A 72,089-nucleotide genomic window follows, 5' to 3' on the forward strand; every position below is an offset into this window, starting at 1 on the left:
AGCCCTTGATGTACACCCCTGATGTAGCAGTAAGCCGTTATCAAGTCCCCTCTCAGCCTTCTCTTTTCAAGCTGAAGAGTCCCAGGCCTTTCATCATATGGCTTGCCTTACAAGTCTCTGATCATACAGGACAGGTGGCTCTTCTCTGGAGTCTCTCAAGCTTTACCATTTCCTTGTTTAAATGCAGCACCCAGAGCTAGACTCAGTACTCCAGCTGCAGTCTCAACAATGCCAAGTACAGTGGGAGAATAACATACCTAGTTTTGCTGGAGATGCATCAATTGATGCATGCCAGGGTATTATTTTCCCCATTGGCTACAGTGTCACACTGCTGGCTCATCTGTGATGGCCAGAACCAGAAGGGTCAAATGGGAGCTTTAACCAGAGAAATTTGCTTTTTGAGGTATCTGCAGACATAGCTAATGGAGCAGGTCCCCGTCTGTCTGGAAGATTTATATATAGCTTTTTGTATTAATCTCCAGACAGCATGAACTTTAAAAAGTAGAACTGAAAATTATTGCCGCAGACATAGCTGATTTATAAAATTTTGCTTAGAATTAGTAAAAAACTAACAAATGTAATTACAAGATATAATTAACATAGTGGGTGGGTTGAACTTAGGTGGGGACATGTTAATCTCAGACCCCAAAGTGATGCAGTGTGATTTGCTTATTGGCTAAACCCAAGTTTGGGTAGTAACTTATTGTAACGATTTCTAACACCTTTTAACCCCATAGGATAACAGCTGTAAAGTAACAGTATGAATGGCTATATAACCAAACAATTAGCATAAAAGGATATAAAAGAACACGCACGTCAAAGTAACCCTTGGGAAGGACACAACAGAAGGGTCATTGCTGCCCCATACCCCCACAGATCTCTCTTACTCCCTGAGACAGCAAAGACCAGATCCTGACTGAGGGGCTTCCCCCGGTCCCCCCCTCCGACAGCCCAGTTCAGAGATGTCTGACTTCACTGAATCAACTTGACGTGTATCTTCTAACTGAAGGACTATCAATAAACTACTAACCAAGTGGGAACTTTTGGTTAATTTCTTCATCTGTTTTATTATCACTGTCAATTTTAATCTGTATTGTTATGTTGTCTGTTTATTAACTTAACCTTTTTACTAACTGTCAGACATGCTAACTATATTTTTCGTTGCCATAAGTAAAATGTATTCTTTTTTATAAGTGAAACTTGTCATTGCTTTCTGTCCCAACATCACCTCCTCGATCCCGAACCAAAATAGCCCAGTGGCTAATAAGTTGCAGTGCTCAGTTAGTCTGCAACTAAATTGATATACTCACAGTGCCCAGCTGGCCTGTGACACTCATATTCATACTGTGGTCTATTATTACTCCCAGGTCCCTTTCATTTGTGGTGCTGGTCAGTTTGGTGTTGCCAAGCCAGTAGGTGTGTAGAGGGTTTTTTGTCCCCAGATAGAGCACTTTACTTTTTTGGCATTGAACTTCATTTGATTCCAATCCATGCAACTTGCTAGCCTGTCTAGGTTCACCTGTATGATATCCTTCATGATATTCACCATCTTTCTCTGAACCACCTGTCAGTCATCAGGCAGCAATCCAATCTAGAATTGGAACTTTGATATTCCTGTTCATCAACAGGTTTGCCATGTTTTGGTTTTGTGTTAAAAATCATTTTCATTTTTTATTATGAGCAAGCATGACCCAGAAGAGTTATGAGACACTAGCATCACAAGAGGTGATCCATTTCAATTAACCTAGTCATGCAATTCAGACTTCTTAATGACAGTGGCCATTTTTTAAAGCTTATTTCACAAAAACTAGGGGCAAGATTTACATCTAAGCCAATGCACCTCTTTTATTAGTTAATCAATACCTTAATCATATTTAGTTTTATCAAAAGTATCAGGAACTGCCTTGCCATAAATTTTGAAAGATGCATATCATTTCACTGAAACAAAGAACCTAGAGTTCTCTCTGCAATGCATATTTTATATTTATAACTAAAATCATAAGCTGCTACATTAGGAATATTCTCCCTTGTTAAGCAGCATTACAAAAAAAAATCCTAATATTCCTAAAATATATTTCTGTGTGTTGAGGATATTTTTTTCTGCACTAAGAATCCACTTTGGAAGGATCCAGTTTAGGAAAGAATCCACATAAGACATCACACTTAGAAAAAAAACATTCAGGACTTGGAAAAGCAGAAAAGATGAAATCAAGAGCTTGAGACTTGGGAATTAAAAAATATATATATATTCATTTCTTAGGACAGAAGAAATAAGACCTGGATTATCTCAGCATCTTCTGAAAGATAAAACATTAAAGTTATGTACCTAAAAACATACATTATTCATGAGATGCAAAATGTGTGCATTTAAAATGGTTATCCCCCCCGAATGTAATTAAATGCTAAGGCTCTTCTTACAGGATATGTAAGAATAACAAATGATACTGGGAAATAAAGAATCAAATTAAAACTCTTGGCAAATTTATTTGACAAGAGTTTACATTTATCAGGAATTCCTACATACCAAGCAGGAAAAAAAAAGCCCTTCAGTTTTCAACAGTTGATACGGTGACATCTTAGAAAGTAATTTGTTTTGAAGACAGCATGTCTAAATTTAGCAAAAATCCTGCTCTTCTTAAAGCAAGGCCTGCATCTCTGCTTTCAGTTTTCTTACCTCTGCCAGATGATTGAAAGCTGTACACAGCTTGAGACACCTGTGTTTGGTCTGCGAGTGGCAATCTGAAGTCTCATGGGACTTTTGGAGCTTGTATCACAGGCATACGGGTCAAAATATTTACTTCAGAAAACAAGCATGAAACTTCATTCAGTGCTGTTATTTTCTTTCTAATTAAAGACTCATTTCAAAGCAGAGTGGAAATAATGCGTCTGCTGTGGTTAATATTTAATCACTAGTCTGTGTGCCAGATATGTATGCCTTGTAATAGCCCAGGGTCAATGCCCTGAGTCCCTCTGGGATATGCCATATGGCTTGTCCAGAAGAACAGAAACCACAAATGACCCACACTAGTTGAAGTATAATGTGAATCAATGAGGGCAATAAGCATCAAGTTTGGAGTGCTGACTTATCCATTGTGGAAACAAACATTATCATAACAACTTTGAGTGTTTTGCATCATAACATGAGATGATCTATGCTGTTATCAGGGAATTCCAGCATTAGGAATCAATCATTATAAATAAGCTGAGTTTTTCCATTCTTTGAAAACTCTTATTCCATTAGAACTACGTCTAGTTTTCAACTATATTAAGATCTAAAACATAAAGGAAAGGAAAGAGAATTCAAACTCACGGGCCAGCACTAAGGTGAAAAATGCACCCAAGACTTCATGTTGAAACACTAAAACTTAAAGCAGCTGTTACTTTGCTATGAATAAAATTTTCATGGGAACGAGACATTACCAAACACATACAATTGCATCAGATTCTTCAATCTGAGTATAAGTTCATAATTCATTTTTATTGCAGGACCACTTGTTTATCTTTTCCAATTATGACTAGGATATAGTTCGATCATCTTTCTTTTCTAGTGCACAGACAGCAATAGATCCAGGCAGGTTCTGCCTTCCCCTAATATGGTATAAGGGAGTTATCTAAAACCCATTTAAGGTAATAGAAAGATTCCCAGTGATTTCAGTTGGCATTGGACCAGGCTTTAAAACACCATTTCAGCACAGCACTTTTCATGCTTATCTGTAAGCACATGAGTAGCCCATTGACTTCTTGAAGTCTAAATCACGAGTTACTGCTGAAGTCAATGATATTACATGGGTATGAAATCTGTGTAAAATTCAGACGTGTAGAGCACACATCTCTGATCTAAACTTACTGATAGTGGTACTGTCCAATACACCATACTGTTCTGCACGGGTGGTTTTCTAAAGCAGAAGCAGCATAGCATGTCCATGCAGTACTCTGGCGGGCTAATTAGCATTGCAGAGTGACAGTACTAATTAACCTGTTCGCAGTACTGCCAGACATGGCTACGCTGCTTCTGATTTAGGAGGCAGTCTACGGGCAACAGCACTATCTTTGAGGGCACTGCTGCCTAGCATGATAAGTTTGCCATGTAGACAGTGTCAGAACAGCAGTGTTGCCTTTGTAGAGGGCAGTTTTGCTCTTTCCTTTTCTCTTCCCATTAGCAGCACGGAAGTCTGATTATTCATTAAGAAAAATCCAACTCAACTTTCAATTCTCAGTTTGAAACATTTAATATAGTGCAGAATAACCGACTGCCATCACCTACTCAAAGAATTGCAGACATATTTGAGACAGTAAATGCATCTCATACTAATAACAAGTGATCTTACTAAAGGCTTGGTTGTAACATTCTGTATATTAGACAATCCCGCTCCGCTCCAGAAGGCATGTTGTTGGGCCCTCCCATTTAAATATTTGGGACCTGATTCTGAACTTCAAACCTTTGGCTTTATCTAGTACAGCTCTATTTGCCTCAGTGACACTACTTCCAGGGTTAGAGGAAAATCTAACCTAGTGTTTCTGAAGTGTGGCTTCCATCATACAATAACTTATTTTCACCTAGAGAGCAGATTGATTCTGTCTGACACATCCACTTCTGAGTATTTGCCTAACTAGCTGGCAAAACATTATTCTCTGACCCACTTTAACCCAGAGTGGGTCTTTGCCACCCTCTAGTGGCTAAACTCCTTTTAGAAATTCATACACTGCAACAGCCTACAAGTTCATTCTGGGGTTAACGTATTGGTCTACTAGCTAAGAACTAGACACTCATGCCTGTTCATCCAGGGGCTTTTGAGTCAGTCCCCACAGAGGAGTCATAATTTCATCAACTAAGTCACAGGGCTATATTAATAATACCAAGAGCTCGCCATTGAAACCAACTGGGGAGTTCATTAGAAATAAGTAGAGTTCCATGTGATTTAGGGTGAGGCTTCTGCTTAAGCAATCTAGTTTTTGAAAAAGATTCTGTGATCCTATGGAAATGCAAGGCAGTAGATATAATTATTAAGAAGTGAAGTAGCATTTCAAAGATCAAGTTTTCCATTATAATTACAGCCATCTAAGGCTGCCAGCTAAGTGCTTTAGTTTGAGTTGCTTTACGAGACTTATTAAATAGAGACTCACTCTAAGACAGGATGTTTGTGTTAGAAAAATATCTCCTTATGCTTCCTACACTACAGCCATTTTGAGTTCCAGTTCAGCAACTGCATCCCTGTCAGCAAACCCACAGCATCAGTGAGAAGTATTAATAAAGTCAGAGGGACACATGCAAATGGGCAATGTTACCCAATTTTAAGATTTTATAGGGAGCCTCACAATCATATTGCATTTTTAAATCAACTTCCAGCTCCTAAAGCCAATGGCTTGCATAAGACTCTCTATGTTGAAATACCTATCCCTCCTAAATTCAGAAAAAGGCTTCAAAATGTGACTCCTATCTGGTTAGATAAACAGAAGCACCCTTATTCTTAAACAGAATTTGGAAGATAGAAAGGACACAATGTTTTATAAAATTATGATATTTAAGCCATTTTTTTGGAAGGCTGAGGGTAGAAGACTGAAATATGATTTTTGCACACTGGGGGTTAGCAATATTGACTCCAAGTTCACCTGTAGAGAACCAAATGCAAACAATAACTGTTTGGATAGGTGAAATCATAGACAGAATGAAGGCAATGAAAAATATAAACTGGTGCTTTAGTGTGTCTGGAAAATCTATTGAAAAATGTCAAAATATAGGTTATTTGTTTTAGTTGTCAGTCAATTTTAATGGATGTCGTGCACACCAACTCTCCCTCTCTTCTACCACCCTTCCTTTTCTGCCATGACATCAATTTTCCTCTTGGCAAGAGAGAATTTAAAATATCTGGCCAAATTCATCCTTCAGATACATATACAGATCTCATTTGGCCTTCAGTAAACAGACAGTAGTTATGTGGGGAGGAAGGCAATCTGCAGCATTTTGAGTGTTCCTGTTTCCAGCCAGAATGAATATGATGCGTCCTGTGTGGACTAATACAGCACAGCGATTTCTGTTCAGCACTGCAGATCTTTATTCATCTCTGCCCGTGGTGAGTATTTTTTCATTTCACACATTCAGGACTTGATACAGTGATTTCAAAAGTTACATATTTGTGTTGGATGCTCCTACTGATGGCAAATAGTTTCTTGGATCTGTTTTGCCGAAAGGGTTTCTGGAAACGTGTTTCATGGAAACATAACTGCAGAAACAGATATGCTAAGGGCATTGAACTTTCTGCCTGAGTCTCTTTAGATTCAATAAGGGTATGTCTCTGATTAGAAAACTGCATTAGCAATTCCTGTATTGATACTTTACATGTCGTTTGGCTGATTCCGGTATATCATGTTAGCTACTGATTTTACTCGTCCACATTCTGACAATACTAACGTAACAGCCCTATTTGCCTTCTATATTTTAATGAAGCCTGATTTCCCCAGCCCCCTGTTCAATGCTAATAGTCCATATAAAAGCTCATTCTCATTATTAAAACATAAAAGAAGAGGGTAAAAGACACATAAGGGAAAGATCATAGCTTGGTCACTGTTCTAAGTCTCATTTTCCAGATTTGCCAGGTGTTGGACCAACCTGAACTAGACAGGCATGTTATGGTACCATGGTCTGAGCCAGAAAAAACAATCAGATCAAAGCACTTCATGAATATGGGCAAATTACATGTTACAGCACCCCTGCGAAGCAAGATCTATTATCCCTGTTTTATAGATGAGAAAACCGAAGCAAGGGGAGGTGACTAAATTGTTCAAGGTCAAACAGCTGGGGGCAAATCCAGTTCTTACAGAAGTTTTTCTTTTGACTTCAGCTGATTCCAACATGAGCAAGATTGGATCCCAAGTCAGGAAACAGACCTGGGACAGAAACCAGAAATAAAAAAAATCCAATCCTGAGCTTTGAGCCACTGAGACATGTGACCTTCCAGAAAGCAAGCTATTCCTAAAGAGGAGAAGGGTACACTTCATTAGTCTGTCTAGATGAGGTACTTACCTATATAGTCCCCAATACCATAATATCTATCTTCCACACTAGAAGTTATTTATCAACCTCACTCTTATCATTGAGGAAATAATTATATTACAGCTTTATCAAAGAGCCTGCTCTGCTCCTGTGAAAATAGGCCAAGGTACTTACTTCTGCTATCCATGCATCTTCCTACTTTTAATAATATTTTGCATCAGCTTCTATTATATTCAGGCCATTTCAGTTTCAACCTCATACTGTTTTAGACCAAAACCAGAAGGAACCGATTTCTGCTAAGAAACTTCAGAGTTAATGCTCTCCTACTATTCCTTGCCTGGTTACAATCTTGTATAAATGTCCTAATATTTCTTCACATGCCACACTTTTCCAAATGTGAGACAGTTATGAAACATAAAAGAGCAACATCAGAGTCTCCCGGAACAATCTGAATTTCTGCAGCAAGTCAAGTGCCAGTGCTTGAAAAGATGGCAATGAAAAGCAAATATACTTCAAATTCCCCAGCTGTGCAGAGTCTAAGTACATCACAACGCACTATGTGAACTCCTGTTACCTTTCAATACAGCTTCCAGCAGGCATTTAACTGACAGATTCATGGCTGTGGATCACATATTGTTTTTGAGAGATTCTTATTAGGAAGGCATCCAAGCCACAAAACTGGAATTCTCTGAGAGGCCTGGTCTAGCGTAAGTCAAATAGTAAGCCACCATTTCAATAACCTAATTTTTCCAAAGGATGGTGGAGCATTAGCAAACAAAAGATTTGACAGAGGATCTTTTCAACTATTGAGCTCATTTTTAACTATTGAGTTCCCATGATTGCAACTGGAAAAGGCAATCAAGCAGATACACTCGCAATATAAACAAGGAACTGCTGGCGGGTCATTTCCTGTGCAGAGTCCTCCATTCAAGAATTCTCTTCCTTGCTTGGCCTATCAGAATCCAGGTTTGTTAATCTTCCAGCTACCTTCCCTGAAGCCATTTTAGAGGAGATGGGATGATATGAATATTCCAATATTTTAATATATGAAATAAGCAGGCATTTATTGTGTTGCAGTTTAGAAAACTAGGGAAATAACTACAGAGTTTATAAAGGACTATACTATGTTCAGGCTGGTGCAGAATTCAGTTAGAGTCTGGTTTATTCTGATTCCATTAGTACTCAATTTACTCTGTCAGACAATGCTCTCACTATATTCTTTATAGTAAAAGATGTCAATAAACTAACTACACCACTTAAGCCTGGTCATCGATGATCCAATCCCTGCATTAAGACTAAAGGAACATGTCCTAGAATCTATTAATATTTTCCACAGTTACAAAGACATAAAAACCCCTGCACCTTCTACTGAGAGAATGCAGGATTTGCCAAGTGATTTAACTTGCTCAAAACCTTACACGATTAAGAGGCTTCCAAAACAACAAAGCTGAACTTAACCAAGACCCAAATCCTCCAAACATACACACGTGAAAGAAACTTTGTACATAACTAAATGCACCTGGGTACCAACTTGGGGGAGGAGGGTGGAAAGAACAGTGGTTGTTGCAGCTGTACAATTGCATTGTCAGCATGGCAACAACTGAGTCACCAGTGCCCCAGTGCCTGGCAACATTGCTCCACCTCTGATTGAAGCATTAAATCAGGTGAAACCAAGCAGTTCATATAGAAATGTTGAAGAAGTATGCAAATCACATCTGAAGTTAAAGGAGATGTTGCTTTACTAATATAGCTGAGGCAGTGTCCAACTACAGAACGGAGAAACGGATGACACGTGACCAACATTCCAAAAATTAAAAGGACACTGATTATGAATTAACTGATTACTAGATATATACAGACCTACCCCATCCTATCTACGCTAAGCAAAACATGCGTATAACACAATAGGGGACCAGCTTAGAGGAAAGAAGAGGTTACACAAATAGTTTTAAACAGAGACTGGAGGCAGGATAAAATGTTAGCAATCTAAACCAGAGCCAAGCACGGAGTATATGCATGATTCGGACATTTGATCATCAGTTGATTACTTCTCAAATAACCTTTATTGCTTTGTCTATAGACCAGGGGTGGTGACTCATGTAGACCTAGTTTTCAAACCATTTCTCAGGTGTGTTTTATAAACACATGTGGAGTTCTGGTCTACCGTGGAACTTGTTTAGAGTTAATTTAACCATCTCTCTAAGAGCTCCAGTCATGGTCTTACCATTAACATACCCTCCGTGGCCTTATATCATGGGAGAAACATTTCTGTTGTGAACAGTTGATAGTGGTCAGGGAACACAGTAACATGCCCCAAAATATTTTTGTAACTTGTGCTGAGAAGAGAAAGGATAATCAAATTGTTTTCTAAATCCACCTATCATACCGATCAATCTCAATTGTAAAAACGTCCTAGATTAGATATGTAGCCTTATCATTTCTACCTCAGAAGTGCTTAAGTAAGGAAGCATTAGAAGAATTAATGAAGCATTTCACAATCTCTGTCACAAGCCTTAATCTGTGCATGTGAGGCCTTCCAAATTCTGATGCACTCATTATAAATTGATTTGTTTCCCCTTTCATACATCACTGTTTCTCGACCAAAAATTCCTCAACATCAAGTTCATCCTATATGCTGAAGAAACAAACTTAAGTTTCCCTAATTCAGCCACCTCTATTTGTAAGTCTTAAATGTTTATTTGGGGCTCAATTCTCCAGGTTCCTTAGTGAGCTCAACTCTATTTAAGCCAATAGGATGCTAGTGAAAAGTGGTTTAGTTCCACTGAAGTCAACAGACCTTAGCTGACTTATGCTGTTTGAAGATCTAACATCAATGTTCCAATCTGTAAAATCACACACGCCACTTCATTATCTCAAGCAGCATCACTGACATGGCTTCTCTTATTCATGTTGATCATGCCAAAGAACAAACCAACCAACAAATAAAAACCACAAATGGAACATGAATAGCCTCATCATCAGCAATCCCTTTATTTTAGAATGATCTCTACTGCAGCTCATTAATGGGTCTTAAGATGACTTAAAAGTCCAGTCCTTGAGCCACAAATCCCTCCACAGAAGTTGCAGGGGGGGTTTGCAGGGGAGTATAGGCTACAGGCTGGGATTTCCCTCTTTTTCCTTCCTCTGTCCTCTCCTCTCTGCTTTGACAACAAGATGCTTTACCTTGAAAGAGGCTGCCACTTGGTTGAGGCTGCAGTGCTACTGGGGTCTATTAGCAGCTAGCTTGTCCTAACTCTTGGTGTTGGCACCCATTTTCTTAAGGCATGTCTTCAATGCATCTTTGCAGCATTTCCTCTGGCCACCATGAGATCTCAGGCCATTACTGACCTGGGAGTAGAGCACTTGTTCAGGCAATCAAGAGTCAGGCATTAACATACAATGTCTGGTCCAGCAAAGTTGGTGCTTGAGGATTGCTGACTCGATGCTAGTAACTGGATTCAGCATGAATGCTGACATTTGTGTGGCAATCTTCTCATCTGATGTGGATGATTTCCCAAAGGCATCATTGGCGATATGTTTCCAGGCTCTTAAGATAATGGTAGGACACTCATGTTTCACACCTGTAGAGGACAGTGAGGATGATGACTATGTTGTAGACTTAGAACTTAGTGATTTTTCAGAGATTGCACTAAATAAAGACATGCCAAAACAATGTCCCAAAGGAGGCACTTGCACATTGGAGCCTGTGTTGGACCTCGTCATGAATGTTTATTCTCTGAGAGAGTTGGTTCCCAAGGTAGGGGAAGTGCTCAACTACGTCCAGGATCTTTCGCTTGATAGTAATATGGGGAGGGAGGTCGTATTCATGGCACAGACCAGGCTGATAGAACACTTGAGTCTTCTCAGTCTTGAGAAAGAAGCCCAAAATTCAGTAAGTTTCTCCAAAGAGATCCAGTGTAGCCTGGAGGTTTTCCTCGGTGTGAGCAAGGATGGCTCAGCCATCAGTATACCAAACATCAAGGATGGTTGTTTTGAGTACTTTGGGCTTCAAGCGAAAAGATCCCAGACTGAAGAGCCTTCCATCCATTTGATATTCAATGTCAATTCAGGAATAAAGATGGTCCTTAATAAAAATCAGGATAACTGTAAAAATATGGAGAACAGAGTTGGAGAAATGATGCATCCGTGCTTGACTGCAGTTCGAATGACAAATGGATCTGCCTCCAATCTACTACATAGAACAGTCACAGTCATCTGGGTCAAGGAGAAGACTCAGTACTCTGATGTACTTTTCAGGACATCCAGAACTGGCCAGTACTTTCTATCGAACTTCAGAATTGATGGAATCAAAGACCTTAGTAAGGTCATATACAGGTACTGATGTAGTTCCTGATACTTTTCTTGGATCTGGCAGGCAACAAAGATCATGTCAATTGTTCCATTGGATGGTTTGATCCTTTTGTGAAGGTAGTCATGATGTTCACAAGTCTCCGAGGGTTTCTTTGTTGTTTTTTCAGAGAATAAATTTGTGAATCTCAGTACCAGTTCTTTGCCATAAGCCTTGTAGATTTCAACAGGCATGACAGCCAGTCCAGTAGCTTTATGGCTCTTGGTTTCCAGGATGGCATGCCAAACTTATTCTAGGATAGGAGGGTTGGCTATGTGTCCACCTTCAGCGTGTTGGGGGATGGGTTGCATGGTGGTATCTACCACAGTTGACCTATGGTTTAGGAGTGCCTCAAAGTATTCTTTCTATCTAGCTTGGATAGATTTATTGTCGTTGAGGAGCACAAAGCCATCCTGCAACTGCAGGAAACCAGGACCATGGGAGTTTGGGCCATAGGTGGTTTTTGCTGCAGGGAAAAACTATGCATGCCATATTTGTCAGCGCAGAGATATATCTCTATGTCTTTCTCTTGCCACGCTGATTTTTGATTTCCCAGATCCTCCTTTGAGCTTTGGATTTGAGGATCTGATACATCGCTTCCTTCTGCTGAGATGAGGTGTCAACTTGTCAAGAAGAATGAGGCCTTCTCTTCTTGTCAAGGAGGCCTTGGATCTCAGCATCACACTCACTGAACAAGTTTCAGTGTCAATGAGTGGTATAACAAGGCTGTGAGAAGCTTCGGTCCCTGATTCGATTGGGAGATTCGGCCCGATTTGGTGGCTGAACCTCTGAATCCAAATTGAATCAGAGGACCCTTTAATCTCCCTGAATCAATTTGGAGATATTGGACAGATTAGGTGATTCCAACATAGAGACAGCTTTAAATGTTTTTCTACATACCTCTAGCCAACCCTGCTATCCTACAAGAATCAATAGATCAAATCTGTCCCTGATTCAGGTTGAATCCAAATTGAATAGGACCCATTTCACACACCCCTATGGTATAGCTAATGGATTCAGCACAGGCCATATTGACAGTGGTTTTAAACCTCTTCCATAGTTTCTCAATGTTTTCTAATGGATAGGCAGAGTGTTCATGGAGGCTCTGTTAGAGATTCTTACAGATCTTTAGATCTTGAAAAGATTTAGGGTTGAGAGTCCTTCACAATGCTTTTGGCTGTTTTTGGTGTTTCAGGGTAAACCAGATGTTCATAACAGATCTGACAAGATGGTGATCTGTCTAGCAGTTATGCATTCCTTGCATGACTCATGTGATATAGACATCTATTCAGTCATGGACTCTAACAATAGCCAGAGGTGCCAGTGTTTGAGAAAGGGTGTCTCCAGATGGTCTTGTATTTGTCACTCTGTCTAAAGGTGGTGTTAATGATGACAAGACCATGCTCCGCACATATGCTCAGAAGAACTATGCTGTTGGAGTTAGCTTTCCCTACTCCTTCCTTCCCAAAGGTGCTACTCCAGAGTTACAGGTTACATCTAACTGGCACTCTAGTCACTGAGGAGAATGACCTTGTCCTCCTTGAAAGAATTAATTAGAACATGGTCAAAGTTGGAGTAGAACTATTCTTTGACACCATCAGCATCAAGTGTTGGGGTGTAAACACTGATGATAGTGGCATACTGGTTATTGCTGAGCTTATGGCAGAGGGACCTATGCAAATCATGATTCTGTGAGATCAGGTGATTTCTGTGAAATTTGTGGTGGGCAACAAACAACTTACTAAAAATAAAATGCTGGCTTCCCAGTGGCAGCCAGCAGTACTCAAGATCACTGCGACCTGACCACACAGCCTGCTGGGGAGGGAAGGGGAGCAAGCAAGACAGCTGCTACCCTAGCCCCTTGCTGCTGATTGGCTGAGAAGGCTACCTGTTGTGTGGCCTCACCCCTTCTACCAATCAGCAGTGAGGGATGGGACTGCATGATTGACAGCCTTGTCAGCCAAATCAGCAGCAAGGAGTGCTGCCTGATGGACAGCCCTCTCCATCAATCAGCAGCGGGGTGAAAGGCCACTGGGACCCCTCTAACAGAGGTGGGGGGAGGCCACTACAATCAGCCCATGAAAATTGAAGCTAGCCCTGTGATCTGCCTGTGAAATAAGCTGGCCACAGCCTCAAGTTTGATATAGCCCCCATCATAAAATGTTCATTGAACAATCTAAAGGCAAAACCAGGCCATTACTGCTAGAACAGTATTAGCAGAGACTGCAATAGAAACACCCATGAGTTTCTTGAGAAGCTGTTACTTTAAGAGGGTTTCAGAAAAGATAGTTTCCAGAAACAGGGGAAAATCCCTTCCCCAGAGGGCAGAAGGTCCCCCAGCTCTTAGAGTGAAAGTAAAGAGAGAGATCATGGAGAACTACTTTATCTTAGGTGATACTCCTACAAATGACCACTTCACCCCAGCAATATCCTCTTCCACAATTACAGACTTCTGCTGTCAGCTAATATATTTAAGTCCTTTGGTCAAGGTACAAGTCTATTGGAGAGTTGACAGTTCAGAGTTTGAACTCTGATAATAGTGTTTACTATGATGTGCATAGAATTTTTTTTAACCTTTTTCCCTTTAAAGAAAGTTGCCGAAGTTTCAGACAAAACTCACTAAGTTATTTAGATTGCAACATCTAGCACTCAAATCATAAGAAATGCCAGTTTCACAGGTGACAGTACAACATTATTTCTGACCCTGTGTACATAGGCATTATTATGAGAGTCATCTAAAATCACAGGCTATTCTCCACAGAAACAATCAGCACACAAAAATGGATGGTCAAAAGGTCAAAAATTACGGTTGAACAAGCAACTATAAGACTGGCATATCAAGTGTTTGATTTTGCAGCCCAAATACACTTTTTCTCAAGTGGCTTTATTTTGATGTAATAATGAGTTATGGCTCTCTGGAACTACCTTCCTCAGAATATGAAGTACCAAACCTTGTTTTGTTGTTCCTCCATGCAAACTGTCCACAAAATGTCATAGAGTTAAACTATGTAATTGAATTCTACATACAATAGCAGGGGGGGAAAGAGAAATAAAGAGTACACAAATAAATGTTCGCAGAACAGATATGACAGGAGACAAAAAGTGAGATGTCAGAGGTGAATTCTTGATCAGCAGTCAACTTATTTAAAAGATCTGGGTTCATCTTAGAGGACTTGTTGCCACCAGGCCATATAATAGATTTCATATTAACTTTCCTACATGAATGTACTGCTGTCAGCTCTTGCAGTCATACTGTAAGTTTCTTGATCCTTGTTGTATACCATTCCCACCTTAAAATCTCATTACCAGGAAATGGAATTTTTAGCTTTTTGGTAAAATAAAAGTTTTTAATGCTGTTTCTGTTTGAAGAGGAAATGATTTTGGAGGGGTTAAAAGAATCCACAGAAATGAAAGAAAAAGAATAAGAATTCAATCAAACAAATCATCCAAAACACTATTTAAACAAACAAACAAAATTCATGATTTTTGAATGCTTAGTGTCAGGAATATTGGGAAAGTGACAGCGTAGAAATTATACTAAACAGATGCATTTAAATTTGGGCACAAAAAAAGGCAAAGCAAAAGGTCGTTTCATGGTCTAGTGCATCTTCTTAAAATGCCAAGAGAAAAGAGGAAAAACCTAACCCAATTTAAGAGAGTTTACCAGCTGGAATAGAAAAAGCTGCAAAAAGCATTTGTAAAATGATCTTTTTATAGCTGCTGCTGGCTGACTCTCCCAAATCTAAAGGGCCAGCTCTAGAAAAGCCTGCTAAGAAAAACAGTTCTTCTGACATAACCCTGGGATAATGCAGGTCATTAAAGTCATAGAATCATAGTAAATGAAGGTTGAAAGGGACTTCAGGGGGTCATCTAACCCAACCCCCTACTCAAAATAGGACCATCCCCAATTAGATCATTCCAGGCAAGGCTTTCTCTTGCTGGGTCTTAAAAACTTCCAAGGATGAAGAATCCATAACCCCTCTGGGTAGCCTGCTGCAGTACTTTACTATTGTCCTGAAACAGGTCACCCAGAGAGGTAGTAGAATCTCAGTCCCTGGAGGTTTTTAAGACCTGGCTAGACAAAGCCTTGGCTAGAATGATATAGTTATGGCTGGTCCTGCTTTAAGCAGGGGTTGGATTACATGTGTCAAGGGAAGGGATTATTTTTCTGTTGTATACTGTTACTGTATCATGTTAAATTTTCTAGATAGCATTTAGTATAAAGCATGACATAATACATAGTCCTCAATCCTGTAAATATTTGCAAAAGTGCTCAACTCAGAATGTACTCTTACAGTCCCCTTTTTATTATAGTTGTGTGATTAAAAAAAACAAAAATCAGAACTGATATAGGCTAGTAATAATAAGCCTAGGGAAATTCACAATTGTTCCCAGAATGTTTTTAGCTTTTTGGAGCTCCCCAAATCTTGCTTTTTTAAATAATTTTTGAGGAAATTCACATTTTGGCACATTAATATATACAAAGAAAGAAAAAGAAATTCAGCTTTATCACAAAAATGTGCGCTTGTAAGCCTCCTAATTAAGGAGATGTATGTCTGTACACCTGCAGGGGGGAGTGTGGTCTACTGGATAAAGGACAGAATGGAGCTAAGAATCAGGAATTCTGGACTACTCTCCCCTTTCCTCCAGAATGATCATGGCAATAAGCTTTGAAAATGTTGACCTTTACAAACAGTCTTATTTGGATTTCTCTATCCCCCTTCTTAGATGGATACAAACTGATAAACACTGAAAAACATAGAACAATTATGGATACTTTATATCACAGATTTAAGTATACAAATAGGGAATGGTGCGGGCTACTAGATTGGCTATTGGATTTGGACATGCATCCTAATCCCAGTTGAATTGCCCTTTTCTGTGCCTGTAGCTTTTCTGTACCTTTTAGGAATGCTGAGTGTGTTATATGAGTTCTAAATAGTAATGTTGGCCATTGAATAGGTTCTACAGGATAAATGAAATAGCAGGCCAACTTTGATGATGCGTACAACAATTTTATACAAATATAGTTTCAAGTAATGGGGGTCACCCTTTCTTTTAAAAATAATTCAGGCCTAGGGCCAGGCAACCTTCTTCCATGGCTTGCCAAATTTAACACAACAAATATCACATTTAACACAAAGTTTGTGGTTAGGTGAAAAGCCAGAAATTGCATAGGAAAAAATTCAAAACAATTCCTAATTAATTGAAAATCTGTATCTGACAGTTAGGTATTGTATCACTGAATGTAGATCTTTAACAGGAAAGATAGCTTCAAAATATATAACACCAGTGGTGTTACTAGGGCAGTGTGTCTGGGACAACCACCTTGGGAACCAATATTGGGGAGAAGGGCAAAAAAAACACCTGCTGTGGGCACCCAGCTCCATTGCTACATTGCTAAATAACACAATACAACCTCTCCTTCAATATAAAACAAAGAAGTGAGAGGTATGCCACATACCTACATTTCAATGGTGTTTATACTCTTAGTTGGGGCCATATAGCACTGTGGGATTTACTAATCATGGTTCTGGGTTCCTTCATAACAAACTAAAGCCAACAAATTTGGAGGGAAACCAGTGAAAAACAACAAAAATGAATAAAGAATTTGAGTGACAGAGACCTATGAGAAAAGACAAAATGATGTAAAATAGAGCTTAGCTAATACCTGACTACAGGGATATATTATAACAGCTTACAAATATTTAAAGATTGTCAGTACTAAGTGGGGAAAGGGAGAAAAGGAATTCATGCAAGGAGTTAAACAGACAAGACAGAAAAATTAACAAAACAAAGGACAAACACTTGGCTGCTATGGTTTAATAAGGCATGAACCTGCCCTGAGTAGGGAGCTGAAATAGATGACCTCCTGTGGTCCCTTCCATCCCTACTTCCCCTATGATCCTACAACTGATTTTAGGGAGGTACATATGATACATGTTCATAGGAATGATTACAGATCCATTTTTGATATGCTTAAAAAACAGATTGAGAAAAAACAATGAGGAATATAATGTAGAGAGCAGTCTTACAATTGATATTGGCACAAATCTTTCACTGTCATCCATGCTGGGAAAGCAATTATGCCTGGTGGCTCACAAGGCAGGACTGGGCTGATATAAGTTGGTGTCTTCCCTCATTCCAAAGTCTTGGAGATCTTGAGCTTGGAGTTTAGGCGATTTCCTACGGATTGTAATATGCTAAAACAAGGGCCTCCAAGGACATCATCTAGTGCAGCGGCTTCCAACTTCTAATCTATGACTTCCCTTTTTTTATACTGGGAAGCACATCACCGTTTCCTCACTATTCTCCCAGGATCTTCTCTCATTTGGAGGTATGACAAAGCCAGGGTGATCCTGGGACACCCTCCCCACCATCCTGACACTTTCTGGCAACTAGCAACCTATGAACTCCTGGTCTAACATTCATTGAGAAAACACTGATTCTTTAATTGACATTTTAAAACCCTGGTCTTAATGGGGGTTTTTTCTAATCCCCTGTTATCACTGATTTTGCAGAATCGAAGCGCAAGAAATTCTTCCCAATCACTTAGAGAGGTATTGTTAGAAAGAGGGATTGCTTAATTCTCATCAGATCTTGAAACTCTCTTGGCCAACAGGGACATGTATTCTCCAGGATTCATAGCCAAGCTGAAGAGAAAAGACAATACCAGTAACTTTGAAAAAGAAGATGAAGGAACATTGGGTAATTCAATAATGAGCACTTAAGCACATTGTGCCCACCGGGCTTTATTCACTCCTGAGGGTACCGCCTTTCTGATGTCGCCCCGCCCCAGGACACTTGAGGGCAATGCGGGTGTTCTTTCACTGCATCGCTGCCCCTGCTCTCGCCTGCCACGTCTTGCTGTACCGTCAATGGTGGGTGTCTAGTGGGTCCCTCGCTGCCCAGGTCCAACCCAGAGGATGTACACGGGGCTTCAACCACCCCTGCACCCCGACCTCACACCACCTTCTGGAGCCAACCCTGAGGAGGAGGCACATGGCTCCTCTTGCCCATCCGCCGCTTTCCCTTATCCCTATCCCTTATACCTAATGGGTCGAGCCTCTATGGTTACAGATTTGGCTCCAGACCCTCTGTCCCTAGGACCTTTAGCTCTAATAGACTCAGGCACCAGTGGTCCTGGCGGTGACCCCGCCCCAATCAAGATCCTCCCTTGGGATCCTTGTCACCCTTCCACGCCCGGCATGCACCTGATTCCAGCGGGTCCTCTGCGGTGGCTCCTCCTCACCGCTGTCCTGTTCGGGTGCCTCCTGTCTGCTGCCGGCTCCTGGGAGCTGCTGCCAGCTCCCTCTCTCTAACTCTCCCTGTTCTGGCTCCCCATCCTTCCCTGGACACCGCGGGGCCTCACCCTCCTCTTCCGCCATCAACGGATCTCCTGCTCCAGGGCCATCCGCCCCTTCTGCTGCAGCTGCCACCATTTTTATCTTCACCAGCCAGTGTCTGGAGCTGACGTCACTGGCCAGCCGCAGCTGTATAAAGAGCTGGCTCACGAGCCACAAGGGTTTCACCGGCGCGTTGTCCCCTGCTGCAGGTGAGTTTCCTGTGTCACCCCAGTCTCTGGGACACACATGTTAATAATATCTGAAAGATCTGAAATGAAGGAGACTTGAACAGACACCTGGAAGAATACATTTGGTTGAATCTTAGTAATTCATACCATTTCATCTTTTGCCTTGTGTTTCTAGATTTTACAGTTTAATCAATTACCTACCCTGCCCTCATTAAGCTAGGTTTTTCTACATACCTTTGCAAAATATTGGAAGGAGACAATTACTTGTCTAATACTCTGTACTGTGTATGGTACAATACAAATCCTACTGGGGATGACATGGAGTGCATATATCCTGCCTGCTAGGAGATGGAGATTCTGATATACCATGAAGCTCCCAACCCTTTGCTGGTGGACATTACATGTTAAAATAAATCTATCTGCCCTCACAGTGGAACCTTATTCATTTCCCCTTTGCCAAAGCATATATATTTTAATTTGATCATCACCAATAAAAGATTGGTGGAGATCTTTTATTGGTGATGATCAAATTAAAATATTCCCCCTAGCTTGAGTTTAAGAGAAGTGAACTAGCATAGTAACTTAAAATTTAGCCTCATGCATGAGGTGCTGGATGGGGACCTAGGAGATCTGGCTGAGTCTAGGACCCAGGTCAATTCCAACTTCACTAGCTGTGTGTGTGAGACCTTGGACATGTCCCCTAAACCATTCTGAGTTGTTATTTTCTACCTGTAAAATGGAAATAATCCATCCCTGACTCACAGATGAGGGGACAAAATCTACCAAATATTACTGAATGCTCAAATATCATGGTGAGGAAGAACATACAAGCATATAGCCAGACACTGCCATCTCATTTAGCAAATTGCTGCTTTTACTGTATTTGTGGTACTTGCCCTTTAGAACTGTGCTACTTAGGTCTTAGGATAAATACCAGTAGCTCAGCATGCTCCCCTGAACTGCTTACAGAGAATACCAAGTGAACCTAGAACTGACAGGAAATGTTACGTCAGCAATGATTTACACAATTCTTAATGCAGGCCTAAGTTATCTAAAGCATTTGAAAATATTTTAAAGGGTACATTATAGTACATCACAAATGCTACTATACTACACTTGGGGAGGGAGTGGAAACATCATTTTGTGATGCATTATTCTTGGCTTGGTTTTGTTGTGGTTATTCACTTGCTAATTCGCAAAACTCAGTAATTTGCAACGGGTCACCCAGTCATTAGTGCAAATTATCTTGGTTCTACTGTATTTGCATTTAATTGCCTTTTAAAATTAATTTATTTATTTTAATTTCTTGAAAATAATTTGTTACAGGATATTATTTTCCCTAAGAGAATTTATTTCCCTAAAATAATTGTTCTGTTTTTGTATTTAAATGCATGTTTAAGTGGTGTTGCTCTATATTCACTGTTTTATATATATTTAATATATATTAATATGTGCATACTCAAGACATCCCTTCCTATTCAAGCAAGCAGCTTAGACCTCCATAGTGGAGAAAAGTGGGCCAAAATCTGATTTGCTGCATTTTTCCCCAGTCTGGAAATTCCTTTGTGGTATATAGCCACCATGATAGCTCCTATACCATACCCTTGCTACCACTTCACAAGACAGGTGGGATCACTGGATGCAACAGTCCTGGCAACTTTGTTTATTCCCAGGTTGTCACTGAGATACCTGGGGATCCATCTATCTATTTTAGAGGCTTATATGACCCACATCACCAAAACTTCTGAGAGGTCCACAATCTTAATCCAGAGAGGCAGGGAACTATTGTTATCCCCTTTTTTTGAAAATGTGAACTGAGACACAGCAATTGAGCTGTGGCAAGTCCCTCTCAGCTGACACTCAGCTGCTGGGCTTTCCCTTCTGTTGACCTTAACAATTCCATGGGATTGTGTAAAGATATTAATATCTGATGAAAATTAATACTGTTTACTCAGCAGACTACATTAGAGTCTTCAGAACATTATTGGCTATTAGTTAAATATGTGCTTAGCGAAGTCAGGAGCAAGCCGTGGCAGTGCAATGAATCAAGTGAAATTTACATTTTGGCCAACTGTAAAAGGCAACAAATTATATCTTTAGAACATGACACTTCTAAGAAAGAAAGAAAAAGTGGAAGAATGAAAGAAAGAATGATGAAAAATACTTTTGTTTTGTGACACCCTTGAAATAGACAAATCTTGAGCTGTTGAAATAACCTAATATTAATATCCCTTTCACACTAAAATCACAATTTATAGTTTCATAGTTAGTAGGGTCTGAAGGGACCCAAGCAGATCATCAAGTCCAACCCCCTGCCATGGGCAGGGAAGAGTACTGGGGTCAAATGACCCCAGCTGGTTGATTATCTAGCCTCCTTTTGAAGACCCCCAGGGTAGGAGTGAGCACCACTTCCCTTGGAAGTTGTTTCCAGATCCTAGCCACCCGGGCTCTGAAGTTGTGCTTCCTGTTGTCTAGCTTGAATCTACTCTCAGTCAACTTACAGCCATTAATCAAGACTCACTGGACCAACCAGTAGGTATATAAGCAGGCCCAGGTTTACTTTAAATGTTGATATAGAATTTTACTTTGAATATCAATAAATGTTTGAATATATATATTACTGAGTAAATACTGAAGCATTCCTATATTATTAAGGACATACAGATTTAGAAAAATGGTTCCAATGTTACATAATATTTTTAAAAAGTTGAACACCACAATAACAATAACAATAGAAGTCTTTGTTTTTAATCAAACACCCAGTGTTCCAATAATAAAAAAAAGATGGAAAATTTCCAACATTACTATGTTTGGAAAAGAAGAGTGGAAATACAGATTCAGATTCTCTGACCCTGGAGATTTAGGTGGGGAGTTATGAGGCTAAGACCAATGTGTAAATGGGATACAAAAAGACCTGCAAAAAAGAGCGTACAAAAGCTATGAAAAGACTGGTGACTGCAAGAGAAAAAGAGAAATATCATATATGACTTGGGACATTTCCAAATTACTTCCAATTATTTCCGACATACAGAGAAAAGTGACTCTCTTGAGACTCACTCGATCATTCAACGTATTGTACCACAGAGAAACCTGTTTATTCGTTTACCTTCTATGATATCAGGATATTGCTAGCAATTAACAATGATGTGATAACAATTATTTTTTGAACAGCAGACATATTTCCTCCTTAGGTCATTAACAAATCAAAGTATATACAGAAATGGTCAGCACATAAAGGTCAAAAAACTAAATAAAGAGGGATATCGGAACCTGTAAAGCACCTGTCAATATCACAGTTTGCTCCTGAGGGCAAGTATTTAAGTCACCATATTTCCACCATTTATTTACCTTCAATATCCTTTACATCTTTTCAGGAACCTTGTTTGTCTAGAAAAGGGTTATTCTTATCCCACACGTGCTAAAGATATAATTATGGAAAAATTAAGATTCACTTATAATTTTTTGTTGGCTAAATGCATACCTCCCATTGAAATCAATTGTCTTCAATGCTAAATGATCCAAGTAGTCTCTCAGTCTTCTGACACTTTTACAATACCTCATCAATATATTTAGACAGGATCAGTTACATTAGGGCTATGGAAATTTTGAGCACCTGCTGACTGCATTCCTGCACCCCATACCATATGAGCTACAGATCCCCTGGACTGCACCTCCCTGCCTGCAGGGATGGGGGCAGGAAGATGGAGGAGGAGCAAGAGCCTAAAGATCTCAGCTGTAGCAATAACAGGAGGAGTAGGGGAAGCAGTACTTTGGCAGGAGCCCAAGAGTTGTGAGTTAACTGCTCAAAGGACACACATGGCCTACAGGGTGCTAGTTAGCTCTGCATTACAATATGAAGAGTCACAATTTACATTGTATCTTGAAATCTCAGGCAGAAGGCTAGGTCTACAAAAGGTCAGAATTTTAGGAGGGTCAATAGATCTGGTGATGGTGCTCAATTCCCAGCTTTGACCCAGAAGTGCTGGGCATGTCACATTGGATTGGAAAAAGCAACGCATAAACTAGTTTTGCCTTCTGTCTTCCAAATTTTGGGGATGGTTCTGTATCAACCCACCTTTGACACAGTAGTGTAACCTAAAGGCTGCATTACATCAGGATTATACAACAGCTAAGTGGCAGAGGCCTGCACACTTTCTAGGCCACAAGCCCCCCAGGTCACATGTTGCACAGTGGGCACTCACTCCACCACTCTGCTACACTGTATAGCAGGTGCTCCTGCCCACACTGCACTGTGCCATGCCACATAGATGCCTCAGAGCCCACACATCCCTGAGCTATGGGCTCTCAGGGCCCCACAGGCCTCCCCATCCCGGGGAAGGGTGGCTGGAAGCAAAAGCTGAAGGAAAGAGGAGAGCCCAGAAATCCCAGTGACAGCAGCATGAGAGTGATAGAGGGAGCAATGCTTGAACTGGGAGCCTAGGGGGCTACAGGTTCATATCTTATCTGTTGTATGTGGCCTATTTTACCAGTTGAACAGCCTTGCTCTAGAATTACATGGACTTCCACTTGCTCCCTATGGACACTCCATGTGCCATTCATCTCAAGGGAATTAATATGGCCAATCACTTCCTATTTTACCCCAATCATATTATCAATGCTAGGGATTTTAAACAATATTTTATAGAACTTATTACAGTGAGTCTGAACCACCAGGAGATCTTCTAGAATAAGGAAAGTCTGTCAGTAGTTGAATCTTTGGAGTTAAGGCAATTTACCATAGGGGACTGAAGTAAATCCATCCCAGAAAAATCAGTGAATTACATAAATGTCCTGTACTAGGATATTTTGAAAACTTCCTTTGATCCTATATTGAAAAATAGGAACCAGGAATTCCAACCATACTGACAAAACAGGGAACTGCATGCTAGAAAGTGGTATCTCAGGAATGGAACCAGAAGCACAAAGAGGTCATATAGTTAGAGTTAGGGAAGTCTTTTAGGGGGGGTCATTTAGAGGGGGAAGGGAAGTCTTACTTGCTCCAGCTCTCTGCACAATGAGGGCAGCTGCTACTGTAGCAGCAGCAACTTGGGGGACAGCATCCCCATGATGCAGACTCCCCTGCAGCTGTCCTTGGGCACTCTGAATCTCCAATATGCTACTGGTCACAGGGCTGCCCCTGTCATGGCAAAAACTCCCAAGGGGTATTCTGGCACCACCCCCTGTTCAGAGTCAACACCCAGGACTGGTGCTCCATTCTCTCCTCCCCACACCCTACCACCCCTCAGTCACAGCCCCAGTTCCACAACTAAATAAATCTATGAATCATAGTGGACAAGTAACTTCAACTTCAACATCTTTATTAACAAAGTGGATGTGGGAGTGAAGAGTTCAGTGGCCAAGTTCATGGATGACACCAAGTTTTAGGGAAGCGTGGTCATGCTTGAAGATAGGCTACAGATACAGGTGGCTCTAGACAGGCTAGCAAGTTGGGTGGATCAGAATCTGATGAAGTTCAACGTTGAGAAATACAAAGTGCTCCACCTCAGGAGCAACCCGCAACACCAAACTGACTAGCACCACAAATGAAAGGGACCTGGGGGTAATAATAAACCACAGTATGACTATGAACTGGCAGTGTGATGCTGTAGCCAGCAGGGCAAATAATACTCTGGCATTCATCAATCGATGCATCTCCAGCAAAACCAAGGAGGTGATTCTTTTGCTCTACTCAGCACTGGTGAGACTACAGCTGGAGTACTGCGTCCAGTTCTGGACACACTTTAACAAGAACATGAACAAGCTTAAGAGAGTCCAAAGAAGAGCCACCTGTATAATCAGTCTTACACGGCAAGCCATACGAAGAAAGGCTGAGGGATCTGGGACTCTTTAGCCTAAGGAAAAGAAGGCTGAGAGGCGACCTGATAGCAGCTTACCACTACACTAGGGGACTACATCAAGGGCTTGGTGAACAACTGTTCACCAGAGCACCCAAGGGGAAAAGTATGAGTAATGGCCAAAAACTCCTGGAAGACCGATTCAAGCTCAACATTAGGAAAAACTTCTTCACAGTCAGGGTGTCCAGACTGTGAAATAAGCTCCCTCCAGAGGTGGTGCAATCATCTATCCTGGAAATCTTCAAGAGGAGACTAGACAGTCACCTTGCTGGGATCACCTGACCCCCAGTTATGTTTCCTGCTTGGTGCATGGGGTTGGTCCTGATGACCTTCCAAGGTCCCTTCTGTCCTTAAAATCTATGAAAATCAATATGAGCTTTCCCTGTGACGCTGTGGTGAAAGAAAGCTAATATAGTTCGTAGAAGTGTAAATGGGGGCATACTGTGTAGAATTAATGGTATAATTTTGACTCTACACGCAACATTAGTGAGATATGTGCTAAAAGTCTGCATGTGGTTCTGCTGTCCACAATTTAAAAGGATGTTTAAAAATTAGAGAAGTTGCAGGGAAAGTCCACAAACATATTTGAAGGCTGAAGAAAATGACAGTGGAAAACTCAACTTAATCTGTTCAGTTCATCAATAAGACTGAGGTGTTACTCAACTGCTGCATATAACAAAGGTTCAGAGAAAGCCACTTAAAATGATTCAATCTCCATGATATGATGCCTTCAGAGGAAGACTTAGATGCCTTTGTGGAAGGTATTATTTAGCCAAAAGCAAGTTATATTTCAGTGGGTGCATCTACATGTGTGTTTTACTGCCGAGTAGACTAATTAGGTCCACAGTAATGCATCACAATCTACACATGCACCAGTATTAGGGTGTAACAAACTAATTAGCTCTGCCATAGGATAGTACTGTTGGGGATAGAACTACCTTGAAATGAAGTAATTTATTGTTCTGAAACACATGTGTAAATACTGACTGGGAGTATAAACTGTGCTCGGTCAGTCCCAGCTAGCTGAAGGCCTGCTCCAGCTCAGCTGAAATTGCTGCCATCCTGGGCATACATGTACAGTTTACATGTAGCAGTTTACTCTGGGTTGAACTTCTCCATGGTTCATTGCATTAATTCCATGTGTCAGATTGCTGCAGTCCAGGGTGCACATGCGGATGGTGTGCCCAGGACCACACCAGGTTGAGCTGGGGGAGAGCAGCCCTGGGGTGGCAGGGGGCCCCCAGGGTCAGCCCCAGACTCCAAGAGGCAGTGGTGGGCAGTGGAGGGACTGGCTTGGGCATGATAGTGCCCTAGCATGAGGAGCCCAGTGGCTACATGGCAGGCAGGGGTCTGATCCCCTATTGCCTGGGCTGATGGGGTACAATGTATGCCCAGGTCAGCATTTATACGTGTCTAGGCCCAGTTATTTTCACCACTGTAAGACAGTACTGTCCCAAAAAGTACTATCTTATGGCAGTGAAAATCAGTTTGCTACAGTCTAATAGTGTTGCATGTGTAGACTGTAACACTTTACACTGCAGCAAATTAGTCTACTATGCAGTTAAGCACTTGTGTACATGCACCTAGATAGACCTAAGTTATTGACTTCATAACATGTCGGACAGCAGAGTAAATGATCTAATCTGATCTTTCTGTCTAGCCTGACAGTGGTATGATTCTAAATGTTGTCCACTATTTTTGTGCCTGTGATGGGCAGCCTCAAATTTCATATATATATATAGTCTTGTATGCAGTCAAATTTCATCTTTCCTTTGTTGGTCACTAAAAATCCAATAGAAATCTATTGTCACATTTTGCTTTTTCTGTTGATGCCTGGAAGGAGGTAGGAAAGAGCCAGAGCCATCATCTTTCCCCTACTGTTTTGGAAATCATTCACTCGATTCAATATCATCATGGTCAACTACAGTACTATAAAGCACTAAAATTATAAAGGTTTAGAGAGGAAATAGAGATACCGTAACTAAAATTACCACCCTTCCCCCCAAAAAATCACTGCAATAACTGCTATGTAGCTAACCAAGTATATTATTTCTAACATTTGACATAACTGAACACAAAAACCTGTAAAAGAAAGGGACAAATTTTAGTTAGCCAAAATCAGCATTCCTAATAATGGCAACTTCTCCTTTTACTTCCAAATACCAGCTAAATCAGCTCATACATTCAGCATACTGCAAATGAAGTGAAACTCCAAACTGCTGAAAGATGTTTGTTGACATTTGCCACATCATTGTACCTCTAGGCTTCCTTTCCCATATTCTGCACAAAACTTGCCAGTTTCACGCTGCTATTTAAAAACGCGATTGGGGCAGGTTACGGGTGAACTAATAGTTCAATAACTTGTTCCTCTGCTTGAGTTCTTATGATTACCTTTCCAGAATAGCAGTATGTGTAGTAAAAGTGCTGACAGTTTTCAAATGTTTTTATTGTAAACTTTTTATGGAACCACTCTTTTATTTCTCCCATTTTCTTTGCCATTAGTGTTGCACTCTACCAGTCCTAATCATATTTATTAGCAAAAACAATGCGTTTTAGGATGTAGAAGACACAAAGGAAGAGTAAGTCTCAGTTCCAAGGAATTTCCAATATAAAGAATAAAATTCAGATGTAAAATGCCTTGGGTGATTGAAAGAATAATCCTCTAACATACTGATTTGGGTTCTATTGTGATTATATACTGCAAAATGTAGTATATTTAGGGGCAAATGCTGATATACCTTATAGCATACTAATTGCTATACTAATTTCAGTGAGATTTTTTTTCAATGGTTTTTTTCAGTGGGACTTGGATGCTTTCTAATGTTACTAAGAATGGTAGTTCAGAGCAAAGAGGTAGCAAAGGCAGTTGTGTAGGACACTGAAAGTAAGAAAAGTGATATTAAACTAGTTGAAGAAACCAGCAGAAACACTATAAATAGAGTAAATAATATGGATTATCTTGCTGTGGCATTTTGGACAGACTACTGTGATGAGATTCCAGGAGTAAAAAAAATAAATAAAAATAGAGGTTTCGGGGATAAAGTTAGGCATGAGTGTTTTAGCTGTAGGAAAAGCACAGAAAGTTTGAGTTTTAAAGAGTGATGGTGAAAGAACCAAAAAGATTTTTTATGTTTGAGGGCAGGAAGGGACCAGATTTAGAACCAACACCAAGGCTAAATAGTTAAAAAGCCTGAAGTTTGATTCAATCTTCACATGTTAGACTAAGCTGCATGGATTGAACAAATAAACAAGTGAACAGACCAAAAAACAAGTGAATTCACTTCTGCTTCTGGAAATCCAGCCACATGCCTGCAGTGGCCCAGGCCAGAAGCTGGGGCGGGGTGGGGCACTAGAGCACACCTCCCTGCTTGGCTGGGGCAGATAGCTTGGGCCAATGCTAGCCCACTCTCTCTACAAGAGGGGGGAGGGGTTGGGGGAGGTGCAAAGTATCATGGGATGCTGAGGGACTGAGAGTTAACTTGAATCTGGAGGGGATCTGGGACAGAAGTTCAAGAAACTGATTTAACCTAAACCAGTTAAGTCGGATACTACATCCATCCAAGTTTACCTTAAATCAGTTTCAGCCATTTTGAAAGTGGTTTATGTGCACTTAACTTTTGTTGTGTTACAGATTTGAACTGGTTTCTGATCACTTATACTGGTTTATGTATAAGTTCTGTCCTTAGGCCAAAAAGAATTTTTTCAGTCATAGGTTGAGAAATGTTAAAGGAGTAGATGAAATCAACAACAATCTTTTCTAATTTTTAAAAATCTTAACCCAGAAAACTGCAGGACACAATAAGAGAGAGGGATGTGGGAGGGAGTGTGATGATAACTATCAAAGGGAAAGTGCTAAAGGGGTAGGTGGAAAGACTGGGGATTCTAGACTGAAGCTAAAAGAAGAGTCCCAGCAAAACCAGTAGAAAGACATAGGACAATGAGGAGAGAGGGGAGGTAATGATAGCTAGGTAGGAAGAGTTGCTTTGGAATGGTTGGGGGGGCAGTTGTAAGAGGAAAGAAGGAAGGGAGGGACACAATAATAGAAGATCCATGTGGAATGATAAAAAGCAATGATTACTGCTGGTTAATTTTTTTAAGCAAACTAATTTTGGCCTTATCCCAAATTCAGAGTCATTTTTTCCCCATTCTTGACAAAACTGCCCTCGGTAAGTATGTAGTGGTAGAAAAACTCATGTATGTTCCTCCAATAAAAATATCACCCACACAAAACCTAGCCTTTTGCATTTCTCCTGAACTATCATGGCTATAAGCATGGTGTACCACATAACAAAACAAAATACCGAATGGTGTACAAAATACATGGTGTACCAAATACGAACACAACAATACCAAAACAAAATACGTTTCCCCATTTTTAATTCATTTGATGTATATATTTCCCTTACTTTTATTTTTCTATTCTTTTTTTTTTCTTGTACCCCTTTTTCAAAGGCAAAGTTGGAAGGAGGAGTCTAAATTTTCAAAAACAAAACAAAAAAACCCCATCCAAAATCTCCAGAAATAATCTGTTCATTTTCAACTACATAAAAAATGCTAGAATTTGTAGCATACAAAATATAATGTATTTCCAATTTCCTTCATTTTTTGACAGTTCCTCCTCACTAGGGATCCTTGTTCCCCCCCGATAAAAAAATTCTCCTATTTCCTTATTTAAAAAAGTAACTCAAAATCCACATTTTTCCATGATCAGAATGAAACACCACTATACATATACCTATATATCAGTGGTGTTTCATTGCAGGTCACAAAACATGTGGATTTTGGGTCACACTTGTCTGAAAATTAAGGATTTTTTTCTTTTTGATCAGAGAAAACCAGGATCCCTGTGCATCACAATACAGGGAGGGAGGAAAATGTGCTGGATAGCATCTACTTCAAAGACAAAGGAGGTGTGAGAGAGGAAAGGATGCTGAAACTATAAGAATGGGAATTTTGCAGCAAAAGATGGAGTGAGAGAATGAAAAGAAACTATGACAGGACAAGGCAGAGAAAGGAAAAATGGTAAAATCTAGCCGATTTCCCCCTGTTTAAACATACTATTATCTTGCATGACATATCATAGCTAGAACCTATGCTAATGGCTCCTCTATACCTTAGCTGACTTGGAGTGTTATTGTAGCCATGATATCTCATGAAGCAAAATGTCTTTATGATGTTTTTTCGGACAAGCTGCATGGTTGGGACAGCTGTTGCACCAGCTTTCAGGCATCAAATGACCTTCCTCATGCCTCCTTAATGCAGTGGTTCTCAACATTCTTAGACTTGAGGCACCCCAAGGAAATTGCCATCTCTTTGTTTTCACTCTTTTTTTCCCCTACAGAAAAACAGAGCAGTGCTTCTCTTGCAAAGAATTCAGAAATACCACAACTATGGAGAGAGGTTATCCAACTTGAAGAGGGAGGCAGGCAGATTATTTTGTGGGCAGATCACAAGGCCACTAATTTTGTAGGCTTATTGAGGCACCCCTCCCCCTCCCCCAAGCCTCTGACTGGCTGAGGGGCCCCAGTGGCGCTATCCCTCACCACTGATTAGTTAAGAAAGCTGTCCATCATAGCAGGCAGCCCTCTCAGCCAATAAGTGGCAAGGGGTGGGGAACAACAGCCATCTTGCCTATTCCCTTTTGGGCTGGCAGCTCTCCTCCCCTTTTCCACCTGGTGGGGCTGCATGGCCAGGCCGCAGCGTGTGAGAACTACTGGCTCCTACTGGGGAGCCAGCATTTTGTTTGTTTTTCTCCGCAATCCAGAAAATCACAATTTTGAGTATGTTCCTAACTATACATGGATTTCTATTTGAAATCTCTGAGTTTATCTTGTAAGTCACATGTGCAAACCTAACAGTGCTAACATTGTGTGGCACCCTGCAGCATCCTTGAAAGGATCTCAAGGCACCCCATGTTACCATGGCACCCTACCTGACAATTACTGTCTTAATGTAATGAGGTCCCTATAACCAGTTCCTATAAGGGACCAAGACATCCAGAAAATACAAATCTTACTGTGCTATCTGATTGCTCCCTGTCTTCAATCTCTTCAAGTGGATCAAGGTGCTAGAGAAAATCTGGGCTATGATGTACGTATGGGAGGAGCGTATTATGACACCATCTGAATAGTAGCAATTGCTTGAAGTCCCATGGAAACAAATGGATAGGTAATTGCAGAGCAGAACAAAGGGATTTATGTAAATTTCTCTATATTAGGTGAACTTTTTAGTGAATGCAACTCCCAGACAGGAGAAATCAACTTTTAGAATCACTCTTTCTTTTTAATCTTAGCTCTTTCACAGATTTCTGGCTTTAATTGTGAAGATCTTAGACCTTGAGGATGTTTCTTTCCACTAATTATACGTTCTTTGATGAGTTCTAAAAGGCAGCAGGGAGGCAAGAAGACCTTTAGGAAAGAGAAAATAACACAATTACTTTATGAGAAAAACCCCTCTCTTTCAGGGGTAACTAAAAAGTTGTCCATAAGGGCCCAGTTTGTGATTGTGTGATTTTTTTATGAAGGCATATTTCCAAGATCACGGGGGCTGTAGAATGTTATCTGATTAGTATCTTGCTTTTCTATCTGCACCCAGATAATTCCAATTTTATGTAATGTAGCCTTAAAAGTATAATCTTCCAGTGTCCTACAGATATATCAGCCAAAAAAATTAATAAACAGGGATCCTGGTTTTCTTCAATTTAAAAAAAATCTCCAATTTGGGGTTTAAAAAAAGTAACACCAAATCCACATTTTTCCATGATGATGGAAAAATGTGGATTTTTTTGGTTACTTTTTTTATCCCCCAGATTGGGGATTTTTTATTAATCAGAGGAAACCAGGATCCCTGCTAATATGCATCCTTACACAAGCAGAGAGGCTGCTTTGATATGTTGTAATTCTAGTGCATTGGAGCAGGCGCAATTAATCGAGTCTGCAGGAGAGTGGCAGTTACCACGTTCCAGCAGCCTCCTACTGATAGCTAGAAAATGATATTTAGAAGTTTGATTTTGGAAACTGGCTTGTAGATAAAGTAGTATAACAAGAAGCCCCCTTCTTGCAGAGACCTAGCACATTTATTACATGGGTGTGGCAAGGCTAGGAGCAAGCCAGAAAGCTGAAGTGGTTTTCTGTAGGAGAAACCTATAAACTACATCTACATATCAATTGAGCTAAGTGTCACTTAAGGAAACAAAATAACTAAAATATCCACTTCAAAGACCATAAATATATCCTGGTGCTAACCTAACTCACTTACTGTTCCAGTAGCCTTTGATCCTCACAACCTCACAATGCATTTTTATATTTCATCTGTCTGATCTTTACCAAGGCGTTTTGTATTTTATACTTTTAAACCCTTAAGTAATTGTACTTCCTGTAGAATAAAGTTGCACCCTGGATCATTGTTAAAACTGCATTGAAATTGTAATTGTAAAGTGATAAAATCTGCTATACTGGGCTGGTCCTTTGAGTGAATTTGAGTACAAGTCTGCAGATAATTAAATGACAAACCAAGAACCTATGGCTGTTAATTGGCAGTAGCCTAGCCAGAGGAACTTACCTTTACAAAACTCTACTCCACAAGCCATTTTAGGCTAATCAAGCCAAGGAACAGATTCCTGGAAATGAGCACCCACCCTATTGACTATTCCTGCAACCCTTACCAATACCACTGTTAAATTAATCAAAATGACAAACTGACTCCCAAAACTGCAGGTACTGGCAGGCAGAGACCCCTGTGATTAACAGCTGTCATGCACTACTCAAAACCCACGTGGGACAGTGACCTCTGCATTGGGCAGCTGAGATGATGCTGGGGTATCACACAACTCTGCCAGAAAGGGATAAAAGGCAGTGAAGCGTGACCCTCAGTGGAGCCCGCTCATCTAGCAACTGACCTGCCAAGACAGAAAGACAAGCAGGCAACCCCCTTCTGCAGAAGACATCACTTTGAAGGAAGCTGACCATTGACAGAGGACTCCAAGGCCTCAGACAGGTAGATATACTGACACCAGTGCTCTCACAATCACTACAGCAACTACTATACACTGTACTACATAGGTTTAAATGACATGGATTTGAATGAGTGAGTGCATGCATATGCATATGTTTGTGTGTGTGTGTGTGTGTGTGTGTGTGTGTGTGTGTGCGCGCGCGCGTGCATGTGCATGCACTAAGGTGACCAGTACCCCTAATAACTCAAAGTTTGCCGTTATGATTTTATTGGTAACTTCACACCCCGTAGAAGAGAATTAGAATTTATTATGATCCTATGAGTTGGTTCTCTGTAGCCAACAGTAGATATTGCATTAGAATAATGGTTTGTCACAAGGGTTAATTGGTTTCTAAAAGCCTGTTTGTGACAGTTTTTTTCAAGGCCCACCATGTTTGGAACCAGCAGACACCATTTCTAAAGCCAACAAACAAGCAGGCATACACAGGCTGGGAAACATGAACGCTGTTTCATAACATGAAATAAGGGACTTTGTCACGTTGGCTAGGTTACAGTGACCAGCTGCAAAGCCCTTAATTTGGTCCATCCATCAAAACTGGAAATCCTAAGACACCAGTAAATAAACAAGTTATGATGTGTGTGCATGTGATGGATTTGTAAAATAAAGAAATATGCTGACAGGACAGAATATGGACAGTATGACAACCACAGGAAGACCAATTAATGATGACCAGGAATGAAGAGTCAACAGAGAAGAAAAAGAATACAACAGGAGGGATTTTAGAGTATCAAAGGGGGGAACAAAAGGCCACCATGGACAGAGGGCACATCACCAGCCTATTTCACCCACCCTACTGCATTGGGGAACATGGGGGAGAGGGAGGGAGGAAAGGGACCTCAGCTCTCAACCTCCAGGCTGCTGACATCTGACATTCAAGGAAGGACCTTAGGGTGAAGCTCCTGTACAGAGGGATGTCCCTTCCCTCTGTGACAGTCCTAGAACTGGTAGATATAGTCAGTATGGGTTATTTTGTTTGCCTTGCCTGTATCATTCTTATTTGCTACTACTGTGTATCAAAAAAACATTTCCTGTTATCAAATGGAGAAGATATGGTTGGTCTGAGGGTTTGGGTCCACCTGGAAAAGTATCCAGGGCATAAATCCATTGCCAACACCCATGACTCATGTATCAGCACCCTTGTACTTCAAAATGGCAGTAGGGGCACTTTATCTAAAGCTCACTGAACTTTAGATACAGCACCCCACTGGCATTTTGAAGTGTGGGGGCACTGATACATGAGATGCTCTAGGCACTTTAGTTAGAGTGGCTCCCGGAATCACTCTAATTAAAGTGCCCCCCCTCCCCAACCCAACTCCTGGAGCATATGTATAAACACCAAATGAGTCAGTTTGGATAGTGACAGAGTAGAACCACTCCAACTGTCAAATTTCTCTTCCTCTTCCCCAACCTAACTAAATATAGTTCTGTGTTTCTGCTTTACAGCTGTAAAATACTTTGAAATTGATCAATAAGAGACATTGTAAAGTGCCAAGTAAAGTTGGTAAAAATTTCCTTTGAAATCGGGTTTTTTACCTTATTTTTCACCCCCAAAAAAGAAAAAATTCATAGATGTAGTGTCGGAAGGGACCTTGCAGATCTTCTAGTTCAACCCCCTGCCCTGGGCAAGAAAGAGAACTGGGATCAAATGATCCCAGCTAGGTAATAGTCAAGCCTCCTCTTAAAGACCCCCAGGGTAGGAGCCAGCACCACTTCCCTTGGAAGTTGGTTCCAGATCCTAGCCTCCCTGACTAAAACAGTGCCTTCTGATATCTAGTCTGAACCTAGTCTCTAACAACGTATGGCTGTTATTCCTTATTACTCCAGGAGGCGCTTGGGGGAACAAGGTCTCTCCCAATCCCTGCTGGTCCCCCCTAGTAAGTTTATAGATGGCCACCAGGTCCCCCTCAGCCTTCTCTTGTGAAGGCTGAACAGGTTTAGGTCCCTTAGCCTCTCCTCATAGGGTCTGCCCTGCTGTCCCCAGATCATACAAGTGGCCCTCCTCTGGACCCTCTCAATACTGGTCACATCCCTCCTGAAGTGCAGTGCCCAGAACTAGACACAGTACTCCAACTGTGGCTTGACCAGTGTCGCACAGATGGGGAGGATTACCTCCTTGGCCCTGCTTGTGATGCATCTATGGATACATGACAAGGTGCGGTTAGCCCTACTGACCGTGTCCTTGCATTGGTAGCTCATGTTCATCTTGGACTCAATAATGGCTATAAGATCTCTTTCTGCCACTGTGCTTTTGAGAAGAGAGTTCCCCAGCCTATAGATATGCTGCTGGTTCTTACTACCCAAGTGAAGCACCTTGCACTCGTCAGTATCGAATCCCATCCTATTCTCATTTGCCCACCCCTGCAACCTGTCCAGGTCCAGCTGTATCCTGTCCCTCCCTTCCGACGTGCCCACCTCACCCCAACTCTTGGTGTCGTCTGAGAAATTAAACAGGGTGCTTTTCAACCCCTTCTCCAAGTCGCTAATAAAGGAATTGAACAGTGCGGGCCCAAAGACCGAGCTCTGGGGGACTCCACTACTCACATCCCTCCAGGCTGAATATGAGCTATCCACCACCACTCTCTGAGTGCGGTCCCTCAGCCAATCTGCAATCCATCTGACTGTGTAGGCATCAATGTCACAGTTGCCTAGCTTTTTAATGAGAACGGGATGGGAGACAGTGTCAAAGGCCTTCCTGAAGTCCAGAAAGACTACATCCACCATGACTCCTGCATCCAAAGCTTTTGTGACTTGATCATAGACGGCAATCAGGTTGGTCTGACAGGACCTGACCTTAATGAAACCATGATGGTTGACCCTGAGCATCATCCCCACTGCTGGCCCTTCACAGATGTGCTCCCTAATAATCTTCTCAAACAGCTTCCCCAGGATCGAAGTAAGACTAATGGGCCTATAGTTGCCTGGGTCCTCCCTCCTCCCTTTTTTGAAGGGAGGAGGGAGGACCCAGGCAACTATAGGCCCGTTAGTCTTACAGGCCTATTTCTACTTCCTGCAGAAAATTAAAACCCAAACTATGCCTAAGAACTAAAAAAACTTATTTACGGCTAAAATTCAAACTGTTTTCCTTCTGAAATGCTATTGCGTTGTTTCCTGGGAACTACAATTCAGGTGCTTTACATTCTCCTATAGGGCCAGTGCAACAGGTGAAGTGCCAGGGGTTGCTGTTATGTCCACTAGTGGTTGCCTTGACCTTGCCCAACTCTTAGCCTTGTATCCCAGGGTCACACCCTGGTTCCTCACCTGCCACATCTTGTAAAACTTGAAGAAGGTAGGCTGCCCTCAGAAGTTGATGAGCCTGCAGTGCTCTCTCTGTCTTTCTCTGCATTAGATCCTTATGCCTTACTCACTTTAAGGGGCTAAATTCATGGTCTCCTTCTGCCCCTACAGGCATGCATATGCCTTGCAGATGTTACTATGTACACAGTTCTGTCCCTGGTAGCGGCCTCAGCCCTCTTAGCTTTAGCCTCCCTTTCCACTGACTATACACCTCCAGCCCTGGACCACTGATTTGGGACCTTCTCTCCAAGTCTCAGTCCTGTCAGTTTTCTGTGTCTCTGGGCCCCTGACCCCTGTTTCTCTCATTCTGTCCCAATCCATAGCCTTCAGCGTGCTTGACCCCAGCCTGGGCTGCCCCTCACTCTCTCTACTCTCTGCCCTCTGGTCCCTTACCCTGGGCTGAGCTGCTTACATCTCTAGTTCTTCTGCCCTCTGGTCCCTGACCGAGGCTAGACTGCCTAAGGTTGACTTTTCAACCAGGCACCCCTCTATGGCCTCCAGACCTGCCCCATAACCACAACCCAATCCTCTGGTTTCAAGCTTAAATCCCCATGCAAAATATGAGCCACTGCTCCCCAACACAAGACCTACCCAACTCTGGGTTACTGCCACACTTAGGCCAACAGGTCCCCTTAGTTCCCTCTAGGCAGCTCAAGGGAACAGCTCAGGTTGCTACTACTCCATCCGCTGAAGTTATCTCCCTCAGGAGCTTCTCAGCCTTTATATGCCTGGAAACCATGCACCCTTTTGGCCAGGTGCTTTCCCCAGCTCTGCACAGGGTTTTCTCTGTTCATCAAGGGCCAGCCTGACTTCTTCCAACTGTGGCACCACATAGCCAACAGAGTCTGCTGCATCTTCTTAAAAGGATAGGAGCCTCCTGGCTCTCTACCACAGTCCCCTCTCCTCCCTTTCCCTTACTCCCAAGTAGCAGAGTCTGGGTCCCCAGTTACAGCCAGAAGCCTCAGCTAAACTTTTAATCCAGGATGCATGACTGCCATGAAGTACCGATTCCTCACCTTAAGGAAAGACTGTGATGCATTAGGGGTGATGTAATCCAACAAAGAACCTGGCCTACAAAGGAGAAGAGGATCAAAAAGCACTAAAACTATAACTGAAAACTTGGACCTTTTAGTTGATTTTTTTTTTTTTGTGGAAACCTCCACTATCCCCTCTCATATATCCTTTTTTGCCCCTCACACACATTTTCTGATCTAATGTTAATTAGTGCTGGATTGATAGATTTATCTTTTCCCAATATTGATTGAGATTACAAGGAAACGGTTTACAAGGTGAGTTTACAAGGAAAACTCAGCTCCAGCTTTCATTGTACTCTCTTGTTTTCTGTAGTGTTAAGAGAAATGCTTGGCATTCATCTGTCTGATTCCAAATTCCTCCTGCATACAAGCATAAAGCAGTACAACCAGCTCCAGCTAAGATATACTTCTTGGTACTTCCACCACAAAGACCTAAGCATGCAGCCAGATTATCATCTTACCCCTAATTGAGCTACCTTCAGTTTCCCCTAATATGCCTTGGTTCAGCCAAGTCACTTCAGTGGCACTTATGTATGTTTAAGTCAATGGAACATAACCATATGCTTAAGAGTTTTGCTGTTTTGGGGCCTCTTTTTGCTTCCCTCCATCAAGATGGAACAGCAAACACTTTCTTCTCCATAGCCATGGCAAACCTAGGACGCTCAAGCCCCTTTCTTCTAAATATCTCAAGGTAAATGATTGGATTTCCTATCCCAACATCCATTTCCCTGTCCCAATATCCATTTTCCACCACCTATACCCATCACATTCCCACATGTATTGTCATGGGACACTCTACTAATCCCTTGCACTTACACCTCCTTCTGGCTCTACCCATATCCCAGGACTGGGGAAAAAGGATGGAATACTGACAGAACAATAAGTGTAAACAGACGACAATGGCTGACTGTTCCTAGAGTGCTTTTATTGACTTTAGCTCCCATATGGGATATCCATTTAAAATCTGGAAAGTTGTTTGAATTCTTGCCTGGTTTCTGTTTAAAATATCCTTACCTGAATAAAACGGTCCCTCATCACATTAAGTGTATTGCTTAGCTTTTATAGTTTCTTTCACACACATATACCACTGACTTACTAGACCTATTTCAGTATGATTTCCTAAATCAGAGGACTGGCATGTGCAAAGCTGTTTTTTTAATAGAAAAAAGTATATCTGGAATTTTATATGGTCTAATTGCGAGGGAGATCATACTCAAGAAATGAAAGCCTATGTTCAAGCTGAGAAGACAGATAACCTTCAAGACAGCCAGAGCTTTCGAAAGGATTAAGGGGGAAAAAAATGCAACGTGAACTTTTGAATCAAATATTTTGAGCTAGTGCTACGAGAAAAGAATCTTGCTCATTCTAAACACCATCTGTTTACTGAGTGTACTTGCATATTTTCAATTGCCTTATTCCACAAGCTGCTATTTACTTCCTGGAGATGTCCCTTGGTGTGAAGATAACATCTTATAATAAGCTGCTTCCATTTTGGGGCTACTGTTTATGGGCCATGCAGAGATATTAGGATTACCAAACTTCAAGAGAATCAGGACAGAGCAAACTATACAATTAGTGACACTTACAAAAGTGATGAAAAACATGCTCTCCTCAGTGAGAGGAACACTAAAGAAAACATTACAAAAATAATGATTTAAACACGATGTCTTTCATCATGCATATTCCCAGCTTCATGTTTTCCCCTTGTGCCTACAAAGAGCTGGCACTGCATAGGTTCCAATACGAATACTAACATGAAAAGTTTCCTAACCAAAACAGTACTTTTTCTGCGTTTCCGAAATGTTTAAAGAGTTTTCCCTTTAAGATTTCACCCCTAGTACAAACTGGGAAGCAACAACTAAAACTTACATACAGTAGCACCTATTTTTGCACTTCAGAGAAATTTGAGTTGAATTTTGCATTAAAAGTGGATATTCACCTTCTTTTTACAAAACAAAAAACACAAAACAAAAATCCTCCTCCACATTACAGAATTTACTCTTAGAGTACTGAATATCTGTATTTCTCTTCATGATATATTATGTTATATTCTTAGCAGGCGTCCATCAGGATGCCTAATGCAACCCATATGAAGATCTGACGATGACCTGCATTATGTTTTTAGAATGTACATCTTCAGTACAGCACGTGGTTATGCACACATGTTCCTATATGCTCACATAGGTCATTGGTCAAGTGTCAACTGCATTTCACAACTGACTTCTGATTCCTGCACATGACCATGCGTGCAGACCTCAGGGCGGGAAGAGAGCCCCAGATGTGTCAGTGAAACTTTATGTTGACTCAGGGGTTCCTTGCACAGAATGAACTGCAAAACTGGAGTCTGATTAATGGTACCTCCATATCTATGATATTCCCTCCTTACTCAGGCAGAGGAGCACTTTCTCTTACAAACAGTCTCAAGCATATTCACTATGCTTATCATGGTAAACATGGGATCTACATGGATTCTTTTTATAACCCAGCAAGTAATGAAGTAACATCATATGTTTATGTACGGCAACACTACAACATTTTAAGGGTGACAGTTGTACCTGAAACAGCTCTTAAGTTCGACTGCTCTCAGAACAAAAACACTTGGAAGGCCTCATAATGACAAAAAGTTTGCTAGCATTATGACTTGAATATATATGTACATATATCAAAGCAAAAGTGCAATGCAGTAATTTTATTGTGTATAGAATATAACTACAGATATATAACATAGTCAGTTGGAACATACTGTAAATGAATGATGAAGAAGCTGGAAGACAAGGGATATGTCTTTATACTGCCATATAATCAGCTTGATCAAGTTAAATTAACACATTGGCGCTCTTTTGGACTTAATACTATTAGTGGAAAAACACTTAAAAAGATCATCTTGACACTTATCTTCTCTAGCTGTGTTAAATTAACTTTCAGGGATCAGGGAAGTTAAGATTTTCAATTTTTCAGGCACTACTGTTTCACATGCAGGGGATTTGTTCCTTGTGCCCCTTTACTTAGCCTTTCTATTTTAACATAAAGCCATTTGGATTATTTATATTGTACTGACATCTGGTGGACCTCGGTCCTGATACAACAAGGAAGAACTGATGGTCAAAAACATTAGTCAAGGTCAATTGAACAATATTTTGTGATTTAGCACACAAATTAATAAAAATACTGAGCATTTCAGATTTTGTCCTAAAATACATATACTAGGAAAAAGCCAATACATATGTACACTTTCCCCCTACCCATCCACAACATCCACACTTCAGGATACATAGTTAAGTTGGATTTGGTGCAGGACTGCCTAGAACAAAAAGCCTTCTAAAATTCTTATGGAAAGATAAATTATAAGTACAGTGCTGAGACACATCACCCACTAGCATACCAGACTCCTTTAGGATTTGGGGGCTTTTCTACTTAGAAATATATCACTGTCCAGGACTGCAGTGAGCTCACAGCTATACAGCAATGCAGATACATTATCATTTGTGCCTTTCATGTCTATCTGTATATTACAGACTAGTCTATGTCTCCAGGCAGAGTTATGAGAACTGGCAAAGTACCAACCAATAAGGAATTGCATTTCAAATACTGCTGTGACATACGATTTATCTAAATCTCATCTTTTCCATTGGGGTGAGATATATGGTCAACGGTCAGTTACAAGATACAGTATGCTCCTCCATTTGTTTCTGTCCAGGTCTGCCACAAGGCATTAGGGAACTGACTTTTGAACCAAGGGTTTCCCTGAGTCCTTTGTCCGATTCTGCCTCCCTCCTCAAGGGAAGAATGTTAGGCCTGTAGCCCTTGGTGGCCTCTGAAACCACATAAAAGATACATGAAGTAATGCAGGGATCCTTGCACAACTATGTGAAGCTAGAGCTCAATTTAAGTGAAATTTGGTAGCAGTATTACACAGGATATCAGGCTAGATAACAATATCGGTCCTTTCTGCCTTTAAAATCTATCTCTACCCATATGGCCAGTTAGATTATTGGACAGAAGCAGTTCCCACCACTTGACACACGGATAAGAAAAGTTGCCAACCATTTCCATTAGGCAAATAGTGCTACCCATTTGCCATCCTCATGAATTTCAATAGAAAGACATCATTTATACTGGACTGAGTATCCTATTTTTGGCAGGCTAAGCTGGTGGCACCGATTTATAGAACAATTAGCTTTCCCTTACCTAGATTCCAGTAGTAAAGCCAGGGGCACTACTCTAGTAAACACTCTAGCAGTTACTGGCACCCTGTTAAGAATAGACTTAAACCATTGTCAGTATTCAACATTAGTGTCAGATGTAAAGCCTACACAAATAACAGTGGCTGCAGCAGCAAACCTGGCCAAAGAGACTAAAAAGGAATCTCAACAAAAAGACCGACTTCCCTGAACAAAATGGATTGACTGTCAACAATGAACTAGCATGGCCTAGTGCATCATCTTCATTTCCCCAAATGTATAATTCCAGACTTTTTGATATTACTGTCCATCTTACATAACTAGCCAGATAGAATTCAGTCAATGTGCTCTCTGTAAGAAAGGAGGACAGTGTTTACCTTATTTTCCGGAGTATGAGATGCACAAAGAAAAACAAATAGTTTTCCACATAAATTTTACTGATTGTGGTCAACTTTTAATGAAAAAAATTCTATGATTTTTGTTAGGTAGTATGAATGTATAAAATGTACCTTAATATTAGACTTCTGCAGGGGGTAAGAGGGATTCTCTCATACAGACGACAATACAGTAAATTGTTTTAAAGAAGGTAGTGTAGTGTAGTAGAAAGATTAGTGCCTTTCCATTGTCATAAATTGCCTGGTCTGATACCAGGATCTAGACTACAAATTATCATGCCCAACAGGAGCATCTTCAGGCACGGCACACTGCTCTACTTGCATAATCCACAGGACTGGAGGCAATGCAGCTGTGTCTGTGTGCTGTTGGGGACTGGATAACTGGAACAGTACTTGGCAGTGCCTATTAGCCCATCCTTACTGCTTCATGGGATACAGTTCTTTTGGCTATAGGAGCAGCACAATGTATTTGAGGGCAGTGCTGTCAGGCATAGTAAACTTGCTACCTAGACTTAGTCAGAGTTACCATTCTACTGAGCAGTAGCAGAGGTTGGCTTTGTAGGATGGCTTCCCAGCAAAGGAGAAATCACTGATGTGGGGTTTGGATGTATTTTAAGCTTTATAAAACAGCCCTAGAACAAGGGCACTCACAAACAGCACATAGACAATCTTCTTTCAAGAACCTCAGCCCAGCACCAGTGCTAAGGAACACCTCTGCCTCAAGAACTAACTCTACTAACATACCAACACAAAGAGCAGGCTCTCCTTGGTTAGGGCCAGAAGTTGCACACAAACTGGTTTAAGTGATAAGAAACTGGTTTAAACCTGCACCAGAACGGAATTTCAGTGCACATAAGCTAGTTTCAAAATGGCTGAAACTGGTTTAAGATAAACCTGACTGAATAAGACTTAACTGATTTAGGTCAAACTGGTTTATGAAACTTCTATCCGAGACCCTTACCTGGTTCAAGCTAAATCTCAGCATGCTTTTCAGTCCTGGGCTGGGCTATGCTGTCTGCTCCACAGAGCAGGGCTGGCTAGCCTTGCCAGTCTGCTTCCTAGCTGGAGCAGTGAGGGCTGGCTGACAAGGGGGTAGGGGTGGTAAAACCAGCTGGGAACTACAGCCATATCTGCCTGGGTGGGGGGCAGCCCCTGCCAGACTTTTCCCTGTTGGAGCAGGGGGGGTAGGGGCATGGTGTGGGCACAGGGCAGGCAGCAGCCTTTCCCCACCCTGGCAAACCTTGCTGGGGTCTGGAGTCTTGCAGGGGTTTAAATTCCCCCTTCCCCAGCATAGTGTGCTTCCCATGGCCCTTGCTCTCTACTGGAGAAGGGCATGGGGCATGGGTAGACAACAGCCTGAGAGGGACTGCCTCCCCAGGCAAACCTTGGCTGGGGTCTTGGAGGGGCTTTAATTCCCCCTTCCCTAACTCTGTGTGTTGTCCACACCCCCTGCTCTCTGCTCAAGCAGCACACAGGTGGGCAACAGCCTATGAGGAACTGCTTGGGCTGATGTGATAAAAGAAAGCAGAGAACTACATTGACATTATAAAATGGCAGGAAACCAGCAGACTCCAACCCCTCCCACCTCTGGCACACAGTTGATAAGGGGAGGGGAAGAGGATGTAATTCCTCTTAGTTACCCCAGGCCATGGGGGAGAGGGAAGAGGGTGGAGAACCAGCAATCTCCACTCCAGCACCTAAGACCATCTTCTGATTCCCCAAGGACTTTCTAAATACTTGGCTGTAACGAGACACTCTGCCCTCAAGATCATGCAAGACTTACGCAAGGCTTTCGCTTGTTTTCTTGGTTTAAATGTTAAGATAGACCACGTTGTGTGTGCTCTCACTGTGTTTCACTGGGCTGTATCTTAGCTTAGGTGAAGATTTTTCGTTGTTCTTTGTGGTGTGGTTGAGGATGCAGATTGCTGTGTTCAATACCTTGATCAAGAAGGTGGCAAGGATTGGTACCATGACCAAGTAGGTGCCTTATCAATGGCCTTATGTAGTGGAGGGTGCACCTTTGTCTGCTTGTGGACAGGACTCCCTATGACAGCCTCATAGTTAGCTTCCCACTGGTCAGCTTCCAATGCGAGGATCTCCGGTACATGCCAACTTTATGGAAATGTGAGACTCCTCCCTAGCTTGCTCCTGCAGCCATATGGCTGAGGGCAAGAAAAATGTGGGAACATCTGAACCCTAAGTCTCTGGGCTTGGGCCTGCATGTAGGATGCCTACAAAAGGATCTGGAAGCATCTGAAGCCCCTGACTGGAATGGATGATACTTGCCAATAGAAGGGCCACCTATGGTTCTTGGATGATTCAAATGGATTTGGACCTGATTTGGCTAATTTGACCTGGACACAAAAAATGTTCCTGAAAAATAAAAAGCAAAATAAACAAAAAAACCCCTATACTTGCTTCAGAGAAAGGTGTATCCTTGTTCAAACTTTTATGAATTCAGTGAACTACCTTCCCCCTACCCACCCCCTCCTCAGCCTGGCACCCTTGAGCAGGAAAAGATGGAGGATAAGAAGAGGGCTGGGGTCCCCTGTGGGACAAGGAAGGGATTTAAACTCCCAAACCAGCTAGCTCAGAACTGGACCCCCTGGCCACGCTGCCTCCACTGGAGCAGGGATGGGGGAAAAGCTTTAGAGTGGGAGTGCCTGCTTCTGGCCTGAGCCACTGCAGGCACGTGGCTGCATTTCCTGAATCAAAAGTGAATGTCTGTTCACTTCCTTCTCAGTTTAATCTCCGCAGCTTAGACTAAACTGCAAAGACTGAATCGATTCACCCTCAGACTTTCTGACTGTCTGTACTTAGCCCTTTTGCTCAGATAGCTCGCTCTTCAAGGATGCTCAATACATAACTCTAAAAACTAAAAGCACAGCTTCTCTACTCCAGACTGAGCATGTGCTCACACACCAGGGAAAGAGAACTTAGAAAATTATACGCAACAGCACCATTTGGTGCTGCCTGCTTCATCGTATTTTACCAGCACCTATTATGGATTATTTTTAACAAACACTTCTTACAGGAGCATCTAAAGAATCCTTTCAGGATAAGAGTCTCGTTGTTTTCTCCTTCCTCCACGAAACTGGTTATCTACAAAAACTAGTTGCATTACAAATGAGTGTGAAATCCATGACTGAAACATCACAAACCACTGCCAGCCACATTGCCTAGTCTGTATATAGCGCATATTTTAGACAAATTACTTTAGAAGATTTTAAAAGATGCTATTTTATGTACTTCCCTGACTCATTTTATCCAGACAAATATATTTTAACCATCACTGTAGAAAATGTGTGCTTATCATATTTGATTATTTATTGGAAAAGTAAGTCCCACTTTTGTTTATAGTGCTGAGTCATTGTGCAATCCTGAACTGGAATCTATTTTATCCAGTTCTTGTTTGTTCTGCATCTTGACAACCATTTACACCAATGCATGATAGATATGAAACTCTTTTATAGTTGACAGCATTTTTCAGATACCTTACTGAGTTAAATACTAGTGTAAATGACTATACAAGGGGTGTGAAATTTATAATGATCAGCTAGCAATTCTTCCAAAATATATTTGTGTGGGATGCATGGCTCTCTCCATTGTTCAAGGTCCAAGTACATTTCAGGCTGTAAATAAACTGACTTTTGTGTTGTAGAATTTACCAGCCTTGACATTTTTAGCCTTAGAGATGGGGATTTTCAAAAGCACTCAGCTCTGAATACAGTGTGAGTTTTACTTCTAAAATAAGTGGTAATAGAGCCTCCTTAATGCTGAGAGCTCTTGATAATCCCACCCAAATCCACTTTGCTGCTTAAGCCTAGAGCCAGATACTCAACTGGAGTGAGATGATTAATTCATTGACATATACATTAATTATATGGTTGAAGATATGACCACTGGTATTAAACAAAACAAAACAAAAAATTCACTTTCTTGGACTCTCTAATGAATAAATAACAATATAAAGTGGTTGACAGGCACTCAGACTGCCCAAGGTATATTAGGTGACTACGAAGTAATGAAATTCTATCATGGGACAGTGGCATCAAGAAACTTTTGGAGCAAAACTGGTGCTGATTTGCATCTTATGCAAACCTCACTAGTAATAATGAGATATGCTGTTGTGCAGAATTGATTTTGGCATTCTATAAAGAAACTGACACACAAAGAACTTACTGGGAGATAAAAAGGGGTGGTGACTGCCTATGACTACCTTCTTTACCCTGCAACAGATGAAAGCTATACTGTGTTAGCACACCCTTCTGGGAATAGGGCTCAGCAACTGTGAGTTATTTTCCATTTACAATTGAGCAGCCAACACATGGCAGATCCCCCTCACCCCCTTTCACTTTGTGCTAATTTATACATGAGCCCATGCCTTGAATCTTCCCTACTTGTAAATATGAAATATCCATAATCCTACTTATCTTCAGCATTTACACGGCCTCTCGCACTATAGTAAAAAAGTACACACTCCCATCAATAATTACACTCTTCAATTAAGCTTACATTGGATAAATACATAAGCAATAGTGAGAGCAAGGACTGGAACCTAAAACTCCCCTCTCTCATTCTATCATCAGTGGGCTACAAAGTTATATTCTCTCTTGCTTGTTTGCTTTCTGGTCCCAGAAACCTTCCATTCCTGCCTTCACAGGGGCTCATTTTCAAGTCAATGGGTGAAGAGTAGTTTCCCCCAGTTTTATGTTAGCCTGGCAACATAAGCACTTGCTTGGCTGGTGCATGATATGGTTTTTAATTCCTTGCTCAGGGCGAGGATGGCCTATATTTCAGATTTCCGAGTCTTTAGGTGAAGTGAATGCTTTAACAACTACACTATTACCTAAGAAGTGGCCATCACTATTACCTATATTTAAAAGAAAAAGTGAGCCACTAATCTATTCAGTCACTTAAAGGGATGACTTAGGAAGGCAAATCAAGGAAGGTGTTTTAGGCTGTGAACCCGAGTTTCACATAGGTGAGCAACTCAGAGCTGCAGTTAGGCAGGTAAATCCAGGATCCACTCCCCACTTCAGCATTTCCTAATGGTTGGCTTAGACATTCACAGTAGCCTGTAGGTAGGGAAAGGGGATCTTCATTTCTAAAAATCTTCTCATTCACTGTGGAATGGAGGTGCCTAGTTCACATTTGTGAATCCCACTCCCCAAGCTGGGTGACTAAAAGTAGACAGAATAAAGCTCCAGTGCTGTTTGCAACTCCCTCTGTGTCTAAGCCCAAATACTTTGCCCCAGTTTACGCAATGTTTCTAGTACGACACAAAATTCAGTCAAGGTCTCCCAAGTACCACTCTGGTACTCTAACTACCTAGACCATTTGTCCTGTTTCTTTATACCTAGAAAGAAACAGCACATTAGTGGTGCTGGAGAAACAGCACATTATACTCCACATTAAAAAACCCTGCAGTTTTAACTTTCACAGCTGAATCGACTGCTTTTTTCTGAGTAGGAGAATGAGAGTGAAGGAGCTGAATAGTAGGCTGTTCCCCTGCTCCAATTCAATGGGATTCTGGTCAGAAAATAAAGAGCATTTCCCTGCTTAAGACATCCACCCCAATTTTGGAGGACAAATTTTTGTGGGGGAAGATGTGTGGTATGCAATTAAATAGGGTAGGGCTATATGGGACCTCAAAGTCAGCTAGTCCAAACCCCTGCTCAAGGCAGGACCATCCCTGCCTAAAACCATTCTAGGCAAGTGTTTATCTGTTTATCTAACCTGATCTTGAAAACATCCAAGCATGAAAACTCCACCACCTCTATAGGTAATCTATTCCAGTGCTTATCTACACTCATGGCTAAAAATGTCCTCCTTATATCCAACCTAAATTTCACGTTTTTGCAGTTTTGTTACATCTTGTACTCTTTCCTGCATTTGTACGTTGGCATGACTTCTGTGTCTTCCCTCTGGGTGGAGGTTATCTAAACCCTCTGCTAGCCTAACGTATCTTACAAGGCAAGCACATAAATTACATTTAGAGATGTAGATTGAAATATGCGATCCATACCATCAGATGTAATCACTCCACTGACAGCTAGTTCGGGTCCTAAATGAGATCCGCTTCTTCAGCCAGTTCCTTCTCTCTTGCTGCACACCAGTTCCTTCTTGATTCCAAGCAGGTCTCAAAGCAACAGCTCTTTTCAGACCATAGCTCACAGCTTCTCAACTCCACCATGCCCCTGTGTTATACACTCTGATAAGCTCAGGCCTGGTATTATCTTTACATCTTCCTCCTGTGTTCTCATACCTTTCACTACGTATGAAAAATGAGCAAGATCCAAAAAGCAAGCAGGCTGTTGAGCATACATTCAGCTAAGACCCAAACAAATATTTACTGTATGTATCATATAGGCAGGCCATTGCTCTTCAGAATGGCAGCATTTCAGGAAATTGCAAATTGCCTTTGTTTGTTTTATTTCTTATAAGCAAACTAGAGCACAGTGTATGCTGAGGGCATATTAATTAAGGGAACATTTCAAATCAGGATGTCTAACATCCTGAGAACTACAGTGATCTGAGGTGCCCTTGTTCCCAGCTCTCTCTCTCTCTATTGGACTTAATACAGCCCTATTACTGTGGTAACCGAGCATCTCTCTGTCTCCAGCATAGCATATTTTCACCATAACTCTTGCCCGGTAGGAAATTATTATCCTTATTTTACAAATGAGGAACCAAAGCAGGAGAGTAAAGATGTGTGCATGAGAGGGGCACGAGTCCCAGGCACTGCCTCGGGTACAGGGGGCAGGGGGTATGCCTCACCCTCCTGTCCCTACCTCCCCTCATCTCCAGCTCCGACAGCAGCAATGGTGTGCAGAAGTGTGTCACTGAAGGGCACCCCGGGAAATGTTGTTTCTACTGTGAGGAGAGAGTTGCCGCATCTTTTTGCTGATGAAAAGTTTTTTTTGTTTGGGAGGGGGGATTGTCACTGGACACAAAAATGAGGTGCCATCTCCCTTTAGAAGCAGCAAACCTTCATAACTTTAAAAATGCAATTCTAATCTTCCTTAATAAAATAGAAAAATATACATTAAACACAACCCTTAAAATAATGGAGGGGGGAAAAGCACAGCTGCAGTGCTCTCCAGCTCTAATATTTGCTCAAGGAGCTTGCAGATGCGGAACCTGAGCATACATGTACACGCACATCACACACGCTCACACACAAATATGCATGCATATACAGGTTGGGGCACTTCTGGTTCGGGACTGAGCTTTTCTTTTTTTTCCCTTTGTCTGAAATAATAAATGGTAAAACACATAAATGTTCATTGACCCTTTTACTATCATGGAGCTGGAGGGTAAATAGCTGAGAAACTCAAGCTTGAAACCGAGTCTGGCAATAAGCCAGGATTGCGTGTGTTCTTTCCTTCTTACAGTTCAATCTTACTGTAATTGCTCCAATGAAAGAGATGGTAATAATGTAACAAATGGCATAACAGAGCATCTATGCAGTTCAGCTATTCCTGATCAAGCTCTGTTTTGGATTCAGTTGCTATTAAGATTAAATGAAATGAGAGAAATAATTAAATGTCTTTCAGGTGGTACATAGCAGCTGATCCACCCTCTGTTGCCTCATAGCACTGCTGCTGATGCAGTTCCAAATATCCCTGATCTGACAACCTCCTGCCCTCTGCGATGACAGGCGGCTTAAACAAAAGCAGCAAAAATTGCCTGGGTGCTCAGCTACAATATCAAGGTTCTTCTAACATTGCATGGGGGCACCTCCCTTCACATTTTGCTTTCCTGCATGCCCTTTGCTTTTCCTAGTCTGGATCAGACCTGGATAGCTGGCATTATGATCTGCAGTTAATAATTCCCCTGAAATGAAAGTCTTAAGTAAAGTGACTTCACTCCAGCAGCATTGTAGGGTAAACACCGAGAGCACAGTGACTTGCTTTCAGAATCTTGTCATGGTAAAATGGCATTGCTACTGACTTATGGCATGAAAAATGGTTCCATTTTGATACACCTCCTACTTAGCCATAAAAAAAAATAGTGGAATGGTTTCCTTTGCGACTTGGAGACAACACTTGTCTCTATGGCAGGTATCACTCTTGTCAAATTGAGCCCCTACAGTCTCAGTGCTCTCCTACAATTTTGCAGGTGGAGGAGAGACTGGAAAAAAACAAACAGGTGGAGAGATAGTAAGGGAATTTGAATGCATGGATGAGATTAGTGGACTCATATATTCTATTGAGATAAGTAGCTTTTGCCGACGTATTTTGAAATCTTAAGGTCCTACTGGAATTCATTCCTGGATTTCTGGATACTTCATCTCTGGCATGCAGTACTTTCTTCATCTATGGTTGGGCCAGAGGCTGTGATCATTTTTCTCCAGTACAGCCTTTATCCCAGTGATTTGTATCCTCAAAGCTAATTTACTGCAGTGTACCGTGCTTGGGAATGCCCTTGAGAAGAACTTAGAGAAGCTGGCTTGAACCGAGACAAACGCCACAAGAACATCAGTTAGTGAACTGAGCCCAGTTTGGCTGTCTCCAGTCTGAATGGTGAACTAAACGTCCCAGATTTATTCAGAGAAGTTGCAGCATTTCATCAATCTCAAGTTCATCTCAACTCATGGTGAAGTTTGAGCTGGCTCTTACATTAGCCTAGCTTGTTCACTTATAATTCAATTTGTAGTTAATTATCTTCTAACCTTGACAAAGACATTTCAACAGTCCCCACCAACCAAATGCAGGGAATATAGTAAAAATGCTTCACAGTTCACTTGTGCCACCATTGGAGATTCTTACATTCTCAGATAACACAACGATTTATTAATCCAGTATTTTCAGCCACTCAGAAACCTGCACTTAATAGTGGATGTCTTTAAGATATTTTGGTCTAATTTAAGAAATATTTCCATAAGTTATCAACAGCCACATTAGATGATTTTTCTGCTTGCAGTCTGTTGCTGGGTCCATTGCTTTTGGTTTCATTCCAAAAATAATATTCAAGGCCTAACAATATCTTCCTTATTCTTATTCAACTACTAAAATTGAAGGCTTACTGTGCAAGCAGAAAACTATCTTAATACTGAGAGGTCCCTGTACGTATTCCACCTCAGTAATTCCCAACTCTTTTGGTTTAGACTAGAAAGGTGTTCAACAAGAACTGAAGAAAGGTTATATCAAGTATATAAAGTTTCAACTGAATGCCTTTTGTGAATCTGATGGTTAAGCCATATGGTTTGAGTTATAAGAATCTTTTTCAGCATAATTATACAACAACTTACAACACAGTTCAGTAGACAGTAGGCAAAAGTACTTCGTCTATTCAGTTAGGTTTTTGAAGTCATCTTCCCAATCTTAATGCATGATATTCTAGAATATAGCCTTTGATAGTTGACTATCCACCAGTGAATTCCAATCTGTATATTATTAAAGAAGTGCGAATGAAGTTTTTCATTTTGATAAAAGAACTATAACCTGATCTCCAGCAAATGGAAATAGGATTTTGTATAGCACTAAAGGGCTCTTTTTCTTGTGCAAGAGCGTAACTAATGTCAGCCCTAAGCATTAACTAAAAAGAGAATTTCTATAAGATACCATCAAATAATAGACGTAACAATCCACTAACGAAACAGTCAACCAGAAAATCTGAAGGGCTTTTCCCATTTATTTTTGTTACAAAAACAATTTAAAAAGTAGGAATTAGGCACATAGGCCTTTGACTGGATCTCATAAGAGCTAAGCTGCCTCCTTATGGATCCTAAATACCTTTAAAATATGGCCATTTTGACCATTCTGCAACATGATGCACACAGGCAGATAACTGCATCCACAGAAAAAACCCCACTGACTTCATGCATACATATTTATTTATCTTTACCAGATGCTACTATAGATAGCTTCCTTAACTCATGCTTTCAGACTTCCTTAACTCATACTTTCAGTAATGTAATGATGCTGACTATACATTATAAACCTCATTCACATCCGGAAAAAAATCTGCCCATTAGTGGATTTCCTTCCTTCTCCCCCTATTCCCCCGTCCTCTTGCTCTTTTATCATTTTTTTTTTCTTGACAGAAAATTAAAGGACAAACTGTGACCTTGTTTACCTCTTGGAAGCTATCACATAGCCATGTTCTTGCACACAGAGTATTGAAACAAAATCTAGTTCAAAAGATATGCCTCAACTTCTAGTTTTATAATTAACCTTATTAAGATTTAGTTAAATGTTTTTGTAAGCCTAAGGTTATGACTGCATCCTTAATAGAAAGGGTAATAACATTCTCTGATCTACTTTTGATCTCCATCATTAAAGGGACAATAAGGCACCAGAAATTTAAGACCTTCATTGATAGTGACGAATCTTTATTTACGCACAGGTAAATGACAAGCTAGCTTAGCTCTCTTAAATACAATCAAAGTGCATACAAGCAGTTGTAAGAATCTGCATGAAATGCTGTACTGCAATGCACTGAGCCACATTTCTTTAGACCTCACAAATTTAACTTGAAAAGGATTAGAAAGGTTAAACTGTGCAATTATGATATTGTATACTTTCAGGCAAGACCTCCAGCTGCACCAGAATCTCCAAATCACATAGCTTAGCAGATTCCTATAACTATAGCTGAAAAGTGCTGGTCTGACTCATGGCATCATTTAGAGCAGGATTGTGGCAGCCATAAACCATACTATTCTCTAGTATCCCTCAAGGGCAGTTTCTCAGCTGAGGGTCAAGCATGAAGCAGCGCTCTGGCCTTGCTGCTTTTCTCCAGGGGTCTGCTCTTGCACATCCTGTTCTAAGTCCAAGAGGAAAGATAGCAAAAGATGGTGAGAAGCTAGAAAATCCCCATGGTAAAATCAACTTTAAGCATATCGTGTGCTACCAAAATAGCACATATTAGCATTATTAGGGACGAACACCTGAATTTCTATGACCTTATTCAACTCATTCATATAGAAGTGTTTGTCTTTCACATGCATTTTCTTTTCTCCGTAAATCTAACTGCTGTCACTACTGGCAGAAAGGTGAAATAACTGCTTGCTTTCCTCTATGCTGAAAATTAATGCTGCCTCACTGGTTCCCCAGCAGTAGTAACCTCAAAGCATTGTAGAACTAACAGCTTGTGCATAGATGAAACCCAAAATATCGCACTGGTGATGAATCACAGCTCTATTATGTAGGCAGTAGGGACTCTCAATATCCACACAATGGTAATTTCATTTCTGCTATCCTCAGAGTGACCCTCTGAAGCAGCTATATTCAAATTCATTATCCATCAAGTTGGTTCAGTAAAAGCTAAATAGCTAACTCCTTTGCTAAAAGGTGACATGCTGGACTTAGTCCTCACATTATTATTTAACCAAAATTCCCCACTGTCATTCATTCGCATACTTTTGATTGATCATAGTAATTTTTGGTGATATAGCCTGTGGACCTCTAGGGGTCCATGGACCACAGGTTGAAAACCACTGCTATAAGGTAATACTAGGCAATACTGACTCTTATGCTACAATCTACTTGAAGAAGTACATGTTTAATAGCTTCAGTAAAATATTCTTCTTTGTAGAAAACATCATGTTTGAACTAATGAGCGGCTGCTACATCTCCCAACTGTGCTACTGCTATCCAGATCATCGGGTATCTTTGGAGTAAGCATGTGAGGCAAAGAGAACTTCCCAAAGTCCCACCCTTTATACACTTATGCCTATTAGGAATGGTTTCCCTACCCAAGTATACTATTCATTTTCAACCTTAATCCACACCCTGTTTTACTTCCTGCTATGATGCTGAGGGATATTCCTTTGAAATAATAAATGCATGTACTTAAACCTATTTAAAAAAATTCTGGATGAGTATGCTATAAAAAGGACCTTTCTATTATAAAACATTATGGTGAGTGGATGTGGAAGTGAAAGCAATGAGGAAACTGATAAGCTTATTTTTTTTCTTATATTTAAAAAAATATAAATTTTTTGCTACTTTTTAAAAATCATGTCATAATATAGGCATTCTCAGTTAAGAGTATGCATGGTTAATGAATCAGGCTGGGGCCGAAAGGGCAAGGGAGGAAGGGAAAATGTAAAGCCCCTTCCTTTCTATCTCATTCAGTCCTGCCCATCTCCTCTCCTCAGTACTTCAGGAACCAGAGGTCAGATTTTCATCCAGCATAAATCTTTTGAGTTCCATTAGGCTTAGTGAGCATGCACCGATTCATTTACACCAGAAGCTGGCCCTACAACATGAGGATTAAGCCAATGCTCCAGTGTAAACCTCAGAATTAAATATCTCCCATCTAATGTAACATCTGCCCAGACACTTACAGAAAGGGACAGCTGTGTTGTAGAAGGGAAGCAGTAATTTTCTGCTCTAGAGCTTCAGAATGAAGCTGGTGTTGCAGTCTACTACTCTATCAAAGGACTTGTCAAATTTGAAACTAAACATTAGCTAATAGATTTGGGATATGGATTTGAAGTCCAGATTATGTATAAATTTAGAAAAGGGAGGGAAAGGAAATGCCAGAAACTTGGGGCAAAAAGTGTCTGAACAGGATTTAACAGCCATTTCCTCCTTTAAAGTAACATTTGTGCCTCAAATTAATCCTATCTTTTATTTTCTAATGAGGCACCCTCTCCTACTGTCCAATGAACAAAATTTTGTCTTTCAACTAAGGGAAAATCCTAGGTTGAATGTGTTAGTGAAGAAAGCTGGAAATTCTCCTGGGAAGGTCCCCCCATCTAATAACTATATCCTGCTTATTACATTTTATTTAGTATTTCTGATCATTTTTTCTTTTATGTACTGTAATGGGCTGTTCAGATCTTCCACATCATTACATTTCTGTGTCTGGAAGCTGTCTGCCAGTCTTGCAAAACTGTCCAACCCATTTACTAGTCCAGGTGTGCCATGTATTTTCCTCTGGCATGATGTCTGCTTATAAAACAAGCCAATTATTTCAATTACTATATTTTTTTAAGTCTGATCTCAATCAATAGGAAGTCTAGAATTGAAATGTACTTAAAGGGATCCTGAAAAGTATTCTGAACTTTTTACTGCTTTGGTAGATTACTTGCTGCATGACAATGCTAAAAAACACCATTAGTGCCTTCATGTTTTCCTGATGAAGTGTTTGGGGCTGGGAAGGGATTTTACTGGATTTAGAAACAACCAATCTTAAGTGAGTAGAGTGGGCAATGAGGCCCCAGCACAGCTCCTGTTGTGAATGTAAAGAGTATTTTACCTTGCTATATTATCAAAGCCACTGTGGTTTTAAAAAGTCATTTTAGTATCAAGCATTTCTATAAATAATTATTCAAAACAATAGGCAATAAGAATTGATGTGAGAAAAAGGGGGAATCCCATGTTAATCGACTTTATCATGAAATAAACCTGCATATTAGGGCAAGTCAAAAACAAATCAATGTCAATGAGTGCAGTTGTGTTCCATCACTCCCCCTTTTTCTTTCTTTAAGTATATATCTATCTAGATATATATAAACTAATAGTAAACCTACCTATATATTTTTGAGAGGTTTTATTTCAGAACTGAATGCTGAATTTTCTCACCTGGGAATTCTGTCACATATTGGGCACAACCACACATTGCTCTACAGCAACTTAGCGACGTGCTACACTGCCACACGGTGTACTATGGAAATGTAGCAATCACAATGGTCTACACACAATTAGCAGCTACATAGCCTAGTGGTGGGCTCCCCCAGTACAGCACACCACTATGGCAATGCAGTGGCAAAATCTGACTGTGCGCTGTGTGCAAGGCATAGTAACCACCCATACTTCGCTGGGCTTTAATAGATGCACTCATTAGTCCTGACTGCTGAGGAAATAACTGTAAGGGAGATAGCCTTCAAATTTCAGAACATCTTCAGCATTTCCTTCTATATCAACCTTCTATATGTAGAATAGTGTGCTTACTGCATGGCCATATGAAAATTTAAAAATACATCGTACCCTCTTTGGCAGTTTCTATTTTCATCCTATGTAAATCTGTATAGCTCCATGGAAATTAAGGTAGCTATAGAAATATAACTTGGTTGAGGATATGGTTTCATATGTACTGTGGCAGCAATAATATATCGATTTCATACATGGGTATGCTGAGGATCATGGCTATTCAATATATTAACCCACATAATTTTTGGAGTCATTGGTCAAACAGAAGAAAAACTCAAAATTTTAGCTCCTGCTTTCTTCAATTTTATAGGAGCGCTACAAAGATTATTCATACAAAGTGTTTACATCCTTTGATAAAAAGTGCTATAATAATGCAAAGTATTACTGTATTATTAGAATTACTGTAGAAGAAACAAGTGTTGCTTTCCATGGTAAACCAGGGAATTGTTACCTCTTAAAATGTCCAGATATTTTGAAAATAATGTGAAAAAAGAGTTACAAATTCTACTTAACCCACAAATAAAAGTTGGTTTGTGTTCATTTCCATCCATAAATGTAGACTGTGTATAGGGATAATGCATGAATGTTGGTAACAACTGGGTTCAGCTTAACAACCACTAGAAAGAAATAATCACAACACAAGCAGGAATAGCTTTCAACTGAAAAACTAGCTAAAAACTGAGTTATAAAAACAATATTCAAGAGACTCATAGGATACGAGGACTTTCTCTGTACTAGTTAGGGTATCTAGAATGACAGGATTTACTTATTTGCAAAGATTCTTTGTAGCTTCTTTTCTAGTTTAGCACCAGAACACAATTTCAGCATGTTGATATTCTCTAGATTCAGTTGTCTAACTGCTTTCAGAGTAAGTTCTGGTATGCTCAGTAGCAGCAGAATTAGATATTCTGTGGTTCTCTTAACATCTGAGATGTGTTTTTACTTCCATTGACAGACTGAGACGCAATAGCATATAACATTACATTATATGGCATGGGATGCTCAGAGGGACAACAATATTTTGAAAATATCTTCAGACTGTAAAACAAAACTTATATCATGGGGGGTGGGTGTCAAAACACACTGAATTTGTTCAGAGGCTCCTGGTAAATAAGGTGACATAATTGTACAAATGTTGAATTTTCTCTTTTGTTTATCAGCTAGGATTTTAAGATGTTATTGATGCACTCTTTTATGAACCATAATGAATAGCTGCAGTTGATAAGATGTGCAATAAGGTGCAATAAGCCTGCTTCGCAATTCACTCCTGAGCTGCAAGCTGTTACATATGCTGTAAATTTTACCTACTAATCCAGAGACTAAAGTTGTCTTCATAAACAATAGATGTGTGCAGCTCAGCCACAAGTTTGTCAGAAGTAAGGTTACTTGGTTTTGTTTTTTTTTTTTTTGGTTGTTGTGTAGAGAAGGTTTTGCTTCCCTTCATCCCAACACGACCAACCTCGTGTCGGGGGGTTTCTTTCCAGTATTTGAGGGTATTAGTTCTCATTTGGATTAGAATTTGTCCCACTAAGCAGTACTTGAAGTAGGACAAGAATGACAAGGATTAGAATGGGCACTTTTGCTCACTCTCTGGCCTTTTTTATACATTTAAATAATGTGAGTAACAAGCCAAACTACCCTGACTTTTATAGACAGTAGGGTGTAGTTGCTGAAGGGGAAGCAACATTTCTGTGTGCCATGCTACACATTTGCCATTACACTTTCTGTGCTTCTTGATACCACATAACCACAATAACGAGCACATCAGCTTGACACATTTATTCACAAATCACTTTTGACTCATTCGATCAACTCCAATTGGTGAGGTTAAAGTAAATGCCAATCGTAGATCTGCAGCTCTTTCATTCACGTACAGGAAACCAAATAATTTTTAACTTACTATAGGCTCAAACTAGAGTGGCCTAACAATACACCTTTGACAAAATGTCATGGTATCATGTCACTGTGCCCCTTGAGAATGCACTGTCATGTCAGGACATTGTGATATTGTAATGTAAATTCCTCATTATCACATAAAACAGGTGGTACAAAAATGTAAGAAAGCCAAAAGACGAGTGCCTCATTGTCTCGGTTAATTTAAGAATGTTGTCAGCTGCTCACAAACAGGAAAAAACAGTAAAATTTGACCAAGTAGCCTCTGATTATTTCTTGAGAATGGCTCCCTCAACTTGGGAATGCAAGCCAGTGATAGCAAGGAGCAATTACATAAATGAAAGGCATAAAGGTGAACAGGAGCCAATGCATGACAGAGGGGGAAGTTTGTATGCTGGGAGAGACTCATGACACACAAACACTGCTGCCTACAGCCACACTAAATATGATGTTTTCCATGTGCTTGCTTTTCTTCATGAGATGATATAATCCTAAAACAAGACAAACTTCTGCTTGTTTTTCCCTTTCACCAGTGAGTTTGCTAAATTAGTCCTATATTATCCCTCCCTGCATAAACAGCTAAGGCTACTTTAAACTTCTGTAAACTGGTGGAGGTTCTATTAATCTAAGGAAAGCCAGGAAGCTGCAAGATGAACCCATAGCATATATTTTATTTCAATGAGGATAATTCTTAAAGAGTGCCTTGCAGGTATATGACAGAGTCTCAACCAGCCTCTTGTTACCAAGCCATTATTTGTATTACAGTAGTGCCTAGAGCTCTCATTAGGATTGGGGCTCTGCTGTACTAAGCATTATAATACAGAGGAAGAGATTCTCCCTGAGTTTAGCATCTAAATAGATAAGCCGGGGGGAAAAAAAGGATGAGGGGCAAAATGGAGATATGGAATTGATGCAATTTGTTCAAGGTCACACAGCAGGTCTGTGGCAGGTCAGTGGCATGATAGAAATAGCTATCTTCTTGCTTCATGTCTACTGACCCATCTAATATGAAACACTGCTTCACTGGTTGCCTCCTTTGCTTTATATATTGTTTTTTCTTAAGGGAGTGGGCTTTCAGAATTCTGATTACCCTCAGTCTCCTACAGTCTGTTCTACCACTTGTGAGTGGGGACTGAGCTGTAACTAAGCACTCACTTGAACCTAGTAGCCCTCTGTCGCAGGTACAATTAAGACACATCAGATTCCATAGTTAGCAATACGGAAGGGAATGATGGGGTCAGCATCACCTCCAATTCCCTTTCACTCTCAAGTTTGAGTGACCAGGTATCCATTTGCAGCTGGGTTTCCTGGGAGCAACCTTTGGTACAGGTTTGGTACAGGTTTGAAAAGTGGAGCTCAAATGGGTCACTGGAAGATATTTTAAGCATTTGGACACCATAAATATTTAAAGATCTCACTTAACTTTATGAGGGGCTATGGGTTGCTAATTTAAAATCAATAGCAGTACGTCCATGATTAAAGTTGAGCATGACCCCCACATGGGCAGGATCTAAAGTGGTGTGTGGAACACAGCTGGGTCACATATTTTGACCACGAAATAAAGTTGGCGAGAGCTAGGTCTCAAGTTTGGTGAACATGGAAGGCGCATTTCTCCATTCCAGGTGCAATTGTGGAGAGTTGTTCAACAGCAAAGAACCATCTGTACAGAGAACATGCAGCTTGTCATTGACAGCTAAACTTTCATTCAGGTTCGCAGCAAGTGACACACACAACTTCAGCGGCTGTTAATAGGACTTAGGGATGTCACTTTCTATTCCCCACAAACAAAAGGCTAGATATCAGGAGGCGCTACTTCACCGTCAGGGCGGCTAGGATCTGGAACCAACTTCCAAGAGAGGTGGTCCTGGCTCCTACCCTGGGGGTTTTTAAGAGGAGGTTAGATGAACATCTTGCTGGGGTTGTTTGACCCCAGTATTGTTTCCTGCCATGGCAGGGGGTCAGACTAGATGATCTACTCAGGTCCCTTCCGGCCCTAGAAACTATGAAAAGGTTTTCTTGAGTAACTAGGAGTTTACCAGAGCAGGTCTATGAAATGGGTGCTTTTCAACAAAAATAGAATAAAATAATTAACTCATCCAGATAAGAAAGGTTAAATTCACAGAAGAAATTTGGCAGAGGATTAAAGGAAACATTATGTATCCTTAACACTTGTAGAAATGCTTGTAGAAACTTAGAAGTTTCCATAACATTTTTTTCAACTCTGGTACTAGGATAGTTTAAACTACTAATCCAGTTCTCTTCTTATTCTTCTGAAGTCCAGATGACCCCTTAAAGCAAAAATGGAACATTGTGCGCGCGCGCGCGCAAGCACACACACACACACACACACACACTTATATCAGGGGAGGGCAAAATACGACCAGTGGGCTGGATCCAATTTACCAGGTGATGGGACCAAGCTCCACTAATTCCCACTGGGGCAGCACACAGCGACACTCACACCCAGTCCCCCCTTCCCCCCCCCCCCCCCCACAATGACTTTATTTTGAGCTATTATGCAATTGTCTCTATACACCCTATACAAACAAACATTAAAATCAGGAAAAATAATTTTGAAATAAAAGTAAAATATCTTATAGTAGGTGTTTGATTTTTAGTATACGATTTGGTTTATTTCTGGTTCTAAGATAGCACCCTCGCAAAAGGAGTACCTCCAGGGGCACAGAGAGGGACTTCTGGTGGCAAAAGTCAAGAGTTAGAGGTGGGACTTCCAGTCCCAAGATGGTGACCAGGTGGTGGGGCACCTTTCAAGGGTCAGGGTACCCTTGCAGCCCTTGACAGCTCACCAAAACTCATTAAGTGGACCGCCAGCCGAAATAAATTGCCCACCTCTGCACTATAGCCCCAAATTCACTAGTGATTTTCAATGTGGTTTTTCATTATGAACAAGAATACTATGGGGTGTCTGCTTCACCTATTGAATTTGGAACAAAGAAATATTTATGGATAGGAGATTAGATCTAGAGTTTAAGTTAAGTAGATATATTTTTAGTGTGGAGAAAGGTAAAATTCCCTTGGTTAAAATTCTAAGTTAAAATACACAAACACCTCAAACTGGGATGAGAAAAAGAGAGCATTCCAACTATCGTTGTTCAGCATTTGTTAACTATATCCATTTATTCAGTTTTGGTGATGATACTTTCAGCTTGACCAAACACTAGCCCAAACTAAAAACAACAACAATAGAACTACCAAATGTTTGAAATCCATCATACTGTTTATTCTGCTTGTATGCTAATACCTCTAATATACTTACCCTTTGTGTACCTAGTCTGTTTAGACTGGAAGGTCTTCAGCCAGGAACTATTTTTTATTCTATGTTTCCATAGCATCTACAATAACTAGGTCCTAATCTTAGTTGGTGGCTCTAGCCAGTACCATAGTTCAAATAAATAAGAAAAATGTGATGATGGAAGGGCACTAATGGCTACCAGCAATCACTAACTCTTAATTGATTGATGTACTGAAAACATTTCAGTCAGAAGCATCTTTCATTCTGCCTGGAAGCTCTAAGCAAAAGTTAAGGCATGTGGGCCAAGAGGTTATGTTGACTGACTGCACATTTAACTGTGATTGGTCACAGCTGTGTAGACTTGTGCAGACTGATGGGGAAAGCAAAGAAAAAACCAGTAAAAAACAAGCAGTCATATGCATGGACCTGGGAGGAAATCAAAAGAAAGTTTCCCTTTGGGCAGAATGTGTATATTTATTGGAAATACAGATTTCAATCTGGAAATACAGATTTTCTGAGCAGCAAATCTCTCTCTGCTGCTTCTAGTACATTCACAGAAATAACACTTCGTAAACTGGGTTACACCAAAAAAATTCCAGATTCCACCTTCTACTGGAAACAACTTGACAAAAGTAAAAATGTTTGCAACAGCTTTGATAAAGTAATATACTCACCCTTTGTTTACCTAGTCTGTTTGACCAAAAAGGGTAATAGCAATAATGATCCAAAACCAGTGACCGAACATGTTTTTGAACAAAAAGGAAAAAACCGTGGTGTAATCCCAAGGGAAAATGGCAGAATGGATCAATGCCGTCTCAGGTAGTAGAAGATGCCTAGATGCCACCGAAATAGATAAAGTATATTTCTGAAATCATGTTATGCATGTACTGAATATGGAAATAGGGAAATATCTGTTACAGTATTTTCTTTTTATTAGACAAGTGGAACATATGGACATTTATAACACTGCTTTGACATTCTTTTAGCAGCAGAAAATGGTAACAATTCTGCATCTTGGTACTATGGATATACCCGAGTTTCAAAAGTCATGCAGTGCCATGTGTATATGTAATAACATTTGTAAGTCATGCCTTGACATTTAGTGCACTGAGAACATTAAATATAAAAAACACATTAAACATTTTTTGCTGCCTGTGAAAGGGAGCCACGGGGATCTATCACGCGAAGTAGAGAATGCAGCAAGCCAAACAAGCTGAGTGGGTCTATAGCAGAGGAGCACAGGCCAGCTATCAGATAAAGCAGAAACCCCTGTGTGTGGCTGGGGAACTACATAACCAGCAGGGATGGGGCTCAGGCATATAAATCCAGGGACTGAGGCAAAGGAGACAGTGTGGCTCTGGATGATGCAAGGAGTGGAGCTCCAGGGAAGAGATGAGTCTGACTGGCCAAGAAGGAAGGACTCCAGAATGTAGGGAGCTTGACTGTCCTTGATTGTCCCCCCCAAGGCATGGGGAGTACCCCTGGAGCTCCTCCTGTGGGTGGGAACATAGGGGGCAGGGGCACCTGACAGGCACTTCCAGGTAGCCTGGAGTGCCTGATTGGCTGCAGGACAGCTGCAGAAATTTCAAACTACAGCATTTAAAAACTGTGGTTTGTCCCGAGCCCTGGAGGTCGGGGCTGAAGGCAGCAAGGCTGACTGGGCATACATGAGGCTCCACTTGCATGCGTTCCCCCGCTTACCTGAGCGGAGGCAGCAGAGGCAGCAGCAGCTGATCCTCCTAAGGTAAAGTGGGGAGAGGAACTGGTGCAGCTGGAGCGGATCTGGAAGGGAAGCCCCCCGGATCCCTTTTAGTTTAGCTGGCAGGGAGCTGTGCTCCTGAGCCACACACTCTATGGGGGTGTGCCAGCATTTGCACTGGCATTCACGCAGGTGGGAAAACAGGAGGAAATCTTTAGCAAGGAAGAGGCAAAGGCACCACACCAAAAAAATGGCATTGACACGGAGTGCTGCTAGGGCCCCTGCCACCTACCTGGGGCTTCTTTGAGGCCCCCACCCAGTCAGAGCCCACAGGGCAGCTGGCATCACCCTGCCACCTGGCCTGAAGGGAATGCCCAGTGGGGCTGAAGGGGCAGGGAATGGAGGCCCTCACACCTGCCCTGCGGGTGCCCATCTTAGGGCCATGGAGGAGCAAGTGAAGGAGCTCCAGGAGGAGGTTAGCAGGCTGAGGGGGATCAGAGAAGCAGAGGATGAAATTGACGGGCATTTCCTTTCCCTGCTGGGCCATACACCAAAGGGAGAAGAACTCCAGAAAGTGTCCTCCACAGCTGAATGGCAGAAGATTCCCTCCAGAGCCAGGGCTGCTTGCGGTGGTGCTGTATCAGCTCCCCCAGTCCAGCTGGGGAAAAGGTATGAGGCCCTGGCAACATTGGAGGAAGGAAAGGAGGAAACCTCTGGAGTGGAGGCCACTCCACACACAGAACAGGCTGCAGGAGGCAAGTTGACCCAGAAGAAGAGACACCAGGTACTCATCACAGGCAACTCCATCCTGAGACAAACAGAGGGTCCCATCTGTTCCCAGGATCCCATGACACATGAGGTCTCCTGTCTGCCTGCCCAGAGCACGGATTCAGGGTGCAGAGGAGATGATCCTGGCCATTATCCGTCCCACTGATTACTACTCCATGGTCCTAATCCATGTGGGCACTAATGATGCGGCCAGGAGAAGCCTAGATCATCTAATGGAGGACTACCAAGCTCTGGGGGACAAGCTAAAAGAGACAGAGGCACAAGTGGTCTTCTCATCTGTCCTTCCAGTGAGCGGACATGGATGACACCATGACACCTGCATCAGGGAGTTGAACTTGTGGCTTTGGAAATGGTGTCTTGAGGCGGGCTTCAGCTTTTTGGACCACGACCCATACTTCAGAACAAGAGACATGCTTGGATGGGATGGGCTTCACCTCTTTCCCAAAGGTAAGTTTGTGTTCTCTTTCAGGTTGACTGATCTCCTCTGATGGGCCTTAAACTAGGCTTGTCGGGGGAAGGAGAGGATGAGGACAGAGGGAGCCATGGAAACTGAACCAAGTGACATCCACAAGAACAGCCCAGCCAAGGCAGGAAATGAGCACAAGAAGTACCCAGGTAAGAAACTAGGGTCTGGATAGTCCTGGGATTAGTGGGGCTGTGCATACACCCTCATGAGGCCTCAAATGCCTCTACACAAATGCTCATAGTATGGGAAACAAGCAGGAGGAACTTGCCCTCCTGCTAGCTAACACAAACCCAGACATAGTGGGGTTCACTGAAACTTGGTGGGATCCAATGCACAATTGGGCAGTAAACAAAGGGCTGTAGGCTGTACAAAAAGGATAGAACAGGGAAGAAAGGTGGGGGTGTGGCACTCTATGTCAAAGAGCAATACACATCCTCAGCAAACAGCACTGGGTCAGAGGAGGGGCAGACTGAAGTGCTCTGGGTCAGAATACAAGGGTACTGGCAGGGCTAAGGACTTAATGGTATGGGTCTACTACAGACCACACAACTAGGGGGAAGAGCTGGACTGGGAATTCTCGGGTCAGCTTACAGAGGCAGTTAAGTCAAGGGACATGGTCATCATGGGTGACCTAAACTATCCGGACATTTGCTGGGAAGAGCAGTCAGCCAGGTCTGACCATTCACGTAGGTTCCTCGCCAAGTTACAGGACATCCATCTAACCCAGGAGGTGCACAGCCTCACCTGGGGAAATGCCTTGCTGGACATGGTCCTGCCCACAGGCGATGACCTGGTGAGGGGACTGCAGGTTCTCAACCACTTGGGTCATAGTGATCATCACCTACTGGAATTCACCATCCAGCGCAGGGTGTCAAAGGCCTGCAGCAAGGCAGCAGCCCTGGACTTCAGGAGGGCATATTTCAATGAGGTAGTTGGGGAGGCATTAAGGTCCTGGAGGAGAGGGGATTTGGGAGTCTAAGAAGAGTAGTCGTTCCTTAAGGAGACAATCCTCCAAGCCCAAAGGGTGACAATCCCAACATGGATCAAAAGGGGCAAGACTGCTCAAAAGCCCCCATGGCTCACCAAAAGCATCCAGGAATGTCTCAAAGCTAAAAAGGAGGCATACAACCAATGGAAGGGAGGAGCCATCACCAAGGAGGATTATATCTCTGTTGCTCAAGACTGTAGGGGGGCTGTTAGGAAGGCTAGGGCGGAGACAGAACTGGGACTAGCAACCCGGATCAAAGGTAACAAGAAGTCCTTTTTAAATACATAGATGGTAAAAGGAAGGTACTGGGTAACGTGGGGACTCTGCAGGACATGCTTGGAAATCATGGTGGTCACACCAGATAAGAAAGCTAACCTCTTTAACAATTTCTTTGCTTCCATTTTTCTGAGCAGGGACCGGGTCATCCCCCCCGCCGGGATCCCAGATGGACCCAGGGGAGGCTCAGCCAGGCCCAGGGTCAGTGAGGACCTAGTCAGGGAACTTCTGGTGGGTCTGGACATGTTCAAAATCAGTAGGTCCTGATGATCTCCACCCCAGAGTGCTGAGGGGATTGGCAGAGGTCATTGCGGGACCCTGGCACAGCTTTAACAGCACTTGTGGTGATCTGTTGAGGTACCAGAGGATTGGAAAAGAGCCAACATGTCCCCATTTTCAAAAAATGGACAAAGGAGGAACCAGGAAACTATAGGCTCATTAGTCTTACCTCAGTCCTGGGGAAGCTCTTTGAGAAAATTATCCAGGAGCACATCTGCAAGGGACCAGGGGGAGATTATATTTAGGGGCAATCAATGTGGGTTCATTAGAGGCAGGTCCCGTCAGATCAACCTGGTTGCCTTCTATGACCAGGTCACAAAATCCTTGGATGCAGGTGTCATGGTGGACGTAGTCTTTCAGGTCATTTTTAACTTGGAGGGATGTGGGCAGTGGGTTTCTCCAGGCCCGTACTGTTCAACATCTTCATCATCAACTTGGATTAGGGGGTGAAAATCACCTTGTTCAAATTTGTGGCTGACACTAAGATGTGGGGAGACATGGGCAAGCTAGAAGGAAAGGACAGGCTACAACTAGATCTGGACAGGTTATAGGGGAGAGTGGATGAGAACAGGATGGGATTCAATACTGACAAGTGTAAGGTACTGCACCTGGGGAGGAAGAACCAACAGCATACATATAGGCTGGGGAACTCCCTTCTCAGCACAGAGGCAGAAAAGGATCTTGGTGTCATTATTGATTCCAAGATGAACATCAGTCACTAATGTGAGGATGCGGTCAGGAAGACTAACTGCACCTTGTCATGCATCCATAGATGCATCATGAGCAGGTCCAAGGAGGTGATCCTCCCATGTATGAGACATTGGTCAGGTCACAGTTGGAGTAATGTGTCCAGTTCTGAATGCTGCACTTCAGGAGGAATGTGGACAGCATCCAGGGGGTCCAGAGGAGGGCCACTTGCATGAGCAGGGGACAACAGGGCAAGCCCTATGAGGAGAGGCTATAGGACCTGAACCTGTTCCGCCTTCACAAGAGAAGGCTGAGGGGGATCTGGTGGCCATCTATGAACTGGCCAAGGGGAACCAGCAGGCAATGGGAAAGTCCCAGTTCCCCTGAGCACTACCAGAGGTAACAAGGAACAATAGCCATAAGTTGACAGAGAATAGATTTAGGCTGGATATCAGGAGGCACTACTTCACAGCCAGCGAGGCTAGGATCTGGAACCAACTTCCAAGGAAAGTGGTGCTCACTCCTACCCTGGTGGTCTACAAAAGGAGGCTAGATAATCACTTAGATAATCATTTGACCCCAGAATTCTTTCCTGCCCATCACAGGAGGTTGGATGATCTGCTCAGGTCCCTTCCAACTCTACCAACTATGAAACAAGGAAGCCCCTGCACCATCAGGCAGCAGTGATAAGTATTTTGGGCCTTGTGTTGTTCAGTTCAGTGCCATGGTATGATGTTGACCCAGGTGAAGAACCTTTCTTTTGGGAGCAGATACATACATTTTTTGTCTGTCTTGAAGTTGAATGGGAGGACCGAATTGTATCTATAAAGGAAGGAGAAGGCCGCTGAGAAGGGTGCCAAGAATACCTCAGGTCCTAAACCCATTCAAAAAGTGGGACGGGGGAATGCTGCTGTCAGCTGAAGGACTGTGGTGTAAGATAAAAGACTGGACACATGCCCAGATCCTGTAAAGGGCAAGACTGGGGCCAAGGAGCCCAGGATGCTGAGATAGTGCATCTCAGATGGAGGGGCCCAGCCAGAGTAAAATGGGCCTCATCCCAGGCAGGGACCTAAGACCTGAAGCAAAACCCTCTGTCCTCTAGGGGCAGCCTCCATATCCAGTTATAATACCAAGTTGTGGCATGGGAGACCACAGGGTAGGACCATGAGGGGCCAGACAGAGTGAGCAAAATGGGATCCAGGTGGCAGCTAGGGGGTGACTTGGCCACCCTAGGGTTGGACTCATTACATAGCTGTACAGAATGGTCTTTTAAGTGTTTCTCCTCCATAGCCAATTTTTTTGAGCATTGAGATACAACTTGTAAAAGTTCTGGACATGTTTTATTAGACCACAAAAACTAAGCAAGAGGTAAAATAATTCACTTTGGTAAGGGCAACAATTCTAAAAACAGACCACAGTAAGTGAGACATCAAAACTCACTCTCATTTAAATTGTGGTCCAAACTTCACAGCTGTCCCTAGTAGTCTTTTTGTTGCCATCAGTAAGCTTTGGAAGAGGACCATATAACTGTTTTAAGGCCAATTTAATAAAATAGTGAAACATCTGACTAATTAAAGGAATTTTTTAGCGGAATTTCTTGTATGCTTAAGGACCTTGCTTAACTGGGGCCTGCGGGTGTGTGGATTCTCTCGCTTCCCTTTGTCAAGTTACAGTCACTGGAACCTCTGCCTCATCCTTCTCTCCTCACCTGCCATGTCTTGATATCATGATAGTCTTTGGGAGGATGGACAGCATCTCAAGCGTTAGTCCATCTGACAGGGGGCTAGTGTTCTGCAGGGCTCCACCCTTCCCTACACTCAGCCCTTTTCCTCTCAGTTGATAAGGCATTATTCTGTCAGTGTAGAGAAGAGGAGACTAAGAGGGGATTTAATAGCAGCCTTCAAGTACCTGAAGCAGGATTAAAAAGAGCATGGAAGCTAGACTGTTCTCAGTGATGGCAGATGACAAAACAAGCAGCAACGGTCTCAAGTTGCAGCAAGGGAAGTTTAGGTTATATACTAGAAAGAATTCTCTCACTGGGAGGGTAGTAAAACCCTGGAACAGGTTACCTGGAGAAGTGGTGGAATCCTTGGAGGTTTTTAAGACCCGGATAGAACAAAGCTTTTGCTGGGCTGATCCTAGTTGATCAGGGGGTTGGACTGGATGACCTCCTGAGGTCCCTTTCAACCCTAATTTTCTGTGATTCTGTGATTCCATATGGCAGTTCCATTTCGTTTTCTTGCTTGGACACTACATGATTTTATTTATTTCTCTTCTAAATGCTCTGAGGAATTTAAAGCTTTACAGATATTAGAATGTGTTATCGTTAATTGTCTAGTCATGAGTTATTTAGTCATTCATATGATGAGATGGCAAAGCTAGTGATGGAACCCCATTATTTCCACACAGCAGACACTTGAAAATACACCACAATAAATAAAAAAAGAAGATTAGTCAATAAATAGCTAAGGATGTTCCAAAAACGCTCTCTTCCAAGAAATTTTGAATGAAGTATTAAAATAGAGGTTTTCAGGGGAACTCAATTCAACAACATTTCAAAAAAATTAAGGCCTTGCTCGAGGTTGATTTGATTTAACATAGAAAACTTGAAAATTTTCTAAGCATAAAGGCAGTGGACAAACAGGTAAGTAAAATCCCAACACATTGCAAGGGTGAAATAAGTTTAAAGCTGGAAGGCCCCGAGTTCAGTGGTTGAAAATAAATCGGAGCCATAATCACATTTTTATAAAGGGTTGAAAGGTCAGATGTCAGGAAATTGGACAAATAAATAGAGAGGGTTCCAAATAAATGGAGATAGGCAAAAAACTAAGGCATTTTTCAATAAAAATGATAATGGAGTAGAGGCTTATATAAAACTAAGAATAATAAATAAAAAGGTAATCTGACAATACATTTCTGCACTTATTAAAGAAAGCACCTAGACAAAAAAGTTGGAGGAAGAAGTAGGCATGACTGGGGACAGGAAGAATTTTTTTACATGACCTGGGGGGTGAGCAAGATCTGCATTCAAAATTGAAGTGTTTTGAAAAAACACAAGACAAATGAATGTGCTTATGACCTTGGTCCTTCATAGGGGTTGCTGTCATAAAGAATGCAATAATTTGGTTTAAGCTTTAGAATATCTAGCAGAGTTTGTTCAGAGAAGTTTATCCACTGAACCCCAGGGGTCACTTAATGGACTATGTATGCTAGTAAGAATTAAGGTGCAGACAGACATATAGCACTTGAATCATTCCAAGAATATGACCCATTGGGAACTAGTTTACAATTGTCCCAGTTTAGAGATATATGCATGTCATCTAGGAACTGGCATTGTATGTGTCCCTGGATGAGGTTTTCTGCATTTGTCCCAAAACATAAATATCCTGGGATTGACGCATACATATCTTCCTTCTAACTGGGCTTTAGTGAACAGCTGAATGCACTGCCATTTTTCTGCTGTTGATTCAATGATGCAATCCCAGAACAACCATTGAGACCCAGTTTGCAGTGCCTGAGATAAATAGCTACTATTCATATTCTCCCTCCCCACCCCCGTCCCTCACACCCACATGCTGCCCCTCTCCGGGTAAGGCTCCTTGCTGCTGCCAGCCCCAACCCCATGTTTCATGTTCCTGCCCAGCTGCAGCTCTATTCCCAACCCCACCACTTCCCTACCTGCTGCCCAGAGTAACCTGGAGGCAGAAGAAGCCAAGTAGTTCCCTGGGGGATGCAGCAGGGGTAGCAGCAGCCCTGCCTGGAAGGTGCCTACTGGCCAGGCTGGGCACTTCTACCCATGAGGGTGGGAGCAAGGCACAACAGGTGTACATATGAGCATCTTGCTCCCACCCTCCTGGGTGGAAGGGCTGGGGAGGCACAATTTGTTGGTGGGTGCTGCTGGCCATAGGAAAGTGCGTGGTGGGCCGGATCCAGCCCTTGGGCCATATTTTGCTCACCTCTGGTCTAGACACTTCCAGGTGAAGCAGATTTAAAACAGGCTAAGTGTTACGTCTGTCCACACCCAGAATTACTCATATGAACACTGACTGTGGGATTAGACCTTAAGGTTGAATGAAGGTGAGAGAGAAATTTAATCCATGCTAACTACTACTTGCTTTCTTTATGCGCTAAATCATCTTTTTAATATTAATTATAGTTGTCTATATTATTATATAAGTGTTGCTAATAAGCTTATGTCATAAATACACACCTTCCTCCAAAACTTCATCTTAAGATATCAAGGGGGTGTGTGTGTGTGTGTCTGTGTGTGTCTGTGTGTAAAAAAAGCAGTGGGGCTCAACCTTTTTTCCCATTGGGCTGGAAGAGCAGTGCCTCATCCATCTGTGAGCTGGATCCCTCCAATCCAGAGCCTGGGGTGAGCCCAGCTGGATTGCATCCAACCACATGGAGAGGGACCAGGGGTAGCTTGGCCCTATCCAGCTTCACAGGGCAGAAGACGGCATGGCACAGCCCTGATTTGGCTGTGTAGAGGGAGGGAATATGGCCCAGCTCTAACCTCTTGTGTGGGTCTTGGGAATTTGGTGGGAAGGAGGGTGACAATATTAATGGCCACTTATCCCCCACCACCAAATTTCCCAGTCCATGAGGAACCTTGGCTCAGTTGGTGTCATTTGGCTTGCAGGCCATAGGTTGAGCACTCCAATTTTAAAGCATTTATTCATTTCTAGGCTTAATATAATTAAAGATGTGACAGAAATATTAATAAGAAAGAGTTCCAGTGCCGTAATTATCAATGTATTCATGATTATTACATTTGGAAAACACCAGAATCATAAGACTGATTAAACAATTTTCTTCCTTCACTATTTTGGGGAGGAAGAAAGAAAGGGGAAAAAAAAACCCAAATAGGAATGATCACATTCTGCAGTGAGGGCAGGATTCTCCAGACTTCCACAGGTGCCTAACTTGATGTCCTGCAACATCATGAAAGTCAGCAATAGTGAACAACTTTCAAAGCCCTGGCCTCAACCTGTACAGTTTCTCTTACAAGATATCCAGTTTCTTAATCTTGAATTCTGAAGACCACGTTCTCTTGCTTGACAATAAATATCTCCTTTCAGGAGTCATAACATCCATTTGATTGAGAACTTTGCTTTTCGAGTCACCAAAAAACTTGTCCCCCTACAATAAGCACTACACCAAGACTAAGTTTATTATTTTCCTATTATATTTACTAACGATTTTCTTAAACCAATATCAAGAGTAATTTTAATTCCTTTAGCTCCCCCCGCCCCAAACACGATTTGGTTGCTTAGTGAAGCATGGACACAAAATGATTTTATTGTTACCATTTTTGAAACATGGAATTTAAGGCATTAGGACAAATGAAAGGAATACTAATGTTAAATTCAAGAAGGATCTACAGGATTGGGACCCTGAACCAAGGATTTTCATGTTTTGTATTGACAGTTTAATGTAGTTGTGGTATGTACTTTAAACTTCAGATAAAGATATAAAACCTTTTCCTTGATCAACTTTACATTTCCAAAGTTTTAGATGTAATTTGCATTTCTTTAATACTTTTTTTCTTAGCATTTCCTACAAGGCATCCACCAGAAAAAGCATTTAACCTCATGATTTATCCCATGCCTCGATAGTCTAAAGTACAGTTAAATTGTGTTTGTGCTACTTAGCATTAAAGTGCTTTACAAATCTAAAATAATTAAGCCTCACAAAACCCCTGTGAGGTAGGCAAGATGTTTATATAAAAATAATTTCACCCACCATTGAAATGAATCCACCTCAAGGGCAGAAAGAGGCAATTTGAGTGCACTGAGCTACATAACATGACAGAATAGGACAAGTAGTAAAAAAGAATTGTATACAGTTGAAAACACAGGAGGCAACTTACATCTTGGCTACACGGTAAGTTGATGCGCAATAAATTAAAGCAAGAATGTATTGTGCAGTAGCTATTGTGTGCTAACTCCCTACGTGGACAACAATTAGTGCACAGGAAGAGTACCTGTGTATGTGATGGGCCCATCCATTTTGAAGTCAGAGTAAGCTAGCTTGCTTTAGTGTATACTAAGGGTCAGATCCTATTCTACTTAGTAAATTGATTTAGGATTATATCAAGCAGGTGCCCATTTCACCCTGTTCGAGTCCCTGAAAGGATTATTTTTGTTACATGCTGTCATTTTAGCTTTAAAATCAAGTCATAAAGAAGCAGTGAAGAGGAGGAGGCGGAAGGGGCCCCACTCACT

Source organism: Crocodylus porosus, unplaced genomic scaffold (genome assembly GCF_001723895.1).
Source record: "Crocodylus porosus isolate Cpor-Errol unplaced genomic scaffold, CroPor_comp1, whole genome shotgun sequence".
NCBI classification, from domain to species: domain Eukaryota; kingdom Metazoa; phylum Chordata; order Crocodylia; family Crocodylidae; genus Crocodylus; species Crocodylus porosus.